The sequence below is a fragment of the Nipponia nippon genome, unplaced genomic scaffold, assembly GCF_047370975.1.
Source record: "Nipponia nippon isolate SJK-2023a ecotype South Korea unplaced genomic scaffold, ASM4737097v1 scaffold_2, whole genome shotgun sequence".
In the NCBI taxonomy this organism is placed as follows: domain Eukaryota; kingdom Metazoa; phylum Chordata; class Aves; order Pelecaniformes; family Threskiornithidae; genus Nipponia; species Nipponia nippon.
This window is the reverse complement of record NW_028262336.1, coordinates 27,234,688-27,295,635: the sequence shown is the minus strand read 5'-3', so window position 1 is coordinate 27,295,635 and position 60,948 is coordinate 27,234,688. Positions and strand designations below refer to the sequence as shown.

At 39.8% G+C, this 60,948-nt stretch overlaps 2 protein-coding genes across 2 annotated transcripts; both read left to right on the top strand.

Annotated features, from left to right (window-relative positions):
- The first annotated feature begins 339 nt into the window (after positions 1-339).
- Positions 340-10,111, top strand: MRPL39 (mitochondrial ribosomal protein L39). The gene is made up of 10 exons (XM_087759139.1): positions 340-421; positions 907-1,113; positions 1,457-1,596; positions 2,070-2,169; positions 2,803-2,870; positions 4,210-4,322; positions 6,558-6,623; positions 7,845-7,998; positions 8,932-8,979; positions 9,975-10,111. Exons 1-10 carry the CDS (start codon positions 370-372, stop codon positions 10,059-10,061), a joined length of 1,035 nt encoding a protein of 344 aa, XP_087615265.1. The 5' UTR covers positions 340-369; the 3' UTR covers positions 10,062-10,111.
- A 949-nt stretch (positions 10,112-11,060) lies between these two features.
- On the top strand, positions 11,061-16,038 carry LOC148055701 (uncharacterized). The gene is made up of 5 exons (XM_087759140.1): positions 11,061-11,293; positions 11,795-11,977; positions 12,416-12,600; positions 14,250-14,342; positions 14,711-16,038. The coding sequence occupies exons 1-5, from the start codon at positions 11,244-11,246 to the stop codon at positions 14,713-14,715; spliced, it is 516 nt and encodes a 171-aa protein (XP_087615266.1). The 5' UTR covers positions 11,061-11,243; the 3' UTR covers positions 14,716-16,038.
- The last annotated feature ends 44,910 nt before the right edge of the window (positions 16,039-60,948 follow it).

Here is a 60,948-nt window from a genome sequence, read left to right as displayed (position 1 = left end):
AACCCACGAGCCTGTCATTATGTTTCCTCTCCCCTGTCCCGCTGAGGAGGGGGAGCGATAGAGCGGCTTCGGCGGGCACCTGGCGTCCAGCCAAGGTCACCCCGCCACACGGAGCTAATATATAGGTAACGGGGCCACTGATGGGAGGGCCACAAGCTGGGGGCGAGGAGGGCCAGCTCCCCGCTGCCCTCGGGCCGCCGCCGCCCCGCAGGCCCCGCGCTGCGTCTGGAGGCGGCCCCGGCCCGGCCCGGCCCCGCGGCGCCCCCTGGCGGCCGCGGGAGGAGCGCCGGGCGGAACCGCGCTGCCGCCGCCGCTGTTTCCGGCGGAGCCGGGGGAGGAGGCACCGGGGCGGCGGGACTCGGCCGGAGCATGGCGGCGCGCTGGGCCGCCCGCCGCCTGCGGGGCGGGCGGGAAGGGTGCCGTGAGTGGCGGCGGGCCGGGCGCGGGGGCCTGTGCGGGCGCAGCGGGGCGCCGGGCTGGTTGCGGGCTTGTCCTGCGCCGGTGCTTTGAGGGGCCCGGCTTGGGGCGGCCGGGCCTGGCCGTGCGGGGCGGCTCGGGCCCCCGGCCCCAGGAGGCCGCCGTGGGCGCGGGCCGGGGCGCGGCGGCCATGGGGACGAGGCGCGGGTGCGGTCCGCAGGGGCCTGTCTGAGGGAGGAGCCTTTGCCGCCAGAAAAAGTCGTTAAGCTTTCGTTGCTTCAGAGTTTTCTGTCGTGACTGCACGCAGGCATTGCAGGGACCAAGAATGGACGGGCAGCAGCAGCTGCTGAAGGGCTCACCTTATGCATATTGAGACAAACACATGGATTAGCAGTGCAGTGGCCTGTCTTCCTTTCTGTAGAAACAAGCATCTTATAAAAAGGCTTTAAAAACTCCTTATTGCTTATTTTAGATTATTTCTTTTACCAGGGTTCATGTCCACACCGACTGTTTCTCGACTGACATCAGAGGAGGTGATTAAGATGCGTAATGAGCTCTTTACCAAAGAGAAAGAGAGACAGTTATCTCTGTATCCACGAATCGAGAAAATCGAAGTAAAATACACTGGGAAGTCTCACCCTGGCAGTGTGTTTGTAATGAACAAAGCTTTGTCTACTCCATACAATTGTGCCATGCGTAAGTGAATGGACTCTTAAGCTAAGTCGTGCCACTGGTGATGAAAGCTGTGCTGTCAGTTGAAGTACTTGTCATGCAAATTTGAAATGTTGATATTGACATTTTAACGACCAAGGTAACAGGCGTGCATTCACAATATTTGTAGTTGGTATGTTTAAAGTAATTTGTACTAAAATACATCAGCAGAAACTGAGTTAATTTTTGGAGGCTATGTTAACAGCTCATTCTTCCAAGCCATTTACAAAAGTAAAACTTGCAGTTTGTTGTTACAAATACAGGGTTCTAAACTCCTGACTCTGAGGAGTATGGTTAATAACTGTAACACTTTTTTCATTTTCTTTAGACTTAACTGAATGGCATTGCAGGAAATCGGTTCTAGCTCTTGTGGATGGTGAAGTCTGGGATATGTACAGACCCTTGACCAAATCATGTGAAATTCAGTTCCTTACTTTCAAAGATGAAGATCCAGAGGAAGTAAACAAGGTAAGTCTGTATCTTATCCCAGTATAGGCGAGCCTGAATATGACCACTTGATTCTGTATGTCCCCTTCTGTCTGCTTTCTTGAACTTTGTTGTTGTGAAAGTTCAGGTATTTTTAATAGTTGGTTGGCACAGCACATTATCGTTCGTTGGACCGGGGTGTGGACTAGGTGATGTGCGGACATCCTTTTCAACCTATATTGTATTATTCTATGACTTCAGTTTTAAATATCTCCAGGGAAACATCTGGCTTGTATTTTTAAGTGCAGTTTTGATTTTTTTGATTGATTCTATATGGAGAATCATCTCCAAATAGAAGTTTAAATACTAGAGAAAGTAATGCTTGGGTTGACAGCTAGGTTTGTGCCTAATTCAGTTAAATGTTCGTGTTCTTTTGGAATAAATAGCTGATGCTCGTCTGGTATGGCTTGTTAGCTTCTAGGTAACAAATCTGTACTTTGAAATTCTCTTTATAGGCCTATTGGCGTTCCTGTGGCATGATCATGGCATGTGTATTAAAGCGGGCATTCAAAGATGAGTACTCAGTGAATCTGATCAAAGCTCCAGAAGTGCCAGGTGATATAAGTGTTTTATACTGATTGTCTTTTGCTGCATCTTAAGTGACTGTCTAATAATGTTACCAAAAAAGTCAGAGGCTCCTTTTCCAATTATTGAAGGTACTTAGCATTGATTTGTGTATTACATGCTGTTGTAGCCTTTAATTTATAGCAATCACACTGAAAACAATTTTGTTACTAAAGTACAGAAAATTGGTCTGTGGCAACTGGGTTTCAGACCACTTAGGATTTCATAGGTTAAATTAGTAACTTGAGAACATAATCTTTTTATTGTGAAGTTACACGAGTAAGGTATTTAGAAGATGTGATGTGTTGCTGTGAAATTTGCCCTAATGACTATATAACCTTGTGAGCGCTTGAGATACTAAAAATTATGATGTATACATCAAGTTGGAAGATTATTGAAATACAAATGGGGTTAGTAACAGCTTTTGCTCATCTGTGACCTGATACAGGTTTAATCTACCATTTGACTGTATAGTCATAGCTGCAAATTTATATTTTGTGATGGGTTTCTTGAAATCATTTTGTTTTTCTTCTCATTCGTTTTGATATAAGTGTGTATTGTGGCAATGAAATATGTACTTTGTTACAAACATGAATATTTTTCTCTTTGGAATTGGAATTGCAGTGATCTCTGGAGCTTTCTGTTACGATGTAATTTTGGACAATAGACTGAATGACTGGAAACCAACAAATGTAAGCACAATAACTTCTTCCTCGAAAAGTTATAAAGCTTGCCCAGTGGTTCTTTTCTAATGGGGGAGAAGGGGCAGCGAGTTTTTTTTGTTTTTTTTTTTTTTTTTCTTTTCATAGGGTATATCTACACTAGTATTTTATTTTAGGTCAGGAGTACTCTTTGGAAACTAATCTCTGCATTTACCGCATACTGGCTTTCATGGCAGCGTGGTCTCAGAGCATACAAACTGGGTTCCTTTCAGATGAAATTAAACCTAGAGCTGTCCTCCAAATACTTACAGGTTTTAAGTGTATGGAGCTAGAGCAGCTCTGGTCTGAAATACAATTCCCCAAATAGTTGGTGTGGCTGTTGGGACCTCAGTGCCATCTTTGTTACTATACACATCTGCTCCTACTCAGCCACTCTTGCCTGGTAATGCAGATGCAAACATAGCCCTATAGCCTTTTTGTGAATAAAGCCCACTGGAAATAAAAATGTGCGTAATGTATGTATTTTCACCTAGTGGTTTACAGCATAATGAGTTTATTGTTGTAAAAGAACCGTGAGCACGTTCAGCTGAAGCTTTCCTTAATAGCTTGCTTATATTTCATGCTCTTCAGTAAATCTAATAATCTAAAACCTTTAAGTCTCATAACTGTTTGGTAGCTGGTGTGATCACGAGTGTTTTACTCGTCTGGTGTCTTTTCTTGTTCTCATGCCCAAATATTAGCAGAGGTGTGTATGGCTAACAAAGCAATGTTGGTACAATGCAGAATTGTTTTTCAATATGATCTTGTAGTTGAAGTAACCTAGTCTGAAATGTTTTCTAAGTGACATTATAGATGTAATTTCTCCTAATAACAATTTCCTATTTATCGACAAATCTGAGTGTGCAGAGCTTTGGGTTCAGGACCAAGGTGATCAATGTCTATTTATTAATTATTTAGTATTTTTTTCTTTTGATTCCATCAGAATAGAGGTCATTTATAAGTGGAATCATGACTCTGAGAAACAGGATACCCAGATGAATATTTAACAGCAGCACGACTGTATGTGTGTATATCATGTTGGGAAAACCTGAGAAGTTTAACTCCAATTAATATGTGTTGTTTCTGATGGAAAAATGCCTGTTGATTTCACTGGGTATTGAATCAGTCCATTCAAACAGCGATGATCTGTAGCAATCTGTTGCAGATAAATAGCGAGAGTTAAAATCCTACAGCAATATTCTTATATTTAGGATTTATAGCAGATGATCCCTATTGTTTTGACTAATATTTAGTGTTTCCTATGTGTTGTCTATTCAGTACAGCTGTGAAACAGTGGTGACAGTTTTATATGTATCAACTGTTTTTTTAGGACGACTTCCGTTCTCTTACAAGGGATGTCAGAAAGCTAATTCATAAAGACCTGCCATTTGAAACACTGCATGTTGAAGCAAAAGTAGCACGTGAAATGTTTCAACATAACAGGTAAGTGTCTGAATTTGCCTTTCTTTTAGAAAGGCAATTAGAAATTAATTTAAATCTCTGTCTGTTTTTGTAAAGCTAAAATAAGATGTGACAGGTGCAGTAAGAAGTTACTTCTCCGACTACTCTGAATGAACATGCCTCTGTTCTCTTTGTCACACTACCTTACTTCATTTTTAATGTTCTCTCCAGAGGCCAACACCAGGCATCTTTACTGGATGCAGTTTTGTGACAAATGGAAAGACTGTAGACTTCTTAGTTTAATAGTGAGCTTCAAGATTTCACTGCTTTTAATTTGAAGCTCTGGTGGTTAGACTTGATGTGCTAGTTACTCTCAGCCTTTGCTGAAAGGCTTTCATAGTCAAAGAAATGTAGATTTTTCATATCTTGGTATCTTCAAATGAAGATTTGATGAAATACAGTTTTGGAGCTCTGCAGGGGAAAATGGGTAAAATACTCTGGCTTGTGCTATAAAAGAAGGCTTGTTCAAAACACTCCAGTCTTCTCTGCTGAAAAAAACACTTAAGCAATGTTTTGGGAGAAACATTCTCTGGTCCACAGCTTTTTCGCGGTTGGGGAGAGGTGGGTGGAAATGATAAATAATTTATAATGTTGTGAACCAAAATAAAATTATGCTAAAGCTAAAGTTGCAGAAATAACTAGTTTTTTAGCTTAATAATGAAGATGATATTAATGTGACATATGGACTAGCATCTCTTCGCTATGTTGGCTGACAAGCATTGACAGCAGCTGGGAGCTGACTTTTGATAATAGCTTTAGACATTGTATGTGTATTTGTGTGTGTGTAGAAAGAGCAGAGAACACTGATAGTGTCTTCTGGTCTTACATGTGACTTGAAAACCTCTTATTTTTATTTGAAGTAGTAGGTTCATTTTATCTTTCTGAATAAAACACTGCTGAGAAATCATGGCCCTCCTATGACATATACATAGAATAGAATAGATTAGAATAGACTATTTCAGTTGGAAGGGCCCTACAACGATCATCTAGTCCAACTGCCTGACGAATTCAGGGCTGACCAAAAGTTAAAGCATGTTATTAAGGGCATTGTCCAAATGCCTCTTAAACACTGCCAGGCCTGGGGCATTGACCACCTCTCTAGGAAGCCTGTTCCAGTGTTTGATCACCCTCTTGGTAAAGAAATGCTTCCTAGTGCCCAGTCTAAACCTCTCCTGCACACGGTACTTTAGGTGAGGCAGCGCCAACACTGAATACAGCAGGGATAATTGCTTCTTTTGATGGGCTGGTTATGCTGTGTTTGATGCACCCCAGGATGCAGTTTGCCCTCTTGGCTGTCCGGGCACACTGCTGACTCATATTGAGCCTGCTGTCAACCAGCGCCCCCAGATCCCTTTCTGCAGGGCTGCTCTCCAGCCACTCCTCTCCCAGCTTATACTCATGCCTGGCAGTACTCCATCCTAGGTGCAGAATCCGGCATTTCGACTTGTTAAATTTAATCCCATTAATCATAGCCCAGTGCCCCAATCTGTCTAGGTCCCTCTGCAAGGCCTCTGGTCCCCCAAGAGAGTTAACAGCACCTCCCAGTTTGGTATCATCAGCAAACTTACTAATGGTGTGTTCAACTCCTGCATCCAGATCGTTGATAAAAATACTGAACAGAACTGGCCCTAGAATTGAACCCTGAGGAGCACCGCTGGTGACTGGTCGCCAACCAGATGCAGCCCCGTTCACTACAATCCTTTGAGCTCTGCCCTTCACCCAGTTCTTCGCCCAGTGCACAGTGAACCTGCCTATCCCACAGTTGGACAACTTGTCCAGAGGTGCTGTGAGGGACAGTATCAAAAGCCTTATTAAAATCCAGAAAAACTACATCCACAACCTTCCCTTTGTCCGCTAGGCAGGTGACCTTATCATAGAAGGATATCAAATTACTTAAACAGGACTTTCCCTTTGTGAACCCATGTTGACAGTGCCTGATGATTGCGTTATTCTGTAAATGCCTTTCAATAGTACTCAGTATAATCTTCTCCATAATTTTTCCAGGAACTGAGGTTAGACTAACAGGTCTGTATGACATGCTTTATGAAACATGCCAATACGTGTTACATAAAATTAAGAATTTAAGCCTGTTTCAAAGCTCACATAAATATGAGCATTAATTTTAAGAATGCTCCTTAAATCAATCTCTTAAGTATTCTTATAAGAACTAGGTGTTAAAGGTGAGGATTTTTTAAGTCTTTTTTTTGTCTTGTTCAGATACAAAATGGAGATGATAGAACGAAAAGCTTCTCAGAATATGGAAGGAATTGTAACACTACATAGGTGAGCGAAACTGAACTCTCATTCTGTAATGATTCACTTAAAGATTTGATTATATTGCAAGTACTCTCTGCAAGTGAGAAGACTTACTTGTGATGGTTTTCAATATAGAAATCACTTGTATTCATGGCTGTCTGTAATCTGTCTTAAGTTGTTATTTGGGTGTTGTTTTTTTTTTAACACAATCATTGTTTTGTGATAGTTAACACTTGGTGGATCTCACTACATTTCTATTTCTTGTTATGTTAAAGGTGGTAAGTGCCAGAGAAGTGTGACTGCTTTAAATGCTTTTACATAAGATCTAAATAAATATATAGAGCTTGACAGGCTAAATAAAATACAAACTAAATACTTGTTTGAAAACAAGAGTTAGCATTGTATAGTGGATTTTTCTTCCAAAGTTGTCAAGATCTTCCTAACTGGCAAGCTGCTGCCTTGTAGTGGTGAAGGTGAGAATGGAGCTGGCTCCTGGGATGCAGTGTAAGATACAAAGTTCCTGCTGAAGGCAGGAAGCTTGTGCTGTATCTCGGGCCTATAAAAGAATCTGTGACTAGCTTAGGCTAGTATAGGATATTCAGTTTTCTAGATATCTAAATTGTTCTGCATTTGATTTTGGAGTCCTCATCTCTCTAAAGGAACAGATGTCTTTGCAGTGACGGTTCTTGGAATTTTAGAGTGATGTTGTGTCTGTTGTTCCTCCTTCTTCCTGCTCTCTAGTTTGTTCAGTAAGAGGGAAAATGGGCTTACCCACTGATTTCTAGGAGAGGTTTGTTCTGAATGTTCTTTTGCTGCACATATTTTTGTCTCTTAGTTTTCTTAATTGATTTGCAGTTTTCCAAGACCTGAAAGGGAAATATCTGTGCAGGTTGTAAACAGTGTGGCGTGGAAAATGTCTGATCTTGGAGACAAATCTTTTTCTGGTGAATGACAGTTATCCCACTTTGCCAACATGCTTTCAAAGATTTGTTAAACCTAGGATCCTCTTTCTAGACTTGAGATTTAAATTTCATAAACTCATTTTAGGAAATTGTATGACCTGTACTTTTGCTTCATGAAACCTGGAAATGCTGAACTAGGGATTTGTTTAGATTTGGTTTGGAATTTGTCTAGATTTTCTTTTATCTGTTCTGTAGATACGAATTTGCTAATCAAAAATAAAAACAAATAGGCTTGTACTTCTCTCCGAATATATTTGACATAGGGGCTTGTTTTTGCTCCCATCAGGTTTGGTGACTTTGTAGATGTTACTGAAGGCCCTCATATTCCAAGGACAAGTTTCTGTTTCCAGTATGAGATAACGGCAGCCCATAATCTTCAGACTAACCAATCTGAATTGATAAGGAGGTTCCAGGGTGTGTCCCTGCCAATCCATTTGAAGGTAACTAATCCATTTTGTACAGGTTTTCCTTCTTTAAGTTAGTGCATTTGGCTTACTTTCTGATCTTTATTATATGCTGTGCTGGTCACCGAACATTATTCAGAGGTGAGAACAGTAGCAGAAAGGGAAGGTCCATGATGATGACTATGTTGGATATTTGGGGTTTGTTTTCTTGGAACTATTGTGGATGTGAAATCAGAACTAGAAAAGTTTGCATCAGAGGGCCCTTGATGTTATTTTTCAGTACTGAAAGTGTTTTGATTGTGCAGTTTCTGCATGGATATTTCATTCACCTTGCCTTAGTTGTGCATGCTAATCTTCTGAAATTGAGGCTGCTGATAGTGTTTATTCATGTTCGGGAAAGAGCAGAACTTTGAATTTATACTCATGATAAAGGATACTGTTTCAAAGTCTTTCATGACACCAAAGTAAAACTTAACAACAGTAACAAAAAAAGTCTTAGCACTAATCAGTCTTAAACAAAGGCTTTGCAGAACTATAGGTGGAGGCAGGAGTCTTTCTTCCCATTTCTGTTGACTTATATGATTTTGACCTGTGGTCTAGCACATGGGCTATTGTCTCGGTCGGGGAAGTTTTCAAGGGACAAGTGGGCATTGGGGGTTCCTCACCTTGTCTCTGTGTACTCTTCCTCGATTTTAATTCCCTTTTTTGCCCATTACCCCCGCAATGAATGGATGTGATCAGCAGACATTTATTCAAGTCCTCCAAAGGAACATGGGCAAATTGAACACTGAAATCATAAGCTATAACATCTGAATTAGGGATTGTTACGGTTTTGTGCCATCATTTCTATACACTTGTCAGAATCTATTCTATAAGAAGTCTGTTTTTTGGGTTGGGTTTTTTTTTGTTGGTTGTTTTTTTTTTTTTCCTCCAGTAACAACATTTATCATTTAATGATGTTTAATACAGGCTCACCACACTGTGTGGCACAAACTTCTGGAAAGATCGAAGAGGCTGGTAAGTCTCATTAGCGGTGAAGTATAGCTTACCAAATATAAAGATATGCTGTGATAGAGTAGAATTTGAATGATTAGAGATGGGTAATGTCTTCAAGAACATATCTTTAGGACTAGAAATGTTCACAGGTGAAGAAAAATCAGATGCACACGAAATCTCTAAGCTGTTGTTAATTATCACTTTAAACTATATTAGTATTTTTCAAATTTGTCTCTAGAATTAATGTTGGTATCGTGTGTGTAAAATTTAAAAGTATTTTTTCCTGTTTTAATTGTGAACATGAAATAAGAAAACTAAAAATTGGAATAACGTACTTACCTAGATTTTAGGTAGTAACAAGTTTTCTGCCACAGGTTTGAGAGAACACATATGAACATGTTTCTTACAAGTAAATGCAGGGATGAAGTCTAATACCACTGGGTGAAACTAGGTGGAAGTTACTGGAGATAAAAGGGAATGCTGTTTCAGTAAGCTGCATAAATGCAATAGTTTGAGTATTTTTTTTGCTGTTTAAAACATACATGGAAAATAAGTTTCTTGCAAACACACTTCTGTTAAACGACGAGTGTTTCAAAGTTGAAACGTACTTATCCAAGAGAAGCTTTACAATGACTGAATAAATGCAAAAGGTAAGTTCTTAAGATAAATGGAACTATAAAATATCCTAAGCTGCATATAACCAGAGACTCACTTCCAAGGCATGCTTAAGCGTGGGAAATCTTCATAAGAATTAAACAGTAGATGTTTTGGAGCCTTCAGGTCAAATATTTTATGTACTTGTGTGGCAAGAGAGAGAGAAAAAAATGCTGTATGTCTACTGAAACTTGCTAGCCCAAGGATGTGCTCAGAGCCTAACCCGTGATATTTTCCTATGATATTAGTTTGAAGATGTTTGTAATTCAAGTTGTTTAATTTTGGAGACAATAATTGTTTTCCAGGATCAAGGAGAATTAAATAATGTTTAAAAATATAACAGAATTGTTATGTTTCTGCAGGTCACTGAAGAAAAATGTTTGGAAGCAGCAGCAGAATGTCGTGAGGCAAAAGATGGAACTGAAGAAGGAAAAACTGTATCAATTTAAGTTAACTTTAACCTCTAAATGTACATAATAAAATGTGTATTTTTACATGACTTATTTGTGCTGCATATAAAAATGTCTTGGTTAATTCATTTAAATTCTGTGGACCTAAATCATGGGTAGATCTAACGCCAGTATCAGACACTTCAGTCCAGTTGAATGTCAATTTAAAAAAAAAAAGGGGGGGGGGGGAAGGAAAAACAGTAATGTTTTCTTTGCGATAACTCATCTTGCAAGTTACCTTTGTCCTTATCTCAACAACAATTGTATGTGTCCATATGTTGTCCTGTGTGATTAGTGCAGTTTGGCCTACAGACTGTAGCTGGAAAGGCCATCCCCTTTATCTTGATATAATTTCAAGACCCCTTGGTTGGTCTTCCATGAAGAAAGTATTTCTTTCTAATTTCTGACCTGATGTTTCTTTCTTGCTGGAACTTCCCGATGAAATTCCACTGAGTTCTTCACCTACTGCAATAGAAAGTTGAGACAAATAGTATCTTTAAAAAAATAATAAAGAAAATAAAAAAAAAAAACCTTTCAGAAGCCCATGAAGAGTTACAAAAGATTATTGTTTTACTCATTTTGATTTCCTGTCAGAATTGAAATTAGATACTCTATTGTGTTTCCGGTTCAAAATACTCTATTCAGTAGCCAACTCTGTAGTTGCCATTGCTTTACTAATACAAAAATAGCAGAATGTAAAAGCTGAGAAGTTCGTTGAGTTTAATATTTTCAGCTGTGCAAGTGCAGTTAAAGATCATTTTCCAGAATAGTACCAGGAATGTAGTCTATTACTTGCATCCCCAGCGTAGTAAGGTTTGTGATGCATTTTCATTCTTTGATATTTAAATATGGTGACTTCAATTAAATTTCACAAGGGCTTTTTGTTAGATGATGTTTTCTGACATTTTGTATTCTCATCCCTAGCTCATTAGAGCTGTTCTTGTTATACCAGAAGAGATTTTTATCACTATTTGAAGTGCAAATATTTTCTCTGAATTTTATCCCAATTACTATTTTTACCATTAACTGCATCACGTGCTTTCTAATCAGTTGACACTATAGTTTCGTAAGAGCAGGGTAGCAGTTCAATAAAATACATTTAGGTAAGGAAATCTTACCTAGCTTAATCGAACTAAATAGTAAGTAAGTAAATACTGAAGGTGTCAGAGCACAGAAGAAGAAATGCAAGCGGTAACAGTAGCTTTTGGTGAAATTGCAGAAATCTGCTTCAGGTATGTGTTAAAATACATTTGTTCCTATGCATTTCTGTGCTTAGTGCAATCTTTAGCTATTCAAATTTACTGGCATACAATGAAGGTTGAAGTCTGTCAATATGCTAACAGGCTATGACCTCTGGTTTACTTTCCTGTTAAATACAACACATCTTTAAAGTATAGTCCGTGCCTTCTCAGGCTACTTGAAAGACTGATGTTGTTTTTTTTTTTTTTTTCCTCTTGATTAATGTTGCAGATAGCTTTTTATAATGGTATCAGATGCTTATTTTTTTAAATAAGATTCTTGGTTCAAGGTTTAACTTAAAAGGACACACACACATTCTATATATTTTCTTAAGACCAAATGATCTTTGCACTGAACTTCAAATATTTGTGTTTCTTTTAAACCTAACCTTTGGGAGTATAGTTTGGCTTTGGAGCTATTGCTCTGGTGCTGCTGAAAAAGCAGGCATTGGTTCCTGTCTTGAGGAACACAAAATTTGCTTGTTTTTTTTTGAGGTACCTGCTATCTCTGGTTAACCCAAGACCACAGGGAAATTATGCAAGTGGGAACCGATGCAGGTGGCCTGTTTTGAATTTAAACCAGTTACCTCACCAACCCACGCAGTCTCCTGATGCCTGCTCTGTATTTTGGGAATCCAGTTCAGAATTCCTCCTGGATTCCACCGCCTGCAGAGGAAGGTGAGAATGCTGCTTCCCCTTAGGAAATTTCACTTTAACAGGAATTTCATGTTTCAAAGCTTTTTTTTTTTTTTTGGTGGGGTGGGGCTTTTATAGTGCTCAGTGTAAGGCATTATTTGAAAGGCGTATGACTGGGCTGAAAAATCTGGAGAGGGAATTTCCCTTTCCCGACCTTTCCCGGCCCTATGACAAGTGGGTTCGGGCCGGGTCGGGGAATTTGCAGCGGAGGCGGGGGCACCTGTGGGGCTGCTGCCGCTGGGTGGGAGCAGTGGCTGGGGCAGCGGCGGTGCTGGAGAGCAGCCGGGGGTGCCCCAGCGGCTGGGGTGAAGCCCTATGGAAGGGGCTTTTGCAAGTGCAGAACTACATTACTGAAAATGCTGTTGAGGGCTGCTAGCTGAAGTTTACACGAGATTAAACTTCTCCCCTCCTTCCCCCGAGGTCTGTGTGTAAAACAAAAAAAAAAAAAGATGGAAGCTCAAACTTCTGCAGAACTTGGTGCTGGCTCACACCTCGGCTGAACGTGGGCTCCAGAAGGCAGGTCTTCCTTTGGGAGAGATGGAGCTGGAGGATGTCTTTTAAAAGCACCAGATTCTCCCAGAAGACAGCAGTTAAAAGAGAATCAGGTATAGAAAGTAGTGTCCACTTCTTTCTTACCGGCGGTATGGTATTGACAGCACTTTCCAAAGAAGTTGGAGATGTAGATTCATTTTCCTATTCTGCCACAGAGGGATTCAGAGCCACACTTGCAGGGGGAAACATCTTTGGGGGCTGGATCATAAGGTACTCTGAGTACTCCCTACCCAATCTGTATGAAGTGATGCCACTACTAGAAAAAAAGTCCCAAGTGTTTCTTGGACGAGCATGAGAATGTGCTCATGGCAGCCACAGAGCAACAGGGAGATTTGGTCATCCTTGAGCTCAGGGCCATTTTTGTACTTTACCATTTCTATATTTTATCTCCATTGGAAGAAGTCAAAAGAGACCACCGTAGGTCAGTTCAAAAAGAGACAGGAAAGTAGATACTGTTATTTCTCTATACTGAATGCTGTAGATCCCAGAGATTAACAGGGATTATGGGAGGGTAGATGGACAAAAGAGACTACAAGATTAAGCAAAGTCTCCTCCTTGGCTATTTCTCTTTTTTATTAAATTGCTTTTCATGTTTAAAGAGGCAGTTTTTACTGTATCCATCCAGTAAAAGAAATGCAGAGCCAGATAAAGGTAAGGAAGAATCTAGGAAGACACAAATACTGCAAAACACAGATGATGGAGAAAGGGGAGGATGGGGTGATCTAGGCCAACATGCATGAGCAGAAGTTGACACTGGCCAGATTCTGATAGGGAGTAAATAGGAAGAAATTTTTTTTCTCTCTCAATGGAGGTGGTGAGACACTGGAACAGGTTGCCCAGAGAAGTTGTGGATACCCCAACCCTGGAAGTGTTCAAGGCCAGGTTGGACAGGGCTTTGAGCAACCGGGTCTAGTGAAAGGTGTCTCTGCCCAAGGAATGGGGGTTGGACTAGATGATCTTTAAATGGTCTTTAAACCATTCTATGATTCTATGATTACAGGGGAGAAGTCAGGAACTGAATTCTTCTTCCTTGTTGCACATCTCAGGAGTAGCTCCATGGCTTCTCATGTTCACGTTGTTCCTCCTTCTACCTCTTGTTTGAAAGAGAGGTGAAACTTTCCCAAATTGCAGAAATTTTGCTCTGAGCTTAGGACTCTTGAGCCTTCCCTTTTATTTATTGGCGTTAACCAAAAAGGGAACTCCATACCAAGGTTAAAGCTACATGGTGTCTTGATTATAAAGGTGGCAGTAGGAAGGTTGAGCTGAGTCAGTTCCAGCTTTGTATACACATTATATGACCAAGTGAGAATTTTTCCCCAAGAAATATTCTGTAATCCATGTTATCATAGATATTGGAGATAGAAAAGGCAATTATGATCTAGTCTGACTTCCTTCATAACAGAAGGAATTAAATGTCAAGAGAGAGTTATTTTTATCTTACCAAGGAAGTGAAACTCTTCCCTGGGAAATTGAACACATGCAAGTGATGAAAACGCTCAATCATCAGTAGATGTCGAGTCCTTTTATGACAGCAGCCAGAATGAGCTTCCCTTTCTATTTTAACCTCTGGCGAAAAGTAATCTCTTATGGCTGGTTGGTAACTTATCTAATGCTATACCACTCAGCTTATTGCAATACTTTGCTATATTTGAAGCCAGTGAACTTGCTAGTGCAGCTACATTTGTTTTATTATTTTTTTAAGGAATCCAGACACAGGAACTCAATATCATAGCGGCGTTTGATGGGAAGAGTTGGCAGTGGCTATTTCTTGAAGAGCACCAACCATCTGAAAATGGTAATGCTATCACGCTGTGGTCTTTCACAAGATTTAACCCCAGTCATGGACAGCATTAACATTTTTTCAGAGTAAAAAGGAAACCTATTTTTTTAATATCTGCTATTATAATATCTACAACTTAATATGCCTGCTTTTCTGGGGAATCAGCTATACAGAAAAAACACATATAAATGGTCTAATGACCATATTTATATCTGCTATTTATTTCTGAAGTTTGCAGGTCACTCAACTTACATTTTAAAGAGAGAAAATGTAAGGGAACATACATCTGATTTTTATAGCATGACTATGAATCAGGAAGAATGGTGAACAGCAAGAGTTGTTTTCTTCCTTAATATACCTTCTATTAACATGTGTCTATACAGGATAGAAGTGGGAAGTCCGGGCTGGGGAGTGGAAAGGTGGGATGAAGTAAGGAAGTCACAGCTGGTCATTGTTTCAGCACTGTGTCATTCACAAGCACTGAGGACGGTACTGTACTCCAGCTACACTGCTCTGATGTTTGTTAATTAAAGCCTTTGAAGAAGAGAAAAAAATCTCTTACTGGTTGCAGGCTTGGGGTGCTGTGCGGTAAATGAGACTTCTTTGAATGCGATGAGGAACCAAGGAAAATATCAAGTAACATCTTCCTTTTGTGAGCACAATTGACATAATAAATGTAATCACTTAATTAATACTTCACTTTAATCTATACATCCCATGGGGGAATTTAAGCTGTGGAGACAAGCTTAACGGCATCTCCAGATTTCTGCATTTCACAGAAATCTTAGCTTTAAAATTGACTTTCAATGTCAGTAATGCAGCTAGGTGCTCCGTAAGTACTGCAACCACATCAGGGCAGCACTGGGCTTGCTGCCAGTTCTCTGGTAACTGCACCACGGAGGAGACAAGCAGCTGTGACCTGCGAGCCTGGGACTCCCCTGCTCCTATGGGCTTGGGGACCACCTTGGCTTCAGCAAGAGAACTGATACCGCCAAACTGTGCCTCAAAAGGAGAGGGAAATCAAACTGCGCTGCACTGTTTCACCCTAGTACCAAGAAACAAGAATTTCTGTCAACAACTCTCCTCCTCTCTTTCACCACAATTTCCTCCCCACTTTCAAAGCTATTTTTCCTATGAAATGAATAGGAATACATTTTTCTTCAACAAAATGTGCTTCACCACATTGAGAATCCCCTCTCAGATCTATGGCTCTGACTTTGGAAGGAATGAAGGTATCTTCTGCTTTTTGGTGTGCATGGCCCCTGGCTGTATGCATCCCCAGGGGAGCCACTGAACTGACAGGCTGATTTGGAAAACATTTACGCCCTGCAGCGGTTCTGTCTGAGTGGAAAAATCATCTTCAGTGAGACTGTTCATATGTGAGACTGTTTTATATGTGAGGCCACTGATTCATAAGTGTCTGCGGTCTCGAGGTGCTCTGTAATCATACCTCATGCCGGGGGTTCACAGTCAAAACACTGAGAACAGAAAAGGGTATATGTATTGATACAGCACAAACATTAACCTTATTCCTTTTCTTAATTAATGGTGAGTACTTTGAGGTTTTTTTGTTTCCCTTTCTGCTCCCCAATCAAACTAATATTTCATAACTAAACTAATCATTAAGCAGATTTCATTAGAGCATAAGATAGTGAGTTTTAAAGACTGGCTCTGTCACTCAGTTTTCATGCGACTGTGAGTATTCAGTGTCTATTTTCACCTACCACAAAATAAATATAACAATACTTTCCTATGTCTCTGGAATTTTCTGTGATTTTTTTTCTAAAAGTTGGGAATGCACTGGTAATCCTAGAGTAAAATAAATATATTTTCATTTTCTCCTAATGACCCATTGACCCATTTCTCCTAATGAACTGACAATAAAGTCTCAGAGAAACATTTTCTGTTAGTTTTTCTCTTACATATAAAAAAATTTTGTAGAAATGAATAGAATGCACAGTTATATATGCCAAAAGTTTAATTCATCATTTTTCTTTCCTAAATAAAATGAAGAAATGAAATATTTTTGTGAGAAGTAAAGCCAGAAGACCTGAAAAGCAAGAAAACAAAATAAAAAGCAGGTTGCTGCACTCAAAATGTTACACATTTTGTGTCTTGGTACGTACTTATTGATACACAAAGCTGCTTTTTTCACTGCTTTTTCCATTGACTCTAAACCTAGCAAACATTCTAGCAAACATGCCTGTATGCAGAACAACTCATCTTTTTACACGTAGAACGGAGGTTTTCCCAGCACAGTACTGACTGATTCACGATTTCTGTTCTCCTCCCACAGTAGCAGTTTGTTCCATGTGAATTCTGGTAAGAGGCATGATACAGTGTTAATGCTAACATGTAGGAGTCAGTCAGAGGTAAAAACCCCTATCACGATTAGCATTAACAACATACAGCCTACAGAAGAACTCCAGAGACTGGAGTATGAGACATAAAGAACTGAAACCACTGTTTTTTTCCCCTTGACATACCTACAAAAAAAAAAAAAAAAGACAAGAAAAAAGACAGAAATGCATATAAAAAAATTATGTCAGAGAAAAGACAGACATCAGAGGAAAAAGGATTGTAGTTAGTTAAATACAAAGGAACCATCTGCTGTACATTTAAAAACAGTCAAGCCGGCAATTGTTTTAGTTACTTTTGTAAGAGAACTGGAGTACATTCACTATTCTTCTCTGAAGGACTTCCATCATTCTGCTTATTCCATTTTTTGTGCTGCTTTACTGGCATTGAGCAGAAGGAATACAGATTGTAGCATGGTCTTGCCTAATTTTGTATCCCTTTACATATCAGTTAATGGAGACTTCTAATATCAGCCAAGTTCCTCAAAAAGTTGAGAACCCAAGATAAACAAAAGCAAAAATTACTTGGATTTATTTTTACTTAAAAAGACAAAATGCCTATCAGGAGAGCTGACTCTTTAACAGGATGTAAGAAACAGAGCTGAGAAATAATTATAGTTTCATCAGTATGCACTGTTTCTGATTAAGCAATAAATATTCTTTTGGATTCTGGAAAAAGTGAGTGCTGAGTGGAGAGAACACCTGTTGTTGGACAGATTTAGTTGCCGGTCTAGGATCCATACAGGGCTCCTACACCCTCATTCCAGTAGGCTAGAAGGAGATTAATGACTATATTTGTCTGTGTTGAACAGTACATTGTTTGCTAATTGCTTCTTAATAATAAGCAGTCACTGATGCTTTGACCATAAAATTAATAAGCAAGTGCTGAATTTTTTTGACCAAAGCTGAACATTTTTTTTTTGACTTCTTTCAACCTATTATGAGCTCTCTCCTGAAAACTAAGAAGGAAAACATAGTTTTAGAAATCAGTAATTCTATAAAATATTTCAAAAATCTGCAAAGAAATCGCATAATGAAGTAAAAATGCACTCAGTAGAAGAAAGGTTAGAGAATCCTCATTATATATCCAATTACCTGAAATTTTTTTACGATTTTCAGTTACTTACATCAGTAATAAGGATGGATAGTCGAGACAGTCATTCCAAGCTGGTTTAAAAAGGCCTAAATAATGCCCAGTTAGTTCTCTGCTAAGTATGTCTTGATTGAAATATATTTTCCTTTCCCCATCCTTCTAAAATAAAGTATTGGCTCCTGGGCAGAGTTCAGAAATGGTTGAATCTTGTTTGCTTTCTCTTTGGTATCCCAGTAACCACTTTTTAAAAAAAAACAAACAAACATTTTCTGTTGTTTAAGAAAAGAGTAACAAGAAAAACAGTATGGGAAACGAGACATTATATATAAGACACAATTTTGGAGATCTTTTTTGTATGTAAATTTAAAGAAACCTATGTACTTTTATAACTTCCCTACTCTTACTAGCACATGTTTTAAGAGGAAGTTAAAATGTCATAGTAAGACTGTGATCTAATTTAGAGATTTTAGGGAAATTACCTTTCACTTTGTGCCACTCTAAATGAAACCAGCCAAGTGCATGGTTGTGATATGTAAGTGGCAAACAAAAATTCCAAGATGAATATAAAATTTTGGTAGGTAGAAAAAAGTGGTTTAGAAATTTCCAAACCTCAAATTTAAAATGATGATTCAGAGCTCTGATGAGTGTTCAGGCTAAACTCCTACTGAAGTCAGACATTGAGACCTGTGGTGTAACATTTGCATTTGTGGGCAATGAAGTGAACAGTTTCTAAATCTATACCTTGATACTCCTCCAAATGTTGTGTCTGCATATGTGGTATGTGTGTGGAGGCTGAGGGGTGCAGGTCAGGGGAGGAGGATGAGAGATGCAAGTTAAGGTATTAATTTTCTTTTTTTTAGGAAGAAAGCAAACAAATTAATACTGTCAATAAAAGGCTATTGTCTTATCTGAATGTATTGTGGATTGAACCTGCTTTGAGCAGGGGTTTGGATTTGACGACCTTCAGAGATCCCTTCCAACTTAAATTATTCTCTGATTCAATTATTGTGCTTTTAATGTCTCTAAGTCCCTGACTCCTTATTCACTTGCTGTCACCCAGTGGGCATTCATTTTGTGCAAGGCTTGATGCAAAACATCTGTTCCTCTAGTGGGAACACTAAATTTGGCTTCATTAAGCATTGGATCAGGATCACACCAGGCAGTAGGACAAGAGCTTTGCTACAAGAAGCTTCTGTCACTTCAGAGTCTGTTGCCCCAAGAATATTTGAGCGTTTGTAAATTTGCGCTATCCTAAATGTATTCCAGGATGGTATTCTTTACACCATGCTTAGCAAACCGTAATTCTTTCCTATCTTTTTAGGGTTTGCTAGAGACTCCTACAGGTTTTGCTAAAAAAGAGAATATTTTATCTGTGGTTTGCAGCAGCCATTTGTGGTTGATGGCACTTTCCTCTTCAGCCTGCCTTCTCCTACGTTCAGTCTTGGAGAAGGGATGTTTGTGAAATCGATCACTTCAATAGATCTAATAAATGATTCTCTAAAGAAGCTGAATGAGTGCTGTACTTACACATGCCTACTTCCAAAATTACTGTTGAGCAGTTGAGGGAAGGGAGAGACTTCAGGCAGCATTTGCTCTCTGCACCTTTACTCCACAGTCAGCCCTTCTAGGCAAAAGTGGGTAAGTGGGTAGCCATAACCACAGACAAACCTTTGCCTTTGGTGCTTTTCTACTCCCATAATCTCGGATTTATGTAATGGAATAGTTTTGCCGAGGCTGGCACCCTAGCATTTTAATTTTCGGGTTTAAAAGCTACATAGCATCTCCAACGTTGCCAACTGTTTTGCTTCTGTGTGCTAAAGGCAAAAAAAAAAAAATCATGGTTTATCAGGAAGTGGTGAGAAATGACACGTGTTTCCTCTTGCTGAACCTTTGTAACAGCCTTTCGTACAGCTGTCAGATTTCCATTACATGAACAAATACATATATTGCTGCCTGTCTTCTCACATAGCTCTAAAAATGTGGCCTTGTCATCAATGGAAATGATGACCATCTACTCATGCTTAAATATAATAAAATAAAATCCCCTATTATTTCCCTTGCAACATTAAAAAAGAAAAAGCTTATAAGATCTGGTGTGATTTCCCTGTTCCTCTTTCCAGTATTCTCTTCCTTCAGTCACTAATATCAGAATAACACATTTATTCTTCCTATATCTTATCTGCTGACCTCTGGTCATCAGGTTGCATCCACTCATCTGCTTTTCTGTTCCTTCATCTGCTGTAGTGACCTCAGATAGATGTGTGTTTTAATTTCATTTTCAAACTTCATATCTGCTTTCATTGCTATTGCCTCCACAGAAGCTGTCCATATCAGAATTGATCTCTTAGGCTAGATGCTCTACCCTTCGATTATTTTATCCCTGTTTGACAGTCAGACATACAGGAAAATGTTGTCCCACCTTGCCTTTTTGTGACTGTTCCTTCTTGTTTCTCCTCTCACCTCTGTGGCCACAGACCTGTCTCTGTATTTTTAGCCATCGTTTAATCATTGACTTTGCCTATTCCTCTAAGATGTCCCTCTGGATTTCTTAGTAGCAACACTTGACTTAAGCCATATAAACTGCAACACGTAATTTTTCCTCCAGTGTCACCTCTGCTTCAGTTATTCTCCATTTGCATCCAATTCTTACCACTGCCTTTTCTGTCAATACTATACAGAAGTGATCTATTCCACCAGCCATGTTCCTTACTGTACTTCATCTACTTGGAAAAGGCTTCCTAGAGAAGTGGTTGGTGCCCTAAACCTGTCAGTATTTAAAAGGCATTTGGACAATGCCCTTAATAACATGCTTTAACTTTTGGTCAGCCCTGAATTGGTCAGGCAGTTGGATTAGATGTCGTTGTAGGTCCCTTCCAACTGAAATATTCTATTCTATTCTATTCTATTCTATTCTATTCTATTCTATTCTATTCTATTCTATTCTATTCTATTCTATTCTATTCTATTCTATTCTACTTCTCCTCATACTTTTTTACAGACCACCCTCCTTCAGACAAACATTTTTTCTCCACAGTTCCTTTATCCTATTTCAAATACCTCCTAAAGGTCAACTTCTGCTATGACAGCTTGAAGAAATCTAGTGCTTTCTGAAGGGCCTGTGAGGCAGTTGGGATAAACTGAGAGGCTGGATGATTTAGTTTGAACTATAAGCAATAAAACCAAAAGTAAAAACAGTAAACATATTGACAAGATTTTGTCACATACAAATGTGACATTAATGTACATATTAAATGTATGGATATACATTTAATTTCTTCTCATTCTTATTTCCTCAGTATGTGACAATGTTTATCTTAATTTCTGTCGCAATATTAATGCAACTGATTGAGACCTTACTGAGACTTATGGCATTACTGAAAAATAAATGTTGACTACTAATTTTACATACTACAGTAATTTTACTTTGCAATCTGTCTTCCAAAATGTGTGAGAACGGACATCGTATTCATAGCTACTTTTGTGTTTTTCATATATTTTAAAAAAAAGTCTATGAGTTATTGAGACACTTAAAAAGTCTGCTCAAGTTTAGGCAGCTCATTGTTCTCTAACCTAGGATTTTCTTTGGTCAGTGAAATATCAATTGTTAATCAGTTCATCCATATCATAGTCTATATTCAGATTCCTTGCAGAAGGAGTACCACAAGTACAGTTCAAACTACTTAGTTTAAATGCGACAAGTGTTCATTTCCCCACCTGTACATTTGTACATCATTGTATGGTACCTCAAGGGTCTGAGTGGACTTACACTGGTCCACTGATGGACTAGAAGCATCCAGCCTGTTAGACTCGTTATGTGATTATTAGCCAGTTTTGCCTCTCCAGTCCAAATGATGAAATTCTTATTTACCTACTAGTCAACCGGAGGGGATCCTTTGTCATGAATCTAGAGTAAAACTAAACCTTTTGTCTTTGGATTGGTAGCAAGAGGACATGCCAGCTTTGACAGTACTTTCCAATATATTTTTTTTTATGAAAACCACATGCAGGTTAGAAAGTAATTCCAGCTGTGCAAAATTTGGTAGCCAGTTTAGAAAAGATAAAGGTGTTCTCCAAACAGCAAAAACAACTTAGAGCTTTGCCTAGGTGCTTAGGGTTGTGCAATCACCTGTGTTACAAGGCCCCTTTTCAGTGGGAGGGTGAGAGGGAGAAAAGGCAACTCACCAGGGCCAGAAATCTGCAGTGCTCATGCACATGAGTATATGTACACTACCAATCATGCTGGGGGAAACAGACTGTGATAGACCCCAAGCCTGATGCTTTGAAGTTAAAGAACAGAGACCCACACTGACCACAATAGGCTTTGAGACAGACCGAGTGAGCCCCAGTCTTTTATCTCCATTTACCTGCATGTAAATGAGACATAGCTCACAAGCACAATGTCAGACTACCTGCTGAAAATAAGCTAAAGGCCTGATTCTGGGAGAAAAAACTTGAGGGAGCTTCGGGGTCTTGAAAGAGATGTGCCAGCAAGCAGATTGTGTCAATAGCTTTATAGGGGACATGACATGGGACTCACATCACTCAACTGCAGCTATAGAAAAATTAAGTCTTCAGTCTATGCTGTCTATCTGCGTATCCTCCCTTAACATTCACCAGAGAGAGAGAAGTGGGCACTGGCCAAAGGGTAACATACTTCAACTATTTTCTGTCTTTCTTGGAATGTGGCAAATGGCCCTTTGGAGATGCCTATTTCTTTTTTTTTTTGTCAAAACTAAAATTTGGTATGGTATATGAGGGTGGCTTTTGAATCTGTCTTCCTCTGCAGTCATGAAAAAATCCTTTTTGTAAAAAATGAGACCAGAATGAAATGTACCAGTTTCAGAGATGGTTTTACCCTTGAATAGCAGAAATCTAATTTTGACTGAAAAAGAATTAGGGTTAATATAATTAGCACATTTTATAATTCTTTTAATCACCTACAAAAGGCTGTTATACATAATCAGTACACCAGACATCCATTTTCAGGTACTCTGTTTACATTTTCAAGAGGACTTTAAGTAAGTCCTCTATTCTCCTCTAATTTCTCCGAAAACAAAGCTATTTGTTCTAAAACACTTAGAAAAATATTGAACTCAAGCCTCTAACTTAAGATGCTGGAAGAGCTCCAAAGACGTGTATGTGGACAGAAGAGGCTTTTCTCTGCTGAAAACTTCCCTCTAAAATAAAATGTCTCCAGTACCTCTATTTCACTTTGTGGATCAAGTAGTTGGATTTTTTTTTTTGTACTATATTTCAGCTATTTTGCTTGTTCCTTTGTAAATTAAAAATCGCCATATTAAAAAGCTAATAAAAGAAACTATTCATCTTAGATATTGGCTGCCAAATTTGAGTTCAGAGCAAATTTTTGTGACCAAATTAAATCTTAGAGTTTTCACCAGACAGGTATTAATGCTGAGCATAGAGCTCCTCTTCTGTCAGTATGGATATGCATTTCAAGAAAGTTATATAAAGTTCTTACATGTACATTTTAAACATCTTCATTTTAAAAAGAATTAGAACAAACCATAACTAAATGATAGAAGTCTAATGGGTATACTTTAAGGAAGGCATTTCTCTGTTGCTTATTTACGAAATGAGGACCAGAACTTTTCCCATGTCCAAAACTACTTGTATCGCCAACATTAAATAAGAAGTCAAACTAGTCTGTACAGTTACATTTCCCCACCTCAAAATGTCTCTGGCAAGATGTAGGCAAGAGAATAACTGCAGATTAGTTATAAATCTCTTTCAAATAGATAACTGAAACACTGTAGAAATTATATTCCATATTGCATGGTCTTCTAAACTATTCATCTCAAAACAAAAAAAGGAGGGATGCAGGAATGAAAAAGCAGCATGCATCCCCCATGTCCTCTTAGTTGTCTGCAGACACCTTTCTCGTGTGTACTGTCCCATCAGTTACGTGAGGTCTAGCCACCTAGAAAAGTGAATGCAAGGACAGCAAGGGGACTGGGTTTGTATTCACTTGAGACTGGTTGTCCATGTGTGATTCCGGATGGCTGACGGCATATTTCCATAAGGACGCCTGCCTGAGTATTTCTGCATGCGTACAAATGTTTGAAGTTTAGCCTCTCTGGCTCTTGAGGCTTCTAAATCCTGCCCTAGGGCCCCTTCCCTTGGCCTGCTCCCATCTCCTGTAACATACGAGCTTCTCATTTAAAAAAAACAGAGCACACGCGTAAAAATAAACAAAAAAGCCAAAGAACCAAACTGAAAAACCTACCTGCTATGAGGCAGTTTCTTTACACAGAGATGCAAGCAAAACCAATGCAGCAAGAAGGCCACAGACTTCCTTTGTTCCATCTCACAGGTTAACCATGATCACTGAGCTTGGGTTGTGTTTTTTTTTTCTTCTAAAGAGAGAGAGGGAGAGTGAGAGAGAGAGAGAGAGAAATAAGGCAAATGAAAAATGAAAAAAAAAAACAACTGAGGCAGGAACAGTTGCCTCAGAAGTCTGTTGGTCTGGCTGGTCGCCTGATATCCCTGCAGCACAAGTTAGGTGAAGAAAGCCCGCTCCAAACAACTTGAGACCCTTTATAAGTCATGAAGGTGACTCATAACTAACCGACTTGCCTTGCCTTTAGTAAATCCCCTCCTTTCCTTTTCTTAGAACAGAGCTTCAAAAAAAAAAAAAAAGAAAAAAGAAAAAAAACGAGATGAGAAAACCCAAGGAAAACAGAAAACTCCAATCAAACTGAGGATTTTTTGAAAATACACCACGTACTTTCCTTCCCTCAGACGGCTTGGCATCAGCCTTTGAATTGAGTAATAATAATAAATGCAAATGATTGTTTAGTAGTGATGGTACACTTAAACAAGTTAGGGGTATGTCGTGCAAGACAGAGTTCATGCCAGTATCTTCAGAGATCTAACTGGAGAGGGAGTTCACTGTGGTGAGCTGTTTCTTACTTTTTTCTGTATTACTTTTTCATCCAGAGCTATCCTGTATGGACTTTTTGTATTGCAATTAACCCTGGCATATCCAGGCAGAAAAAAAATTAATAATCAGAGATGCAAAACTCTCCCTGTCCTCAAGAAATGTGCAGAGACACCTGACAGCTGTAGCTGGAACAGTTGCAAACCTCTAAAACCAGGGACAAGTTCTAGCCAAACTAAGGTGTACATGGAAGACTGCAAAACCGTGGATCGTGGAAGCTTGTTATTAAAATTATATGGCATTTTTAACATTCTTGAAAGACCACTGCAGATGACTGGAAAGACAGGTTGGTCTAAATGTACAGGAGATACAAATTTATACAGTTCTTAGGTTCTGAAAATATTCCCAGAAAAATCCATTTTTTGTGAATTTCCAGCAAGGAAAGGCGTGGCTGCTACCTCCTAATTTTCCTCAGACACTGAGGGTTGTATGCTCTCAAAATACTACATTTTCGTTGTGAGTAACAGAATTTCTTTTGCCTCATGCTTTGGAAGTTCAGTGATGTTTTAAAAAAATATTTTCATTTCAGGACTCATTAAGATGGCTGAAAGACAATAGTTCTGTGTGCCAACCACTGAAATATAAGGAAATAAAAAAAATCTGTCAAATTCCATCTTGCACACAGTGTTCTTCTCTTTCTTTTAGGTGTGTAATTAGAAATGTTTTCCTTTTCCCTGATGGGCCCATATAAGTTTTGGGTGCTTATCCACAGATCTGCGTTTACATGATTACATCAGACCCTCACGCCTCATTAATAATATGATGGATATTGGCTCCCATAGTTATAGAGAAAAGTTTGAAGCTGTGGCTGGAGCAGTGATGTTTCTCTGACACATCCCAGGCGAAGCAGCTCTGAGAAACACAATTAGTTTTATCTCCAAGGTCCCCTGCTCTGGGGACATTGCCACGGCCCGTGCTGCTGGAGGAGAAGAGGGCAGTAAGCCTGGCTGTGCTCTAATGCTTGTGTGTCTGGATGGGTGGGGAGGTTATGGCAGTCATCTTTCTGATTTCTTCCTATGCCTGTGGGTCAGAAGGAGACTGGATTTCTCTTGGGCCCTTACCCAGGAGAAAGAAAAAACACTGAGCTACGTGGTTCTCTCTCTCAAATGTCTTCTCTTACTTGGTACTTGATGTAGGGCCAAAACGTGGGGCCAGCTTTTATGGGGAAGAAAAGGGAGGCTCCATTTCAGTGAGATTAAACCCTGGGATTGTCTCCAGCCTGATTATACTACAACACAAAAATCTTAATTTTTACCTCAAATTCTTTTTCTAACTTGCTTTTTTACTTGTTTTTAGTATAAATTGGAAACCAATATTCCTAAGGAGATGAAACTTCTGGAATCACACTTGGCATGTGTACATCTGTGTGCATATCTGTTGGTCTCCTCTCTAATGACTTGAAATCATGGGTTAATTTGAACCCATAAAGATATCTTGAGGATATGAAGCTCCTATGATTTCTGTGAAAACAAGTGAGCAGATTAGGAAAGACCTTATTAAAATTCCCACTTGTGGAAAGGATAATAATTGGAGTTCAACTCATTAATTATGACAGAATCCACATGGGAACTCAATTACAAATCCATAGGCAACTAGATTTTGTTCATTTTGCCACTCACAAAATGACCTGGTTTGTAAGGGATTACGTTAAATGCATGAAAACACCAGTTAATACATCAATCAATAGACGATTTTGGGTTAAAGAGAAAATAAAATTTTAATGTTGCTAAGAACAATATACACAGGTAATATAGCAGAAAAGCTATCAATTAGGCATTGATTTCTAATTATGGGGAGCCTGATTAGGGTTATGTGTGTGCATTTGTGTTTGAAGGCAGGCAGGCAGGCAATCAGCCTCAAATGCCCAGACCTACGGGTGCTCTGAAGTGGTCTGGTGGCATTGCCATGGTCCAGGGCGCTGCTGGGGCTGTCCCATGCTCTCTTCCTGCACCTCTGAGTTTCACTCCCTAAACTCTTTTTTGCATCTTACAGCAATTATCACTGTGGTTCTGCACTCGAGTACGGCACAGAACTTTAGCATAATTTCCTGGGAGAAGCATAAATGCCCTTTGTATTTTCAAGTGTGTGAATATGATTTCAGTGGCTACACTGAGAGATGCAAAGCCATAATGCCTTGCAAGAACATCAAAAAGAACCTTTAGGGTCATTAAAAAAAAAAAAAATCAGTTTCTAAAAGTGTGCCATGTATTTTTAAATTCCAGGAGTCTTTCTAGTTGTCCAGCATACACAGAAACATAAATTTCCTAACTGACGTAGTAAAGATGGTTAGGTTTCCTGTCTTCTGTGATGCTCTATGAGATATGCCTGACCAACAGAGGGCAATACATTCATACAAGCAATAGACTGGTCCAAAACTTATGGAAATCAAGGAGAGGTTGAACTTATTCTAGTATGACACTGGTCAGACCCATAACACTCAATACTAATTTCACTTAAGATAGTGGTTAAGACTCCTAATGACATCTATCAGAGACAGATGCAGATCGCAATTTGAGCTCTGTTAGAAAATAAACAATGAAAAAGGTGGAAACCCCAGATTTAATTAAAACTGTATAATGACAGAAGTACCATCTTCAAATAGAGCTAGTTCATGAGTAACTGCAGGGGTTTAAAATATGGGTCACTGGAAAAGCTAATAACAATCTAGAGGCAGCAAACTTCTCTTTTAATTAACTGCAGTTTTCTTCAGACTTTCCAGACTCATCTTCTTCTCCTTTTTGAAATAAGTTGTTTTATTCTTCTAATGAGTTTTTTGAGTTGAAAATTCCAAAATTGCTAAAATTAGGCTTTGCAATAAAAGCTGACTATAAATTTGTATTTTGAGTACACGTTTAATACTTTTATGGAAATTGTGACGTTGATTAGACGAGACATTTTTTAACAAAAGTTCTTTAAAAAGTAACATTTCAATTACCCCAAAATTATTCTCTATGGTTTATCAGTTCTTGTCACACTGCCTAGTGAAGTGTCTAAAACATAATTTGAGATGGATGTTTGAAGCTTTTTCAAACCATCTCTCCCCGTTCTCCTCTGTTCCTTTGCAACACCTTCTGGCACTTCAACTTGTGCAGTCGTGGGTCTTAAGGACAACTGAGTTGCTTTTACAGGAAAACAGTTTTTTTCTTGTGGGCACTAAAATTCTGCCCAAGTTACTCTTTAAGCGCCTATCACGTCTGTGATACTGAAATCCTCCCGGCGAGCCATAAAAGAGCCAGAACACGATTGCTCAGATCTACCTTCCTTTTCTGATTCAAAGGTCATAAGTCCTAGATGTAGCTTTAAACACTGATGAACAGTGCCTTCCCTTTCTTTACAGTCTCTCTTGTCCATGCAATGGAGATGCTGCTTTCTAAAGCTGACACACAAAGAAGATGTTCTGGGGGACCTATTTTCCAGTGGAATTCGTGGCCTTATCTGAGGAACTAGGGCTAGAGCCAGTACCCCAGGAGGTGGAGAGGCTCAGGAAAAGCAGATGAGCTGCTTGAGGTCTCCTCCACTCATGTCAAAACTGGCAGTGAGAAATCCAGGAGGACAGGCCAGGTGGCACAGACATTAGAGTGCAGCTTGGAGGCCATTCCAGTGAAAAAGTCGGAGATCAGGCTCTGCACATGAACTCCAGAGACCCCGTGCTGAAGGCCCTGGAAGAAGGCAGCAGTGATGGAGAAAGCTGCTTTAAAAGCTACATCCTAGGGAAAACAGTTTCCTTTTACTTCTTTAAGGAAAGGAAAAGGCTCAGTCCTGGAAGGCAATGAAAACTGGAAGTAGTAAGGAGGACTCTAATACAAAAAGGGAACGGATGTTCTTGTGAACTGCCTCAGATTATCTTTACATGGCAGAATGGGCTATGTTTACAAAATACATTTTTTAATGCATCCTGGATAAGTCTAAGTGTGACTGAATAGAACTCAGATATAATTAAAAGTATGTTTAATAATGCCAAATTACTGTGTGTAATTTTTAGGTGCTTTGAGTTGTATCCAGATATCAAAGAATAATGTTTGGATTTGTATCCTAATGGCATTTCTTCTAACAGTGTTCTCAACTTATAGCTGCAGCTCTCATAGTTTCTGGGTATTTTCTTTATTATAGCCTTTTATTCTTGGGGGAGAACTGATGCCTTTTATTCCCAGACTTCCAGTAATTTAAATTTCTAGCAGTCTGTGAGAAAGTCCTTTATTTTTTATTATGTTTAGCTTCCATGCCTTGCCTACTTTGATTCTAGGAAGGAAGGCAATAAAACATGAATTGGAAATAATTTTGACATAGTGTAAGTCCCTTCCCGTTACTTTGTTGGTGGTAAAAACTGCTGTCATCCTTTCAACTATGGGAAACCTGAGGGAATATGAATATTGCTGCAAACCACAGGGCCAGAGGACAAGGTAGTCTGATGCCCATACTCTTCCATCCAGTGCATTTCTGTAATTCTCAGATCTTGCTAACTTTGTGGGGGAACGCAACATTTTTTGCTGATTATGTTTATATGCGATTTCTGTGTATGAACAGCAGCTGGTTGGATTTCTGCTACCCTTTCGCTCAGATGGGTTCTGCCCACTGTTCTGGTTTGCAGAAATCTCCTGTAGGAATCTTCTATTTCTTCAGGCAGACTAGTTCCTCACACCACAAGTGATGCGAGGCAGCACGGCTGGTACTCAGAGCCACTGCCTGATGGTGAACAGCCCTGGACATGCACAGGTGCTTTATAGTGTGGCCCCTGTGGTCCCCTCAGGACCTTGCCAGGGGCACGGTCCAGGGGCAGCCCCCTGGGCCTCCAACCTGGGGGAGAGCTGGCGAGGAACATGGGGGCATGGCGGGCCGCTGGCAATGCCCCCTGCCAGTGAGGCACCCATAAACCTCTTCAGCCTCTCTTTCTCAGGAGGTAGCAGTTAAGGGACAATATATGACAGGTAGAAGAGAAATCTCTGCTGGGTTTGGCAGGAGGAAAAGGGAGTGAGGGGAGGGGAGCATTTGCTAAATAATAAAATAATAAGAAATGCTTTTGTAGCTGAGTTCAGAAAAATTGAATTTGCATGTATCTCCTCATGGCTTCTTAAGAACTTCTTGGAACTTTCCTGTTCAGCTATGTAATATAGTCTGCATTTACATTAGCAAGAGGTAGCCATTGACAATATGACTGAGTAAGTTAATCACCACAGAAGTGCGTTTAGTCTATGTTTAAGCTGGAACTATAGAAAGACATATGTAACCTTGTGCAGGAAAGTTTTATGTTTCTACTTTTTTTCCCCTCAGTCTTTGTAGGCATGGGCTGAAGGGACTAACATAACTCCTGCTTGGAGAAATGATCTTCACAAATCACTTATATCCCTCAATAAGCTAAAACATCCTGTAGGTGTCTTAGTTGGGAGCCAGAGATAAGCTTAGACCTAAAACTAAAAGAGAATTTTTTCTCCCATCCTAACCCAACTGTTGCACTTGCACTTTCACAGAGAACGGGAAAAGAAATCAGAGCTGTGCAGAAAACTCTGATTGCCTTCGGTGTTGTGGAACCTCCTTCTACCTGCAGGTTATATGCTACATGTCTTCCTTACATGGCATTTGAGAACTACTCTATTACTTGTTATAAGTAGCCTGAATAGTCAGGGCAGTACTTGTATGATTTTTGTATAAGCCACACAGAAAAATGTGTAGATCACACACACATAAGTGCCCCCAAGCACAGACTAGGTATCAAACCCTTCAGTTCTTATTTCCTCCTGAAAAATCAGAATTACATTTTTGGGAATCAGAAGAATTTTTATAGATTATTGATCACTTAGTCTGAAGAAAAGTGCCATTCTGTGGAATTTATTATTTCAGAAGTTTATTGTATTTCTGAGGGTGGTAAACGTTTTTTTGTCATAAGCCAGGTTGGTGCTGTGAAAGAAATTGTGTATTCTCTTATTCCTGCCTTTCCCAAGATAAATAGTTTTAGATGTGAAATTGGATTAAGGGACAGCTGACTTCAATAATAGCCATTAACTGTTGAACTTACTGAAAAATTATGATATACCACAGGTACATGGGGGCATATCCTCAACAAGAGAGTGGGAAGTAGAACAGCGAGAAGTTGCAGTTCAGAATTTAGGAGAATATAAGACTGAGTGCAAAGCAAAAGATAGGCTAGGTGAGCCTCATGTTTCCTCACAAGAGAAGAGTTGGCAATATTTTATCTGAATTAGGGGCTATCTGCAGCTATTTGTGAGTACCGCTTGAAGGTCAAAAATCCTTTCCTTGAAATATGACCTATTTTGCTTTTGAAGATGGTTCTCATGATGTTTCTTTCTGAGCTGCATGTGCGTACCCGTTCAATGATTTTGTTTAGTTGCTTTGCAGTATAGTCAGATGCAGTGAGGTGGTGTTGTAGCATGAAGTTCCTTCCAAGCTGATATTATTCAGTGGTTCTGACAGCAGAGTTGAGCTCACTGTAGAATATAGCACAGATGAAGAATTTCTTGGAGAAGAATGCAAAATTCATAGGTAGTAGACAAAAATTTCTGATAAATTGAGTTAATGATATTCATTCTGGGGTTTGGATCTTGAGTTTAAGATCCCTGCTCACCTCTTATTATGGTTTAAGCTGAGAGTCTCTGTGCTGTCTTCTCCAGTTTAGACTGCAAAGTAAATTTTATTCATGTAAAATATTAGGATGCTTTTAAGTGAGTGGGTGTTTTGATAAACCATCCTGTGTGCATCACTCTACCAATCCAGCAAGAGGTTTCAGCAAGAACTAAATCAGAAATATTTACCACACGTTGAAAATTTAGAGCTGGATCTGAGCTCATGGCACAACTGTTTTACAGCAACATACCAGGCTGTCAAATCAAGAAGAAAACCAGGTGTTCATTTTCTAGGCTGAGAGAGTATTCTAATGTTTAGTATGAAAAAAATTATCTTGCAGCTGTTAGAAACAGCAATGTTGTAAAGAAGGGCCAGTCATGAAAACATCCGCAAATATCTTTTGTGGATAAATAAAAAAAAATTACCCAATGAGTAGAAAAAGGGTTCTTAAAGAAAAAAACCCTCCCCGCAACCATTGTTGTTCCCCATTGAGACTGTTTTTCTTTGTTCTAAGACCTGCAAGGTTACAAGTGTGTAAATATATCATTTATTGAAAGGGTTAATGGATTTTGTCTTCTTCTTTTATACTCACAGGAAAACTACTTAGGTCAATTTCCTGTAACATAGAGAGCTGTATCACAACATGAAACACTCAGCTGACAGTTTTATGGCAAGAAATGGAAGGAGCAGCTCTGTGAGAGTGTGCTTCAAAAAGAATAATGTGGGTGGGGAATTTTTGCAAGCTACGCACAAGTTCAGAAATTTCTGAAGAAGTCAGTCTCCAATCAGTGATCTTTCTTTCTGTAAAGTACATGGGATTTTATGCTTTTTTCAGTGATGAATATTTCCTTCCCAGAATCCCCTTAATGACAACACTGGTTGTCACTACAGAGACATGAGATTGAAAAAAGAAAAAAGATTGCCTGGTAATATGGTAATAAGTATCTTTATGTCAGAGAGAGAGAGATGTTGAATGAAAAATGAGATGTTTGGATGTCTTCTATGCTCTTGTATGTTCCTAGGAAAACTGAATAACTTTATGAATATAAATCTGCTAAACATATTGTAAGCATGGTTACACGATTGCATTTTCTCATTAAATGTCAGTAAGGTTTATTAATACATGTCAATCAGGTTTATTAATAACAGCAGCAGCAGTAACAATAGTAACAACAACTAAATAGTTTAATGCATAACTCATTTACTGAATAACAATAATTAAAAATTCTCATTAATTATAAGCACTCTCCATTCAAGAAATGTATGAATAGGTAAGTAAACCCAAAGCAATACATAAATAAAATGAGTGGAGAGGGCTGGTTTCAGTGAGGTAACACACGTCTGAGAAAGGACTTCAGGTGGGACAGTGTCACACTTAAAACTAAGTTGTAGCTGGGAGCAGAAACTCATTGGGTAGGGAATGATCAGTATCACTATAACTATACTTCTATTTTAGCTTTTTAGAAAAAAGAAAAAATAAAGTCTACCGTTTTTCAGGTTGACACCCTGAAAGCTAGTGGCTGCAGGGAAGGCTATATATGAGGGTGTTTCAGTGCCACAAGGAGCCCTAGGGCTCCTACTCGCAACTTTCTGTAAGTGGCAATGGAAGAATTAGACTAATCAAACCTCGAGGGTCTGACAGCATGTGTTACCAGCATCAGGTTGTCTTGAGAAACCAACTAGTAATTATGTGCCTAAAAATCATGTTATTAAGTCACATCTTACATAGCCTTCAAAGGAGAGGCTGTGATCTTCAATGGGGCCAACAGTTTTACTTTGAGTCACAGCCTCAACTGATTTCTTCTCTGTTAGAAGGAGGAATGAAGGAATATATCTATCTTGTTCGAAAGAGAGCAACACAATCCTGTACCAAGAAAAAGTTACAGCTGCATTTGTAACAGCGTGCTCTGTTTTTAAAGAAGGACATGGTAGCACTGAGGACTGGATACCCTGTGGTTTTGCTCAGGTGAGGAGCACTTCCTCACATGGCCAGTCCTGTTGTTGGGTTAAATAAGATTACACTTGTGTCTGTTAACTGTAGGATCTGGACCATCTCTTCCTCCTACATTTCCGGAACTGGAGAAAAACAAAGAAAAATACCCCAGACCAGAGCTTGACTCAACAGCAAACACATGTACAGGGAAGTAGCATTATACCCAATGAACTGGCTAACAGTGTGACAATGCAGCAGAGTATATCTGTATCCACGTAGGTCTTGGTTCTGTGAATGATCCATTAGACTTTCAAACTAACTCATCAGCCTGAGTGCGGCTAACACGGGCACACACAATTGCACCCCCCGCAAAGTGAATCTGGAGGTGAGATTTGGCAAGTGTGATGCAGTTGGAGGTCTGGGCTAATCGGGGACTGCTCCCAGCAGCTGGCAGGCTGCAGGTAGGTATTTGAACTCTGAGGGAGTCTCTGGCACCCAGGAGTGGTTGGAAAGCCCTTCTGGGCACATCCCTGCTGTGAAGTGAAAAGCCCAGGAGCCAGAGAAAGTCTGGCTTCAGAAAAAATTCCATACATCTCTCCACAGTGGGGAACGTGAAAACCCTCATCGAGCAGGGTTCTCTTGCCCTCCAGAGCTGCTGGAGCTTTTGCTAAGGCGTCCTAAAAGTCCTACTTTAATTTGAGGCAGTTTTGTCCTGAGGCAGTCCTAGTGGGAGGGAAGTGGTACTCTGGGGCCACAAACCTCAGTGATCAGAGCTCACAGCAGAGAGATGAGCTGGCAGGAAACCAGGTGGAATGCTGCTTGCTATTTAGTGAAAGTCTTTTGAAACAGAAATGTTTCCACGAGGCTTATGGTCATCATAAAATTGCACTATGTTGCAGGATTCTTTACCAACTCTATGTGATGTCTCCAAGTGCAAAGACCTGAAGTCAGAAGCAAAATACCAGCACATTGATTTAGAAGTGGTAAAACGGGTTTTCCTGTTCCTTCATGTGTTCTGCATTTTAGGATCATGTTTTCAGTGTGTTTGTGCGCAACTGTGAGGGCTTGCAAGCTTCCCTAAGTGAAAACTGGAAGTATGATGTTACTGCAGAATTCTTGAGTCTGAGTTTGCTAAGAAAAACCTAATATCCCAACACTTCAGTGCTGCGCTCTGCCCAGCAAAACATAGCCACTGCACAACTTCGTTCTTTCAGCTTGTCCTCCCTTTCCCTGCATTCTTGTATCCTGCAGGAAGAACAGGTGGCAGAGCAAAGCAAGGAAGATTTGGTATCTGCCAAAACATTTCCTTCTGTCACTTTAGCTCCATGCAGTAGTTGACAACTGAGCACGAAGTGGAACTTAGGAGGGAAATATTCCCTTCTAATCATTTAAAACATCAAACAACTATGTTGCTGTGTATTCAATGCTCACAAAGGGATAAATTGCTATGAATAATCAGTCATGTTTCCAATGTTCCAAAACTGAAAAAAATTTTCAAAAATGTTTCTCAATGAAAGAAACCATTTTGGAATGACACTTCCATGTCTTAGCGGATCTCAATGTAGAAAATTTATCTGAGATGTTGAAACAGCAGTTCATATTTTTCCAGTTCTTTTCAGTGTGCACAACAACACCCATCTGGCTAGAAAGTTTGCTGCCAAAGCAGTGCTGATGAGATGAAAAGGGATGATCTAGTCAGAGGAGATGAGACAGACCAGTACCTGTAAAACCCCTCAACCTGAGGGAAGCTGGTTTGGGATGAGGAAGCTGGTTGCAAATAACAGTCCGTTTCTTCTAGGACTTTCACTGTAAAGAGGTAGCTCAGTCTGCTGTTGGAGGTTTGAATGAGATAGTTATAAGTGTGTACATGCATATGGATATATCCCTCCCCTCTCCGCCCCAACCCATGGCAGTGTTTGCAGTAGGCCACCAGATGACTGTGTGCCATATGGGCACTTCTCAGAATGTATCTCTGAATGTATCTATGAATGATTTTCAGGAAAGATAAGACAACATCAGCTGGAGGATCAGTAGATTTGTAAATTAGTTTATGATCCAAGAAGACATATGTGGTTACACCACACATGTACACACTCTTATTTCCTGAGTCCCTAAAACTCCAATGACAACTTCCTTTCTATAGGATGTATCTACACTCTAGCATAAAATGAAAACCTTCAGGTATCAAATATTACTGTTTCTCTGAAATTTCATCCTTTGAAAGATGAGCATTTATAAAGCAGAGCCCACAACTAACAACAAGAAATGTATCTAGTATTTTCATGCCCACCACATATATATCATATCCTCTTTTCCAAGTGACATAGCTTCATACGCAAAACTTTTAATTTCTGAAGTGACTCATGAAATGCCTGCAGGCTCTGTTTATGCTTTCTTCACCTTCTTAAAAAGAATGCCAAACCACTGAACGTTAGGAAGCATTCCTACTTCATTTCTTAGAAGTTTTTGCTGTTCCCCTTTCTAATGAAGGCTGCCGTTATAGTCGTATGTCAAGAATGATTCATATAACACAAGATAAGTTTACATATGCCTTACTTTGTGTACTTTCACTTATTCATAAACTTACATACTCATTCTTGTTTTAGATTTAATTTAATTCCTGTATAAGGATGTGTGTTCATTTACTTGCAGAAACACCATTTATCATATTGCATAGAATTTTGTGCATAACATTTGTTGCCTGGGCACTTGGATGCTTTACCTTAGAAAAAAACACACATTCAAAACAGAATTTTAAAAACCAGCTTGTCAAGGCACATGTATTTTTATCTCCTGTATGTCATACGACAGGTGGATGACTTTATCTTATGTTTACTGCTGACCTAATTTTAATGGTTTATGTGATTGATATAGTAATTTTTATAGTAATTTATTTGCCCTGCTGCTGCAGGTGATGATCTACCAGATTTCCGGATGTTTGCCAGCACAGGCTACTGGATATTTGAAAGTCCCGGTAAGAGATGCCAGGTATAGGGCAGGGCATCACTATTTCACATGAAAACTAGAACTGAGGAGGTTTCAATTAATGGGAAAGGTCAGTCCTTGCTCGAGACTTGCTGCACATGCAGGTGAACAAGTCTGTTAGTGGAATCCACTGTTGCCAGGGACATTCCAGGGACAATCGTTTTAATGGACTTGGGTCTTTCTACAGGAGGAGGACAATTCTGAAGTCCCTTTGGGCTTGAATGTAAGCAGTTTTAGACCTTTGACAGGGGATTCATGTAAGATGGACTTTCATGTCTTGACATTTGTGTCTGCGTTAGTTACCGTGGATTCACTGTAAGGTCTGTAAGTGGGAAGAAACAGACTTTTTTGGACACAGTTCATCTGGCCTGTTTTAGATTTCTACTTTAGATGGAGATGATTTGTACCCTGGAAGACCTATTTATCTCTATGACTATACAGAAAATCTATACTTTTATCTCAGATGCTGAGGTCTACTTATGCTAGCCACTACATTTCTTCAGGTGAATCCTATTCACAGAGCCCAGGCCAAGTCAAAAGTTAACCAGAAAAGCACAGTGAAGTGCATTAACCTCAGCATCCTCCTTAGGCAGGGGGTTATATAGCTATAGTGATCGAAATCCAGTACTGATTGCCAACATTAGCAACATAAACACAATTGCAAAGCTTTTGTGGAGTTATTCTACAAGATTTAGGGTGTGTATTTACTTTACAAAATTGCTGTTTCAATTTTTATTTGTCTTTTTTTTTAACATATGATGTTGCAGATGAATACCTGAATTTACTGTGACATGATCTGAATACAGCTATAAGATTCCATGATTAAAAATTAAAAATCTCAGGAGAAAACATCTGAAATCCATTCATCAAAGCTACTAAATGGAATTTATCAATTTGCAGTTTTATTTACAACTGGTTCAAATACATCATCTGACCAAATGTACCTGTAATGATCTCTATTTGCCAAAGGCTGTAAATAAGGAGACAGGCTGGACATATTCTGGCGCTGTGAGAGCATTCTTGGCAGGCAGTGGCTATAGCTAACTGATGAGTTCCTTATTTATGGAATGCAATGTAAGAAAATTTATCTTGATCTAAACGTGAAAGATTTCTGTGGATATATATGCGCAGAAGTCCAAATTTTGATAATCGTATTGGAGTTCTTAAAGGCTTGTCGTATTCAGATGATCAGTTCTGTTTAAAGTTAGTAGACTGGATTTACTGCCTACTTGTCCACTCCCCTGATATAGCAAAGCCACAGAGTAAAAAGAGCTGATAGTGAAGGGATCGAGTCACAGCTTTGCAGAAGTGCACTTTATACCTTTATTTAGATGTGCATCTAAGGACCTACGCTAATGTTGCATTCCTACCTCCTGGTAAATAGGTAAGGCAAAAGTTTTCAATTTAGGATTCAACCAAAGGAGAGTGTCACCTGAACAGTGCTCCATAGACATCAGCTTCAGCAACACCGCAAGCTGCTTGACGACACAAGATTTTGGAGGCCTGTTTTTTTCTGTTATGGCAGCAAATGAGGTTCTTGCAGGAGAATTGAATTCATTCATGAACCTGGTGATATTTGATTTGAATGTCTGCATGAACACATTTGTATGATTTTGCGTGCAGGAAATACTTTTTCTTACATTCTGAACTGTAAACTAAAGTTACCCCATATACTAGGCTCAGAGCGCTGTGCCATGAAAGCAGTTGCCTCACTTGAATGTCACCAGCATTGCATGCTCCTGAAAGATTCTGTTGCTCCCCTCTTTCAAACAGGAAATGCCACTTAATTTGTCAGATTTTTCAAAACAGGACTGTGTTTTAACCGCAACATTTGCAATGTGAAACAAGATTACTATATTCTGACTGACTTCTGAGACATGCACATGCACAGGGAAAAAAAGAGTAATTATTTTTAAAAAAAAGGGTCTTGGATTTCAGCAAAACTTGGGGAGCGGGGAGACCAATAAGGGCTTGGTGCAGTGAGAGGATTTTGTATTTGAGCTCAATGAAAATGAAAGATGTTTCATTCCAGTCAATTATATCATGGCTTTAGTGGAAATTTGGGATGCTCAGTTCCTCCGTGGGGTAGGGTACTAGGTAAGTTAATTTGTCAATTAAATACCAAACACAGGTGTAATATTTAATTTAAAAACACAACAATAAAACTTTTTGGACAGTGGACATGTTCCCACTAATTTTTTAAAAGCAGTACGAGAGCTCTAGAGTTTTCAGTTGGAGCAGATTTGCTTAGAAAATACATAAAATAAAATTAAATACATGCAAATTCTATAATATCATCTGGAATATATAATTAGATGGAAGACTGATGGAGTAGGAAGCCAATTTTCCTGCAGGATAGAATGTGGTATTAACAACAAATAATTGTTACAACATTAGTTGAATGGATTCTTAAATGTAGTTGGCTATTCAAACACATATTAACTAATGTCTTGTGTTCTTAACGCTAAAGCCCATAGGGCATGTACCATAGAAGTAGTAAGTATTTATTTTGTTTTAATATTATGTAAAATGAATAAAGATTCACCAGAGAGAAATAATGAATTCATTCATGCTGGTCCCACGTATATATCCTAATGTGGTATCTGTGGAAGACTCCCACTTGCTTCAGTGTGAATTTACTTCAGTGAAAGCTAGATCCAAGGTATGAAGACAGAGAGTCTGAATTATTTCTAAGAATAAAGAAATATATATTGTATACATACCTTCGCAAGATATATGCACTTAGTCAGAGAAATTGTGGAAACGTACTGTTAAATTCAGTAGAAAGTCTTGTGTAACCTTATTTTTTCTTGCACACAACTATTACTTATTTTCAATTAGCCAATAACTCAACAGCTAGATAAGTGATTTTAAAACAGATTTCTCTATTTGAAGTAGAAAATCTCATCTGTGTTTTTGGTTTTTTTTTTTTTTTATTAAACTTGACACTAAAGTAATATCTTTTGTACAAAATTGAAAATCAGGTCCCAGAATGACAAACTATTTTGAGTTGCAAGGATATGGAGTCTTACACAAATGTTCCTTCTCCACCTTTCTGTTCAAGAAATGAATCTGATTTTTGCAGTGGCCTGCAGTCATTTTAAGCTGAAAATCTCATTAAACAAATTGGTGTGGGGTTTGTTTGATATATCTCTTGGGAACGTTACAAGGAAAATCTAAAACTTCTCTCACTTTTACACCTTCCATCCCGAAACTTCATGTACTCACATGAAATTACTCAGGGTTCTTACCAACCACAGGGGAGAGGTGAGCTCCCAAACTTGTCTTCTGCTCTCACAGAGGACAAAGTGATGCCTTCCCTTCATCTTTGCTGGGGCGATAGGCCTGTGACATTTCATTGGGTTGACTTAGGGCCTTCAAAACAATACTGATCTAAATACATACTGTGGTGTTCTGGGATGTGTAATTTAAGAAATTTTCTTTTGCATAATGTAATGGTTATACTCATATTTTGCTTAAAGCAGAATTTATGTTTCTAGCATAATATCCCAAATGCCCCTGCTGGGTTCCCGTGAGTGTTCACAGTGGTTTAACCAAAGCAGTATTTAAAGCATACTTCTTACTACTCACTAGGCAGTTTTGTATGCAGGCAAATTGTCAGGCATGACCAGAGACTTAAACCTTCGGTATTTCCTGGCAAAACAGAAGTGTGAATGGTTGTGCAAACAGAAGTGGGAACTGATCTGTTTAATATGTCAGAGGAGAGTGCATCTATTCTCTTTTTGTGAAGCATTGAGAGTAGTGAAAGTAATGATAACTTGCTTGTCTGTGTTCTCACGACTTCTTTTTATTAGTTCATTTTTAATTCCTCAAATACACTTCAAATTATTGTATTCCAGGAGCACATCCGGATAAAATATGAGGTATTTCAGTAACATTCAGTGTTCGTGGAGTACTCCTCAACGTGACATTAGGTTGGTTGTGGCCTACATCTCCCTTTCGTTCCTAGTACCCTGGCAGAATCCTACTCAGCGACGTGCTGCTTTGACAAATACTTAATGAGCTTTGGAAACTATTTTCTCTAGTCACAGAAATGCTGATAACAGTGCTTGACTTCATGTGAAAGAGTAATTCCAGCAAAGCTAACAGGACTACTCAAAAGTTTAAAGTGGAGTAGATCTCTTTGCAGGATCAGAGCCTGAATTTCCACAGGATTCATGGAGATCACTGTGGTGCACAGGAGAAGACAGTGAAATAATTTTTTAGATTCCTTGTAACACACATTTGAGAAATGCCATTACCTAAAGGACATTTGCATCTCATTTTTGGTTTGGTAGTCTGTTTCCTTCTTGGGAGATACACTTGTAATGAGTCATTTTTTGGTATTTGAAGGCCGTTAAATCACAGGTGGAGAGAGGTGGTGTTCGTAAGAGAACAATTATTTCCTCTGGATACCTACATGCCATTAAGTTTCCTGATAATTCCAGCTGTTTCTTGTGTCCCAGGGTGGAGATGTTTTACTGTTTGATGCATGTGAGTACAGTTCAGTGGTCAAACTGATTCATTGTACTTTTTTGCTCTTTCATCTCTTGACATTTGCTTACGTTAATGTTTGTGAATTTTTGTGAACCTTTGTGCTTTTCCCACAAAGAGAAAAAAAAAATCAAAATCAAGTTTGCCACCAGACTACAGGCAACAATTTTAAAAGAATTATTTGTTTGGTATATATTTATAAATAAATGTATCCCTGTGCTTTTACTGCAATCTTAGAGTTATGATGAAGCAACATGGCTTACACAGAGGGGACTTTTAATCAAAATACATACAGAAATAACTGCAAATGAGGGCTGTGACTTAAAGAGCAATATATTTTTTAGTTATCTTACAGCCAAGGTTTCTGGAACCTAACATGTCTGGTATTGGCTAAGACAGGTTGGACCACTGCTGTGATTCATCCTGGCAATTCTCAGTTGATTTTGTACATTGAATGGGGATTCCCACTGAACAAGGGTAATTCTAAAAGAGTGCTTGTAAGTGAATTTCTTCATCTCAGCATATTTCTGATCTCAGCCCACTTGTGAAGATCAGGACTTTATCATCCTACATGTGCGCCTGGTGATGTGTTCACTTTGCTCCTCATTCATGCTCCCTTCGTCCAAATCTGTGGCGGTACTGCACTGTGCAATATGTGGGAATGGTGTCTTCATACTAGTGCAGCAGAAAAGCAAAGACTGCACTGCAAGCAATTCCCTCTGACTTCCCTTCTCATTACAGTAACCTGTGCTGATTTCCCATCTTCCTCTTCTCCTAACATAATTTTTTTTTTCTTCTGAGCTTCCTTCTCTCCTTTACTTTTCTCCAATTCTTTCATATTATGCTCACTGTCACTTCTACTTCTACCTCATGAATTGGATTGTATCACCCCCAGCTCACACTCCCTTTTTGTTATCTCCATCATCACCGTTCACTTTCCCAGCCATTCATCCAGCTCCACAGGTTCTACATATTCCTCCAACCTTTGTTGTAATCGTTGCTTTGCCTCTGTCCATAACTTGTTTCTTTCTCTTTCTTGACAGACAATACTCATCTTTTGTGGCATTCATCTCTCAACTGTCACACACAAGAAAAGCAAAAAGTTTCCCCTTCAACTGTTATTTCTGCATTTCTTTTAATATGGACTCTTATTTCACAGACCATGCCTTATTTTTGATTATGGGGGGAGTCCATCTTACTGTGTCACTAAGACACTTGTTTCAAAATATATAGGTTTTATTTAATGCTGAGAAACATTTTGAAAGTTTTCACCTCTTCTCCAGCTCTTACTCTTATTCTGGATAATCCCAATGTCTGCATATCTGTCCAAATGCCAAAGCTGCATGTTCGTTCATCTTGTACCACATCTGTTTTTCTCTCAATTTTTCCAAAACCTCCAGCAGGGGACATGGAGGACTTTTCTGTCATCCTTAGTGACCCGATGCTAGCTCTTACATCCTTTTGGTAGAAGAAATGTTCATTCCCTTCACCTTTTCCTTTTCCCTTTCTCTCTTATTTCCATGCCTTCCTCTCAGTGTAAGATACTATCCCATTAATCCTGAGCCTTGACTCAGTCCTTAGTGCACAGTTCCTCCATCTTTGTTCTTTTGTGGCTGAGCATTTTTGAAGGAAATCCAGCACTTCCTTCAGTACAGCCTGTTCCCTCCTCCATCAGCTTTTTCACCTTCCAGGACAAAGAATAATAGTCCTCTACTAGATTTCATGGCCAGAGATACCACTTATATGTAATCCTTGACTTCTTACTTTAATACTGCTTTCCTCATTGCCTCTACCCTCTTTTTTTCCTTCTATTCCAAACCTTTCTCTCTTCATCAGAAACAAAATAGATGAAAACCTTTATGATCTCACCTGTCTTGGCTCCTTGACTTATTTATCCAAGCCACTTTCAATCATTTATCAGCAGTCTTGGCTAAGCAGGGAGGTCCCAGTTGACTGGTGGTTAACAAATGTAATGCCCATCTGCAGGAAGGGCTGGAAGGAGGATCCAGAGAACTACAGGCCTGTCAGTCTGACCTCGGTGCCGGGGAAGGTTATGGAGCAGATCATCTTGAGTGCCATCACACGGCATGTACAGGACAACCAGGTGATCAGGTCCAGTCAGCATGGGTTTATGAAAGGCAGGTCCTGCTTGACTAACCTCATCTCCTTCTATGACAAGGCGACCCACTTAGTGGATGAGAGAAAGGCTGTGGATGGTGTTTACCTGGACTTTAGCAAAGCCTTTGACACCATTCCCCACAGCATTCTCCTGGAGAAACTGGCTGCTCATGGCTTGGATGGGTGTATCTTCTCTGGGTAAAAAACTAGCTGGACAGCCGTGCCCAAAGAGTGGTGGTGAATGGAGTTAAATCCAGTTGGCGGCCGGTCACAAGTGGTGTTCCCCAGGGCTTGGGATTAGGGCCAGTCCTGTTTAGTATCTTTATCAATAATCTGGATGAGGGGATTGAGTGCACCCTCAGTAAGTTTGCAGATGACTCCAAGCTGGGTAGTGTCGTGGTTTAACCCCAGCTAGCAACTAAGCACCACGCAGCCACTTGCTTACTCCCCCACCGGTGGGATGGGGGAGAGAATTGGAAGGGCAAAAGGGGAAAACTCATGGGTTGAGATAAGAACAGTTTAATAACTAAAGTAAAATGAAAATAGAACAGTAGTAACAGTAATAATAACAATAATAATAAACCCAAGTAATAATAGTACAGTAGTAATACAAAGCAAGCGATACACTGTATAATTGCTCACCACCCGCCAACCAATGCCCAGCCCATCCCCCAAGCAGCGACCATTGCCCCCGCCCTGGCCAACTCCCCCTGCTCATATACTGAGCATGACGTCATGTGGTATGGAATAGCCCCTTAGCCAGTCTGTGTCAGCTGTCCTGGCTGTCCCCCCTCCCATCTTCTTGTGCACCCGGCAGAGCATGGGAAGCTGAAAAATCCTTGACCAGTGTGAGCGCCACTTAGCAACTACTTAGCACTACTTAGCAAGAACCAAAACATCAGTGTATCATCGACATTGTTCTCATCCTAAACCCAAAACACAGCCCCATACCAGCTACCAAGAAGAAAATTAACTCTGTCCCAGCTGAAACCAGGACAGGTGGGAGTGTCGATCTGCTGGAGGGTAGGAAGGTTCTACAGAGGGATCTGGACAGGCTGGATCTATGGGCCCGAGGCCAGCTGTATGACATTCAACAAGGCTCAGTGCTGGCTCCTGCACTTGAGTCACAACAATCCCATACAACGCTACAGGCTTGGGGAAGAGTGGTTGGAGAGCTGCCTGGTGGAAAAGGACCTGCGGGTGTTGGATGATAGCCAGCTGAATATGAGCCGGCAGTGTGCCCAGGTGGCCAAGAAGGCCAATGGCATCCTGGCTTGTATCAGAAGTAGTGTGGCCAGCAGGACTAGGGAAGTGATTGTCCCCCTCTACTCGGCACTGGTGAGGCCGCACCTTGAGCACTGTGTTCAGTTTTGGGCCCCTCACTACAAGAAGGACATCGAGGTGCTGGAGCGTGTCCAGAGAAGGGCAACGAAGCTGGTGAAGGGTCTAGAGAACAAGTCATATGACGAGCAGCTGAGGGAACTGGGGTTGTTTAGTCTGGAGAAGAGGAGGCTGAAAGGAGACCTTATCACTCTCTACAACTACCTGAAAGGAGGTTGTAGCAAAGTGGGTGTCAGTCTCTTTTTTTCAAGTAGCAAGTGATAGGACAAGAGGAAATGGCCTCAAGTTGTGCCAGGGGAGGTTTAGATTGGATATAAGGAAAAATTTCATCACCGAAAGGGTTGTCAAGCGTCGGAAGAGTCTGCCCAGGGAAGTGGTTGAGTCCCCATCCCTGGAGGTATTTAAAGACGGGTAGATGTGGTGCTTAGAGACATGGCTTGGAGGTGGACTTGGCAATGCCAAGTTAATGGTTGGACTTGATGGTCTTAAAAGTCTTTTCCAACCTAAATGATTCTATGATTCTGTGATTTTATGATTCTATTTTGTCCCCTCTCTTTTCAACATTTCAGTGACTATGAAGACTGTCGGAACTGTTTCTGGAGGTTTGGCTTCTGAAGAATTTTCAGAATTCAACAATGAGGTATGAATGCTACAGAAGACACACGGAAGAGAGAAGTAGAAAGAGGAATCAAAATAGTGCTGTTTAAAGCAGCCTTTGTGAATGCCAATCCAGCACTTCTAAGAAGATGGAGGTGTTTTTTGGTTCCAAGAAGTGAGCTAGGACATTATCTCTAAAAGCTAGAAGTAGGCAAAGAAAATGTGTCTCTTAAAAGCAGACCAGATCAAATTGCATTGAAAAGCTGAATCTGAGCAGATGAAGGCCAAGTTGTGTGCTGCAGTCTTAGTCTATTGATAAACCAGACTGAAGATCTGGATGATCAGGAGTGAACTGAAGCATGCTAGAGCACATTTGTTTCCTGATTGTTCTGCGTATCTACTTGTCCTCCAAAAAAACCCTGGGTCTCATCCTGAAGTGCAGCTGAAACACCTCTAGAGTGACCCTTTGTATGTGGAAGCTCTCAGGGTAGACGTAGCTAATAAACTGGTGAAGAGGATGTTTGTCCTGGGAAAGTATTCCAGGCACTCATTTCAACTCAGCCTTTGCTTCAAGGTGACTATTCAGATCTGGAGATGGAAATTTGTTAATGATGTTTCAGTTTACAGCAGAAAGAAAAGCATCAAGTTTCTCAGTTTGTCTTGAGAAGTTTTTAACTTACTTTCTTCTAGAGCACAGGTAGGCATGTTAGCCTCTCTGCTGGGAATGGAAAAACAATGAAATTTATTGTGTGTCATTGGCTTTCAAGTGACTTTTATATAAGATATAATACTTTCTTTTACAGTATTGACATTAAAGATGTATTTGCTTTATTTTGCTCCCCCAAAACAAATCCTTTGGCTAGGCAATGGACATCTAAAAGCACAGCAGATGGGTTTAACCTATTTAACTGAAGGAATGAGATGCAGGTTATGGGACCAAGTTTATGCTACCTCATGGCAGGCTCTTTTCATTCCCTGCAGGGAATGCATTTCATTCAAGAAGGAAAGCATTTCAGTGAATTTGATGAATACAATAGGGAAGACTACTGACTTCCTTTAACTTGAAGTCTTGAGGTGGGCTTGAAGAGAGTGGATGAGATAATTCTGACAGCAGCTGCTAGATCTGCCACACCTGACTGTGTTGGGAAAGAGTCAAACAGGAATGAGGTAATAACACAAAAATGGCTTAGTATATAGCTTCTGTGGGGACGAGCATAACTCCACAGTGTTGTTTTAAGGGCACTGTTCTTTATGAAGTGTTGTCTTTGACTTCAGTCAAGTATCCATGGACATTAACATCTGGGGAAGTGTCACTGTGTGGTCTACAGGACTAATCATGCTGGGGTCACCTCTTACTCTGCTCCCCTGAAAGTGCAGCTGATGGCAGAAAAGAGTGATGAGGACTATAGGCAGGCTTTGTAGCCATGCAGGAGGCTGATTTGGGCCTGTGGCAGCCATTCCTCATAGGGAAGAAGAGCATGTGACCATCCCTGGAAACAATCTGATTCCCCATGAATCAGGGGTGGAAGGGCCAACTCCACCTGTTGCCACTGCCCTGCTTTGACCTATGTGAGTCTGAGAAGGATCACACAGGAGGGCTGAATCTCTGCTTGCCTACAGGAGGAGAAACACAATGGTGGAGCAGGATAGTGGGGGACAGCTTTCCTTCTTCCCTCCACAGCCAGTGGCTGCAGGGGTTGTGCCTCAGCCTGGGCCAGTGGCAGTGTGGTTTGGTGGGAGCCTTGGTCAGGGAGTTTCAGATATGGAATTAAACTGTCCTTTGAGGTTGGTGGGGATGAGACTGAAGACTTTTGTGGGGGAAGGTGACCCTAGTGACTGATGAGGGACATCTTACAGTAGGCCAACAGAATTAATACCAGCATCAAATAGGTTACCTCTGAGGGAATGTGGGGTCAAGGGTTACTAAAATATGTTTTTTTCAAATCATCTTGGCTCAGTGGGATTCCTCACTAAACACTTAGAGAACAAGCTTGATATGGTCTCAAAGTCATTCACAGTTATATTTGTAAACTTTTAGAAAGCAGGGGATACTCAAAAAGTCTGCAGGAGGGCGAACACATCACAAAGGGAATCTGGGGAGTTATAGACTGTTATCTTTTATTACCAAAAAAACCTGAAACAAATAATGAAACAACCAATTTATAAACACCTAGGTGTATAGATTCATTAAGAACAAATTGTGTCAAGTAGTTTCATTCATGAAGGGGAACATGGTTTTGTGCTAGGAAAGATGCTTGATTTTACATCTTTTGACACTTCCTCACATGACATTGTCATAAACAAACTGTAGAAAAATGGTCTAGATGAAACTGCTATAGAGGGCACAGCTGGCTGGAAAACTGTTTGTACAGAGTATTAATTAGTGATTCATCACCAGAAGAGGAGAATATATTGAGTGGGGGTTTAGTAGGCTACTATTCACTATTTTCATTAATGTCCATGATGAAGGAATAGGGAGTATGACTCTTAAATTTGGAGATGACACCAGCTACACTAGAAGATAGCATTATAATTCAAAGTGCTCCTGGTAAACTTGAGAAAAAATCTGGTAAAGAAGGGTTCAATGCAATAAAGACAAATGTCAGGTTGCGCCTTGAAAGTCAACTTTCTGGTGTATTTAGCAACCGGAGTATTTCTTTCAATCCTCATGCTTCATGAAAAATGAACAGCAAGAGTGGTTCACCTCTGAAAACATGTGGCTTATGAGGAAAGCTTGAAAGATCTGCAGTTATTTGGTCAACGAAGGGAAAAATAGAGGTAGCAGTTGGTGAGTCTTGAAAATGAGAAGAAACTAACAGAAAGAGGAAATAAATAATCTGTTCTCTGTGTTCTTGATAGACAGGACAAGAAATAATAGACTCCGAAGTAAAAAAGATTGAGGTAAACTGTTAGAATTTAAAAAAATCACACAACCCCCCAAATATTTTCCAGCAGGGTATGTACCTTAGGCATATGCCTTATATAAAGCCATTACTGGAGATTTTTAAGAACAGGTGTTAGGAATGATATAGCTGCAATTCTATAGCCTTTGAGGCGGGTGAACGGACTAGGTGGTGTATTTAAGTCCATTCCTCTCCTGGTTTCTATGGTTCTGTGATACAGCTTTTCATAGAGAAACCAGAAGTTGCTGCCTATAGAAGTATCAGTCTTGAATTCAAGAACTGTCTTTTGTGCTTCCTGTGAATGCCTCTTCAGTTAGGAATTACTGTGTTTCTGTCTTGCTCTAGTTAGGGACAGTCATGCCAATATTTAGTTTGTACATATGTACCTGTAAAACCAAGAACCCGTAGTCTAGCACAGCCATATTCATTTTGACTCACCATTCCCATTATCAGGGCCCTGAGTGCACTAATAAGCCATAAAGACCCTGACCAGCCTCACCTGGAGCCTCCACCCACACCTGTGCGTCCAGGAGCTCTATATAAGCTCAGCCCCAGGCCTTTATTCTCTGTCTGAGCCATGATAGAGGAGTGTTGGTCCTTAGCTCAGCTACAGCCTTGCCCCTGCCTTTCCACAGAGCCCTTTGGGCCAGGCTTCAGCTGCTGGGCTGGCTCCCTGGCCTGGCTCGGACTTATCCTGATCCTGGCTGTGACCTGTGGGTTGACTTCCCAGCTTGATTCCAGACCTGCCTCATCACCACAATGTTGCCTTATGGTCTGGGTTGGGCCTGGCCGCCAGCTCTGGCTCTGTCCTGCTCGGGTACTGCCAGGCTGGCCCTTGGCTGAACCCAGACCTCTGCAAGGTGTGAGGACAGACCTTGATGGGAGCAGAGGCCTCTGTCTGGGCCTCAAGGGTGCTCATGGGCCTGACTGTCCCTGCCCAGGACCCCATCTCAGCCCCCTGGGGCTGTCTGACCCTGCCCCAGCAATGCTGCAGCAGGGGTCAGTCTCCAGCTCTCCACTGCCCTGCCCAGCCATGGGCCCTACTGAGTCAGGCCTACCTGCAGGCTCCTGTCCCATCCCCAGGGGGGTGCCTGGGGCTGCCCTGGTGTCATGTCCTGTCCCCCCCCGTCCGTCCCCCCTGTCTGCCCTGCTTCTGTCTGGGGTGGTGGGACGGGCCCTGGGGAGCCCCTGGTCCAGGCTGAGCATCCCCTTGCCTGCTCCCTGACACCCACTCAGAGACTTGAAGGATGGAAAGGATATCCTGGGGCTCACCACATTCTGTGAAAGGTGATTTTTTCATAGTACGAATAAGTATTGTGGATGACTGTCAGGACAGCAATAATTTCTGTTTAGATAGGAATACACATGTATAATTTTGATTTCTCTCTTCTAAGTATGAACCTCTTAAGTGCTATTTTTATATGTCTGGTTTTGATAATACAATTTTGACCTTTCATTTATGCCATACCTATCATCAGGGTCCTGAAGCATTTCACAGAATGAAAGGGGCGAAAAGGGCCAGATAGAATAATCTGCATAAAAAACATTAACAGGGAGGATGTATTTTAGATTATAAATTTCCCAATCTTGTCAGGCATTTAAAAAATGCTTTTTTTCTACAAATGACATCAGCCTGGAAATAACCTACAACTTCTCTGGATATAAGAGATTAGCACACGCTCCTGATAGCAGTATTAATCAGACTTTTCACTTCTGTTATGCATACCCTTGGTAGTACAGACAAAGTGAAAAACTTTGAACGACAAGACGAAATAACAAGTTACATATATAAGGAAGAGACTTAAATTCTGATTTAAAATCACATGTATTACATTCCTGAGGGAAAACAGGAAAACTGCAGACCACAAATTCCACAATCTAGTTGTATTGTGAATGTTAATGTAGGCATTTGCAAGATCCTTCTTTAACTTGGAAGTATATGTTTAGTATTTTTTACTCTTTAAATCTTGTTTGTGCTGAAAGTAAAATAATGAACAGTGTCTTCTAGTAAACATGTAATGTTTATACAGTATTTATTTTTTAAAAAAGGCTAGGAGAAAGTGAGAACAGAAATTCTAAAAAAACCCCGCTCTCTATACCCAAATGTTCCCTTCCCCCGTCAGTCTTGGAAAATATTACTCGAGTTGTTTTCATCCTCTTTGTAATTATTTTTTTTTGCTTTTTCAGCCTCCTGACTGGAAAAGAAACTAAATACTCACATGAATTGAAGAAGGAAAAATGGAGCTTTGCTAGTTCTACTTCAAAGAATGAGGAAACAATGAAGAAGCTTGGGAAAAATTATGTCTTTAAGGGATTTCCAAACAAAGCTATATCAATCTTTATCAAGAAAGAAACTGGGAATATTTGGATTTTTAGGTACATTTTAGTGCCAAACTACTTATTAGCGTTTATTGAGTTTTTAATCATCCTGGAATAACTAAAAGTGTAGAATTAAAAAGCATCTGGCACTTGCCAGAGCCCTGCCTCCAGAGAAATTTGGCATCTGGTATCAAACTGTTCATTTACAATCCATTTATAGTAATAGGTTGCAAACATTTTTTGATATTGCAGAAAAAATGAAATTATAAAATGCCCTATAACATCCTAGTAGAGAAAGTTAGGTCCCATCAATCCATCAGTCCAATCAACCCATAAGGTTGATTCAACCTTACTTTCTTACTGACCTATTTTGAGATGTAATTAATTACCCTCTGGGTGTGACTGTCTCCATTGGCTGTAGAGGTCTAGATGATTAGTTTAATCTACGAGTATAAGATTTCTTGGCTGTAGACTTTCTTGATAGGGCTAATGGACAGACATGTTCTGAATTCTTTTCTGCAGGAGAAAAATTTAGGTTTCTGATCTGAATTGTTCTGCAACTGTTGCAGTTTTGCTGTCTATAAATGCTCAGTGGGGTTTTGGACAGTTATTGCTGAATAATTTTTCATTTGCATTGCTGTCTTCTTTTTTAAAGAGAGTAAAAGAAACTTGGTCCTACTGGTGATTTCCACTTGGCAGCTTGAATAAGATATCAGGCCATGCTGAGTACCAGCCTTGTAACAGTGGACAGTGATATCACACAAATGATAATCATGTTTCTTCAACAACAGTTTGCTGAAGGAGGTACAGTAAGGTCTCTTGCATCTGCAAAATGAACTCTCAAAGCTTCCATTGGGGATTTCCAAGTACCTTGCATCTCGTATGACATGGTGTGAGCAGTAGCATCCAGATCTAGTTGCCATACATTCGACTAGTTGTTAGTTTTGGGCTAAAATAGAAGGCTGTCACTGTTGGATGTTGTTGTGATACTGGTGAAACAGGCAGCTGAGAGTAGTCTCCTTTCCACACTTCTTGGATGTCACAAAAGTTCGTATTTGACAGTGAAAGAGTCAAGCTTCTACCAACCTTTTTTATATCTGTCTCACTGAGTTCAAAGCTCTTCTAGCGATCTCTGCAAAGTTTATATTAAGTTATTTCCCTTTCATTCAATATAGTCTATATTCAATGTCTTCCTTCCTTTAGTTTTCTGCAAAGCTCAGCAGCCTTTTCTGGACCTGCACCCCAGCTACACAGCTTTCTATTTCCTCCCTCTTTCCCTGGTATTCTAAAAATTACAAGTATCTGCTCCATTTCTCCCTACCTGTTCCGAGGAGAATCTATCTCCTGCCCAGTTAACTCTGTAATTCTATGAATTCTGTGGCCTGCATCCCTAATATTCAGTATTCCCGTATTCTCTAATCCCCAAGGGTTTGTTTTTCTCCTTGTCTTGAAACCACCAGTGTTTTTCACCTATACACATTACTGACAATTATGCAAATGCAATTAGCTAAATTGCTTTAAAAACTTTTTGAGCATAAAAGTCCTGTGCAGAACTGCACATCTGTTCACATCTCTGATCCATACACTACAGAAGAATAATTTGGAGTGGACTCTGATTAAAGTTTTTGGGAGATAAAGAAGTCCTGTACCAAAGTACCATACCACAGGTTGGCCAGAAGACTGCTCATAGAACATAATTTTTCAAAAACCAGAAACTCCTTCTTCTTACCTGTGAAGGATCATTTTCCAACCCCTCTTGGGCTGCTCCTTTCCACATATTGTGATTTATCTTCCTCCTCCCCTTTGAGACATTAACAGTACCTCTTCTTTTCAAGCTTAGCCTTCCTCTTTACCATCTGGCTTTTAAAATAGAATTCCCTTGCTCAGGTGGTTCTCCCTTGAAAGTCACTGGCATATCCTTTCCTCAGAGATTTTAAATGGATTCAATTTTGATGGGATTTCTCACTAAGAAATCCCTCAAGTATAAAAATACTGCTTTTTCACAATTTAAAAATGGACCTTCCTTTAAGGAACAATGCCTTTCATATTGGCAGTTTTGTTCAATATAGTAAGCCATCACCTATTATCAAATGCCTCACAATTTTCATCATAAAACCTTGGTTTATTTTCTTATAATTTTGCCAGTCTACAATCAGTAGAACCAAAATTTTGCAAGTCAGTCATCTTCGATCCAAAAGTTTTGTTTTAACAATTTTTTGGTAATAAGTGTCCATGAAGATGCATCAGTTGTATTCAAACACAAGATTTAGCAGCTTAACCTGTGATAGCTAGGTCTGAAAGTTTACATTTGGATTATAGGGCTAGATTAACTTTGGAGTGAGATGAATATTTCTGGTTAGTCTTTAACTGTTCTCTTTAACGTTCAGTTATCAGTGTAGGAAGGATTTCCCCTATAGTAATTAGTAATTTGAAAAAAGAAAAAGGTGTCTGAACCACAGAAGCAACCTTTTTAATGAAATTTCATTTTAAATGTTAAACAGTCTGTACAACAAGTGAGTAAAAGCTTAATCATAAGTGAAGTATCACTGAAAGGCAGCTTGGTGAGCTGGATTGAAGCCAATCTGCTATAGACAAGCCTACCACAAATAGTTCTGGTATATGAAAGGCTATTTTTGAACTTGACAGTCTTTTGCCTTTTTCATAAGCTGATGGAAATTCAGTCTCTAAAAAATCAACTTCTAATGTTATTAATACACAAAAGTTCCCTTTACCACAAAGCTACAGGCTTTCTTGTTACTCAACATAGGCACAGACATGTAAATACAAATTTGTACTTTTGGTTACCTAGTGCAATTATCTTTGGATCTCATAGTGATTATTTTTGTCTGCTTACATACACATTAACAACAGCTAAGTCTTCTATGAAAATAAAACCATACACTTTGTTTATTGGCTGATTGATGTCTGTAGTCTAACCCAGTGATAAGAGCTTTGAAAAGTAACAATATTGAGAGACAAAAAATACTAAATCAAATGAAGTGATTTGTTTGGAACTCTTATGGTTACCAAGTGTTGCTGACTGATAAACTACAATTGTGAGTTTGTCCCATTCTAGAGCTGAAGAAAAAAAACCAGATTTGAATTTGATGGCAATATAACAGTATAAGTAAGTTGATTATTGCAAAGCTGTAGAAATTATTCTGTATTTGTGATTCACTCAGTGACTAGATTGAAAGGGATCACCTGAAATTTAAATACTAAAAATTTAATCTGTCTTGTGTAAAAAGGAACATCCCTGCTGCAAGATCAAGTACCTCAAGCTTAAAAAATGCCCAAATTAAGGTTTTCTGTGCATGTGCAACCTTATGGCTGAGCAAGACCTTTACGCATAAATTCTTTGAGATATTCTGTTTATTTGTTATTGTTCCAAATTTATGCTTACTCAATGAGAAGCTATTTAATATGTGATATTAATATCATGGTGTGATTCAATACAATATTTACTCTAATTGGCCTTCCTTGAAGACAAAATACTAACTCACATGATCTTGATTATTCAACAATGATAAAATTATTTACTTAGTACTGCAACTCTAGAGTTGTGAGAAATATTACCTTGTTTTTACAGAGGGGAAACTGAGACACATAATTATTTCAGGTGTAAAATACCTATCATCAGTCTTGGATGCCTACTTCAAGATGTCTGGAGCTTGATTTTTATCAGAACACTTACTATCAGCAATTTTCAGGTTGAAAGTGAAGCTTTTGCTGACTTCAGTTTCCTTCATGAGTGATCAGCTTTGACCCCAGAGCAGAGTCTCAAGTCAAGCATTTAATGAGAAACTCATAATTAGTAGACACCTGAGAAAATAATTTAAAAGATTTTATGCTTAGGTAATGAGAGTCTCTGTGACAGAGGCAGAGATAAAATGTAATTCAGTGGGACAGTTTTCACCTGTCTCACTCAGAAGACCATCTTGTTTTCTATTTCAGTTTACAATTCCCAGTGTCAGTGACAAACGAAACCAAGGTGTTATGGACAACTGCTTCTTTCACTGCAAATCAGTGACTTGTTCCCAGAGATGATTCATACTGTATACTGAGAGAGGTAGAAATCTGTACAGAATGTGGTGATATAATTAAGACTATTAGAATGCATTCAAGCAGGGGTGTGAAATTAAGGTGACAGATACCACTTTAATCCTCACATTTCTTAATTTTAGTGTGATTAATTTTACAGAGGCCACTTTAAAAATATTCAGTTATGCAAAATTTTCAAGGTCAAATTTCAAATTTTCAAGACAAAGAGCTAAGAAAAGGAAATTAGGCCCTATAGCAACATGTAACTATCAGCAGGGTTGCTATTCTTAAATCAGTAACTCATACTTATGGCTTTTAAGCTAAAAGGAACTGATAACAATGACAGTCATTCCCTGTGTGGACTGGCACTAAAGTGGTATTAAAACTTTTATTTGGCCAGTGGGTTTCACATGTGTTCTCTAATATCAGAGAAACTTGACCTTGGATATTTGATTCTCTGATAGGGAACCTAGTCTATTTTAATACATGTTATTAATTTTTGGATTTTTTTCAGCTTAATGGTCTTAGAAATTGTTTATTATTTCTCTCTGTTTTCTTTTGTCTTGCTCCTAGGTGCTAGTTGTTTGAGGCAGAGACGGTCTTTGTACATGGTACTTAGCACAATGGGATTCTGGTGATGGTGCATCCTGGTGTACGGTTGCAATTCTGGTACGTGCTGTTGCAATACAGATAAACATATGTATTTGTCCTTCATTCTGAAAATTAGGCCTGGTCATCTACCAATGAAGTGTGTTGGAGCCTGAGATCTAACACTGTGTAATGTACTACACATTCAGTTTTCAATGATCATAGTTCATCCAATTCCAGCTCATCCACAGGTTATATTTACTCATGGTTTAACCTTTTTTTCTCCAACATATCTGATTCAAATAAAGGTAAAAAGTAATTGTTTTCTTATAACTGAAGAAGTTCATTTATTTTTACCAGCCTCTCACTTGAAATTATTCAGATTTTCTGCAATAATTTGTGAATAGGCCAAGAGGAGACAGAAGATTTCAGTTAGAAAAAAAATCTTCAGAAAAATAAGAGTGACTGGAAACATACTCTATAGTGGGAAAATCATTATCAGTCTGTTTCTCAGAGCACCTGAAAACTCTCACCTTCAGCTGACCTTGTTATTACAGATCAAATATTTTAAGTGAATTATTCTTTAGGTACCTGAAGATATCTGATATTAACCAGCTGAATATTTTTGAACAATGACTAACTTTAAAATTGCACCCTTCTTCTGAAAATCATCAGTTACTTTTCCTTCAACATATGCAAAAAATAGTTTATAGTATTAATATCAAGTTTCAAGATATAATTCCTATCTGAACCAATATTCTGGAGACAGAAAGGGTGCACAAAAATTGTTTACACTCTGATTCCCCAGCTTCAGGATCATTAGATACCAAACAGTATCTGCTATATACCCGTGGTACCCTTGTAGCCAAACTGGTGAAGTATAGATTGGATAGGTAGACTATAGGGTAGATGGATCCAGAGGGGGCCTTGTCTGGTTGGGAAAATGGACTGACTGGGGCCTTGTGAAGTTCAACAAAGGCAAATGCAGAGACCTGGGCCAGAGGCTGGGTCCTGACTGGTAAGAAAGGAGTCCAGGTGAACACATGTTGAATATGAGTGAGCACTGTGCACCTGCAGAAAAATGGCCAACCATGTCCCAGGTTGTATTAGCAAAAGTGTAGTCAGCAAGTAGAGGGAAGCAATTATGAAGACTCCCCTCTGTTCAGTGTTTGTGCAGGATTACTCTGTCCAGTTTGGGGCTTCCCCAGTACAAGAAAGACATGGACTTACTGGAGAAAGCTCACTGGGGAGCAACTGAAATGTTGAGTGTGTGAGCTGAGGCTGAGAGAGCTGGGTTTGTTCCGTGTTGCGAAGAGAAGGCTAGGGAGATGGGGGGATTTTCATTGCTGCTTTCAGCTACTTAATGAGCAAGGAGAACAGAGCCAGATTCTTCTTGGAGTTGAACAGCGAAGGGATGAGAGATAAAGGGCACAAGCAGCAATACAGGAAATTCCAATTAGATATTAGGATTTTTTTTCTGCAATAAAGGTATTCAAATGCTGGAGCAGGTGGCCTAAAGAGGTTTTGAAATCTTCATCCTTGGAGGTATTCATAATTCAGCTAAAAAGCCTGTTCTGAGGTAACCCTGCTTTGAGCAGGGTGTTGGACCAGATGACTTCCAGAAGTCTTTTACAAGCTGTATAAATCTATAATTCTAAAAAAATATCTTTTCCTGGGAAAGACAAACTTTTAAATTAAGACTCATCAATATTATTTTACTTACATCCAGTGATGACTGTCTGGGGGTAGTGAGAGTTACAATATGGTGAACATGCTTGTCTATCCATGATAAAACTTTTGGTGATCAAAGCGAGGAGCATTCACACACTGAACACTACCTAGTGCAAAGAAGTCTACTGATACCATGCGTTGCAGACACTTTTTTTCTGGGATAGCACACCTTCAAGTCATAGTTACCATGCTTTTTAAAAAGTGAGTAAAGTCTTCCAGTCCCAGGCAGCTGCTTTTTGACACTGATGGTTGAATGGGATTCTTTGGTCCGTATTTTCCAATCATATAAGTCAGTACAGTCCCAGTGCTGGGACTGCTTTGACTGATAGTAAAGCACTCCTGTGCAGGGTCAAGGAGTTAAATGGGCTACTCAGTTTCCATCTCAACCATTCATCCCAGCTGTGTATGAGAAATCACCACAACTGCTATTTGTGCCAGTTGGCACCCAATAATTTTCAGTGAACCAGCAGCAGCTTTCCCTCATGAACAGATGAAATTTCTTTACCATGGTAAAAATTCTTGGATGGTATTAATAGTAATATTCTCTTGACAATGCCGATTCAGTCTTTTCTCCCCAAATATAGTTTGCACCACCTAGTTTTCCTCATGCCTCAGAAAGAGAGAGGGCTACAGATGAGTAGTGTTGACAATGCTCTAATGTGTTAGTCCCTCCACAAAAAAATTAAATATCCTATGTCATAGGGTATGGCCGGGATGGAATGCTAAACACTTTACTCCTCCTCTGCAGTGGGAATTGCATATGCCTTCTTTGCAGAGGACAATCTGTTAAAATCTCGTATCATAGCCTCTTTTCAAGAAGTCATCTCAGAGCCTCAAGAACCTGACCACCCATTGTGCTTTCTCTAATTTCTTTCTGTTTTGGGGAGGGGGTGTTAGCGCTATGGAACTGGTGGCAGGTGAACTCTGTAAGCCTTAGTCTCATGTGGTCAGACTTGAAGTTCTCAGGACAGAGAAACATTGCCGGTTTCTGTGGTTGGGCTCCAAAGGTGAAATGAAGAAAGCCAGCAGTTTCTGTTCATACTGATTGATTGGCTAGTGGCTTTTGATTAGATCAGATTAAGGTTTTTTAATGCAAACCATATTTGGCCACAATGAGCGGAACAAAACAGAGTCTGCAAAATTGAAATTTTCAGTGCTTAAGTTTCAATTCTGCTGTGATGTTTTGCTTTCCAATTGGGAAAACAAGCTCAATATTTCATTTCAGGCTGAATCTATCTGAATGGAAACATGACGGTTTGTTGAACTGAGTTGAATGGTTTAAATTCAGGTCAGATTGTCTGAGTTGATGCGGTAGCTCCTGGAAGCTGAAGTTGTGGGGGAAGTAATCGTATGTCTTGATTGTCTCAGGAAGAAGTGAAATTGAAAAAAGTAAGGCTGATTATGTACCTTATCTACTGACCTTTTTAGATCGAATTTAGAATCACAAATATTTAAATACATACACATTGAATGGTGTCTGTGTTTGAGTGCATGTATATGTATGTATAAATGTATGCATTTCCAGGAGAAAAAAACCTTTAAATACAGTTTTCAATATAGATACATGTATAAATTTGTTATACTTGTATTTATATACATGTAATAAAATGTATTTTTCTTTCCTCTGGGAAAGTTCTGTTTAATTTCTTTATCAATAACCAATTCTGTTTAATAACTTTATCGATGATCTGGATGAGGGGATCGAGTGCACCCTCAGGAAGTTTCCAGATGACACCAAGTTGGGCGGGAGTGTCGATCTGCTGGAGGGTAGGAAGGTTCTACAGAGGGATCTGGACAGGCTGGATCTATGGGCTGAGGCCAGCTGTATAAGGTTCAACAAGGCTGAGTGCTGGGTCCTGCACCTGGGTCACAACAACCCCATGCAATGCTGCAGGCTTGGGGAGGAGTGGCTGAAGAGCTGCCTGGTGGAAAAGGAGCTGTGGGTGTTGGTTGACAGCCACCTGAACATGAGCCAGCAGTGTGCCCAGGTGGCCAAGAGGGCCAATGGCATCCTGGCTTGTATCAGAAATAGTGTGGCCAGCAGGACCAGCGGGGTGATTGTCCCCCTGTACTTGGCACTGGTGAGGCTGCACCTCGAATGAAACGCTGGAACGGCTTGCCCAGCAAGGTGGTAGATGCCCCACTCTTGGAAACATTCAAGGACAGGCTAGACGGGGCTCTGAGCAACCTGATCTAGTTGAAGATGCCCCTGCCTATTGCAGGGAGGGTGGACTAGATGACCTTTAAATGTCCCTTCCATCCCAAAGCATTCTATGATTCTATGAATACTGTGTTCAGTTTTGGGCCCCTCACTACAAGAAGGACACCGAGGTGCTGGAGCGTGTCCAGAGAAGGGCAACGAAGCTGGTGAAGGGTCTAGAGAACAAGTCATATAACGAGCAGCTGAGAGAGCTGGGGTTGTTTAGTCTGGAGAAGAGGAGGCTGAGGGGAGACCTTATCACTCTCTACAACTACCTGAAAGGAGGTTGTAGCAAAGTGGGTGTCAGTCTCTTTTCCCAAGTAACAAGTGATAGGACAAGAGGAAATGGCCTCAAGTTGTGCCAGAGGAGGTTTAGATTGGGTATGAGGAAAAATTTCATCACCGAAAGGGTTGTCAAGCGTCGGAAGAGTCTGCCCAGGGAAGTGGTTGAGTCCCCATCCCTGGAGGTATTTAAAAGACGGGTAGATGTGGTGCTTAGGGACATGGTTTAGTGGCAGACTTGGCAGCACTGGGTTAATGGTTGGACTTGGTGATCTTTAAGATCTTTTCGAACCTAAACGATTCTATGATTCTAAAGTATGTCTGGAGCCCAGAGGATGATAAAAGATGTCTACAAACTAAAAATATCTTTCTCTTTCCAGATATTTTTTTCCTGGTACATACTTTTTTATTTCAACACATGGCTAGGCCTTGTCTGAACAGTTCATGTGTGTATGACTATTATTGGCAGACCTGTGCCACAGGTAGGCACTAGGAGAATTAATACTGAAACTTAGTTTAAGTATGTAACTGAAGGAGTTAACATTCATATGCCTTTGCGCAGAAGAGCCACAAGATGGCAGGAGCACTACATGCAGTTTCCTTTCACAGCATTTCCATTCTATTTTTCCTACTTGTCTTCTATTGCATTGCAATTTACATAGTTTTGATGGTTTTAAAAACCAACTTAGTTCAACAGTGAGTCACTTTAAAGGTTTTAGGTCTCTTATTATGTATGCCAGAATCCAGAGTAAATGCAATAGCAACATTAAAAGCTGAAGTGTTGTACTAGTGGAAGAATGAACCGCTTTTAACGTCCAATTCCATAATAATTTCCTTATTTAGAAAATAAACTGTATCTCCATCATATTTTCCGCTGTGTAGGAAATTATTTTTTTCTTCCTTGATCAGGTTCATGATGTTAAAAATTACTAATGTACTGGCAAAACTCTCCCAATCTATTCCTTACGTTAGAATTCTGAAAAAAAATCTTAAAATGCAAACAGATCCTTAACCAAGTTAATGAGAGAGTACTATAATTTTTGTGCTACAGAAAGAATGTATGCCAGGTGCAGTGTTATCAGGGTCTCACCTAGAGGTAGTGCAGATACAGAATGTTGCCTGCAACTTGACACAGCGAAGCAAAATGAGTTCAAAAAACTCCCACACTCTTGAAAATGTGAAACAGCTATTTATGAAGCACCTTTAGCACATCTGTGCTTTGAAGAAGTGTTGAAACTTGGAAGGGGATCCCTTGGGATCAACAATTTTTACCGTTAGTAGGAAATGGGCTCAAATTTGACCATATGATTAACCTAGAGGATTATCAATTTACAAGCACTTTGCAGAATTCTTTTAAGAGTTTGGCAGTTTAATTATTTGGTGAGTCTTCTTGCCTAAGCGTGCTCTAACTACTCCACAGATTTTTCCTATGTATGTGGATAAATGCAACATCCCACAGAGTAATTTGTGCACAAGTTCTCCACTGGGCTCCATGGACTGAGCAGACCTTTCCCTGCAGTTGTGGACGCTCCCTGTCTTTATACTCTGTTCACTGTGTGAGACTGAAGTCCCATGGGAGGGACAGCACGTGCCCAGTATGACATCAGAGACTGCATAAACAGATTACTTAGATGGCGAAGAGAAGAATGAAAACTGAAGTGGTGGGAAATCCTGCTCGTGTGAAAGAGAAGGGAATATGACAAGGTTTTTTGTGTTAGAAGGATTAGCAAGAAGAGGAATTTTAGAGGGACATGCGGAAAAGAATGTATTACACTCCTTAATAAAGCAGAGATAAAAATGCACAAGAGACATTTGCAAGGGTGGACTGATAGAGCCAAGGTAGGAAGTGTCATTGCAAGTAGCATGCTAGAGGTCGTTGGAGCCTCACTGCTTATGCCTAACAGAGCCCATCTGCCTTGGATGCTAAGGATACCAATCTCAATTTCAGTTTTCAGGACAGATTTTTTTAGGAAGTTTTTCTTCTCAGTGGGTGAAAGTAATTTTATATGCACAAATATGGTATCTTACTGCAGATAATGAATGTGAGAGGCACATTGACAGCATAACCCCAGCAGTCACTACTGAAGCCAATGGACTGAAAGAAA

What these genes read in the sequence shown, in the direction of transcription:
- MRPL39 (XM_087759139.1), top strand. Translation starts at nt 370, where the DNA reads ATGGCGGCGCGCTGGGCCGCCCGCCGCCTGCGGGGCGGGCGGGAAGGG. An exon ending in ATCCAGAGGAAGTAAACAAG is followed by an intron (nt 1,597 to 2,069) that starts GTAAGTCTGTAT and finishes TTCTCTTTATAG; the next exon opens with GCCTATTGGCGTTCCTGTGG. An exon ending in ATGACTGGAAACCAACAAAT is followed by an intron (nt 2,871 to 4,209) that starts GTAAGCACAATA and finishes CTGTTTTTTTAG; the next exon opens with GACGACTTCCGTTCTCTTAC.
- LOC148055701 (XM_087759140.1), top strand. Translation starts at nt 11,244, where the DNA reads ATGCAAGCGGTAACAGTAGCTTTTGGTGAAATTGCAGAAATCTGCTTC. An exon ending in ATTGCAGAAATCTGCTTCAG is followed by an intron (nt 11,294 to 11,794) that starts GTATGTGTTAAA and finishes TTTTTTTTTGAG; the next exon opens with GTACCTGCTATCTCTGGTTA. An exon ending in AGCAGTTAAAAGAGAATCAG is followed by an intron (nt 12,601 to 14,249) that starts GTATAGAAAGTA and finishes TATTTTTTTAAG; the next exon opens with GAATCCAGACACAGGAACTC.